This window comes from Notothenia rossii (genome assembly GCF_949606895.1).
Source record: "Notothenia rossii genome assembly, chromosome: 6".
Taxonomy (NCBI): Eukaryota; Metazoa; Chordata; class Actinopteri; order Perciformes; family Nototheniidae; genus Notothenia; species Notothenia rossii.
In genome coordinates this window covers 12688695-12757852 of record NC_136909.1, presented here as the reverse complement: position 1 = coordinate 12757852, position 69158 = coordinate 12688695, and the positions used below count along the sequence as shown (strand labels likewise).

At 40.7% G+C, this 69158-nt stretch overlaps 8 protein-coding genes across 17 annotated transcripts in view; 5 read left to right on the top strand and 3 right to left on the bottom strand.

Annotated features, from left to right (window-relative positions):
• Nucleotides 1-952, top strand: part of acacb (acetyl-CoA carboxylase beta) — a 26602-nt gene extending 25650 nt beyond the window's left edge. For all 8 annotated transcript variants that reach the window (XM_079685925.1, XM_079685927.1, XM_079685928.1 and 5 more), the window contains one exon: nt 1-952. This exon is cut by the window's left edge and continues 153 nt beyond it. The gene's annotated coding sequence lies outside the window, so the exon portion shown is untranslated.
• foxn4 (forkhead box N4) lies at nt 953-9649 on the bottom strand. The gene is made up of 10 exons (XM_079685933.1): nt 8915-9649; nt 8240-8340; nt 5602-5768; nt 4970-5085; nt 4774-4884; nt 4461-4588; nt 4233-4329; nt 3923-4130; nt 2335-2727; nt 953-1923 (listed from the first exon to the last, which is right to left on the bottom strand). The coding sequence occupies exons 2-10, from the start codon at nt 8317-8319 to the stop codon at nt 1673-1675; spliced, it is 1551 nt and encodes a 516-aa protein (XP_079542059.1). The 5' UTR covers nt 8320-8340; nt 8915-9649; the 3' UTR covers nt 953-1672.
• An 11623-nt stretch (nt 9650-21272) lies between these two features.
• On the top strand, nt 21273-30780 carry myo1ha (myosin IHa; the record flags this gene model as incomplete). Its single annotated transcript, XM_079687735.1, is given in 32 exon segments — nt 21273-21290; nt 21295-21432; nt 21936-22051; nt 22140-22338; nt 22436-22516; nt 22953-23132; nt 23208-23306; nt 23386-23502; nt 23588-23659; nt 23771-23890; nt 23965-24032; nt 24135-24240; nt 24314-24394; nt 24480-24571; nt 25071-25165; nt 25271-25317; nt 25729-25809; nt 26319-26424; nt 26511-26628; nt 26750-26863; nt 26949-27025; nt 27123-27191; nt 27273-27357; nt 27432-27594; nt 27682-27765; nt 27847-27940; nt 28008-28063; nt 28145-28280; nt 28352-28422; nt 28840-28937; nt 29718-29817; nt 29982-30780. Coding segments are annotated over 32 exon segments (3108 nt in total). The 3' UTR covers nt 30009-30780.
• On the bottom strand, nt 30439-34886 carry kctd10 (potassium channel tetramerization domain containing 10). The gene is made up of 7 exons (XM_079687736.1): nt 34770-34886; nt 33029-33242; nt 32761-32930; nt 32334-32420; nt 32177-32229; nt 31863-32058; nt 30439-31729 (listed from the first exon to the last, which is right to left on the bottom strand). The coding sequence occupies exons 1-7, from the start codon at nt 34770-34772 to the stop codon at nt 31511-31513; spliced, it is 942 nt and encodes a 313-aa protein (XP_079543862.1). The 5' UTR covers nt 34773-34886; the 3' UTR covers nt 30439-31510.
• A 381-nt stretch (nt 34887-35267) lies between these two features.
• ube3b (ubiquitin protein ligase E3B) lies at nt 35268-45259 on the top strand. The gene is made up of 27 exons (XM_079687369.1): nt 35268-35676; nt 35837-36005; nt 36854-36971; nt 37136-37204; nt 37298-37402; nt 37486-37582; nt 37687-37772; nt 37904-37986; nt 38433-38538; nt 38624-38744; nt 38842-39019; nt 39124-39290; nt 39417-39584; nt 39674-39845; nt 40317-40435; nt 40528-40642; nt 40838-40937; nt 41019-41138; nt 41221-41397; nt 41496-41606; nt 41687-41824; nt 41911-41976; nt 42058-42116; nt 42255-42437; nt 42683-42794; nt 42887-42979; nt 43073-45259. Exons 2-27 carry the CDS (start codon nt 35845-35847, stop codon nt 43262-43264), a joined length of 3216 nt encoding a protein of 1071 aa, XP_079543495.1. The 5' UTR covers nt 35268-35676; nt 35837-35844; the 3' UTR covers nt 43265-45259.
• A 301-nt stretch (nt 45260-45560) lies between these two features.
• Nucleotides 45561-50053, top strand: aldh3b4 (aldehyde dehydrogenase 3 family, member B4). 3 transcript variants are annotated; one of them, XM_079690398.1, is made up of 11 exons: nt 45561-45791; nt 46550-46652; nt 46729-46924; nt 47036-47146; nt 47403-47523; nt 47863-47948; nt 48246-48327; nt 48410-48799; nt 48878-49044; nt 49130-49229; nt 49316-50053. In XM_079690398.1, exons 2-11 carry the CDS (start codon nt 46591-46593, stop codon nt 49513-49515), a joined length of 1515 nt encoding a protein of 504 aa, XP_079546524.1. In that variant the 5' UTR covers nt 45561-45791; nt 46550-46590; the 3' UTR covers nt 49516-50053. The 3 variants fall into 3 exon arrangements, with proteins under 3 accessions (XP_079546524.1, XP_079546525.1, XP_079546526.1); XM_079690399.1 differs by lacking the exon at nt 46550-46652; XM_079690400.1 differs by lacking the exons at nt 47403-47523; nt 47863-47948.
• On the bottom strand, nt 49810-51715 carry mmab (metabolism of cobalamin associated B). The gene is made up of 9 exons (XM_079690401.1): nt 51556-51715; nt 51180-51238; nt 50979-51072; nt 50832-50889; nt 50664-50736; nt 50460-50557; nt 50304-50368; nt 50141-50200; nt 49810-50058 (listed from the first exon to the last, which is right to left on the bottom strand). Exons 1-9 carry the CDS (start codon nt 51657-51659, stop codon nt 49974-49976), a joined length of 696 nt encoding a protein of 231 aa, XP_079546527.1. The 5' UTR covers nt 51660-51715; the 3' UTR covers nt 49810-49973.
• A 159-nt stretch (nt 51716-51874) lies between these two features.
• On the top strand, nt 51875-59323 carry mvk (mevalonate kinase). The gene is made up of 10 exons (XM_079686386.1): nt 51875-52221; nt 52693-52840; nt 53108-53252; nt 54244-54399; nt 55037-55140; nt 55268-55313; nt 55481-55571; nt 55925-56044; nt 56258-56411; nt 57814-59323. The coding sequence occupies exons 1-10, from the start codon at nt 52144-52146 to the stop codon at nt 57963-57965; spliced, it is 1194 nt and encodes a 397-aa protein (XP_079542512.1). The 5' UTR covers nt 51875-52143; the 3' UTR covers nt 57966-59323.
• Nucleotides 59324-69158: the final 9835 nt, after the last annotated feature.

Below are 69158 nucleotides of genomic sequence, written 5' to 3'. Positions count from 1 at the left end.
ATTGATAAGAACCAAACAAGATATTGTAGTTGGTTGTATTGTAAAAGAAAAGAGGTGGGAAATGCACCTTTTTTAGGGTTCTAGTTGGGGCATTTATTTGCACACATGCACAAAGTGACTTGTTCCTCATTCAACCACTACAATGCTCTTACTGCTGTAAACAATGCGGTTGAATGGCTTCGTTGCAGGGCCATGGTCATCCGTGCCAGTCTTTGTCTTTTACATTTGACGTTAGCGGTCAGTCATTTCAGCTTCTCGCTCCGGGAACTTCGTGGATCACAAACTACGACTGTAATGAACATTTCACTGGGCTGTATTTGCACATGGCAGTTTGTCAGTGTTACATGTGCCTTGTTCAGTCTAATCAAGCCAGATGTGTTCAAACTTGATGAAGTGCCGTTGGTTCAATTCAACGTATTAAATAGAGAATTGGTATTAAACGCAAAGGTGGCTTGAACAACTGATTATATTTTGTAAGATTTCCAATTGAAAGTAAAAAGGAAAAAAAAAGAAGAAATTAATTGATTGATGATTTCTGAATTGACTGACAATGTTTTTATTGTAATGCAGAAATGCACATGTAGTAACTAAAACGTTTTTGCCAGTAATAAGTATTATTATGTCCATCTTTATATTGTCATTTTCAGTCTGTTTATTTGTATTTATGCTGTGCCAGTGTGTGCTAAGACTAAGATATGAATGTTAGGAGTTACTGCGACATTGCATGTTATAATTATGAACTTTTCTTTCATTTGTTGGTGTTTCTCTGATATAATGCAGTAATTCTCAAGACTCAGGTTGTACATTAATTTCAAAAATGGGCCCTCAAGTGATGGCTTAATTTAGCTCACCTCTGATCAAAATATCAGCCTTGACATTTCATCTGAATGTATATATACTCTCTTCTGTGTGATCTACTAAAGACTGTTTGTTAATAAATGTCATTCATATATTTTTGGCAAAACAAACTTATTTTATTCCCCATTTGATTTTTATTATGATCAAGTTAATGAACATAATATACATCTGACTTTGAGACATGTTATTCACATTGTGTAAAATAATAATGTGTAAAATCTGGATTACTCAAAATGTTGGCACACAATGGCATTTTGGAATGAAGTGGGTAAACTCAGTCAAAAGAAAGCTTTTCTGTGGCGATAGCAATTTGAAACATTCAAATATATACAGCAAAAGATTGCTAGAGTCATCACCTTCTCCAGCTGCCTTTTCATAAATATAAATAAAACATCACAGCAATAATGTCTAGCACAATACAACAGACAAGAGACGGGAATCTACAGTATGTTAGGGCTTTACAACGCAGTGAGAAAAACTTGAGGACGCTAAAGCGTACATCTCCACATAATCTTTGTACTCATGCAGGCTTTGAGTCTTCGCTCGGCAAAGCTAGGTATCTTAAATCTTACATATTTTCTTTCTTCTTAATCTTCTTCTCTTAATTTATCAGCAGTTTTAGTTCTTAGTGAGCACTTGTGGGCTTTATGTGAAGTGATTTGTGAAGTAGTTCCCGGCTGACTGTAGGAAAGCAGTTTGATTTGTACTTGTAGGAGCACAAAATAATTCAGATTTTGACCTCAGTTGGCTTCCACAGATATCCAAAGACGGTTGAATAAATCAGGTCGACTCTGTTTGACACAGTTCAGCTGCTTCATAACAGGGCGATGGGCTTGTTGTTGGCCTGTGCACCCATATACTGTGAGGCCAAGTGATCCTGGGTGGTGTAGGCGGCGTAGAGACCCGTCACTTGCACATCTGACAGCGGCAGGTTTGCTCCGTTGGACATGGGAGTCAGGTGGGCTGTTCCCAAGTCACAGTCTGATAGTCGGAGGGGCGAGTTACTGAAGGTGCCCAAAGCATCCAGGTTAAAGCTGTCGTCCTTCATTTCCTCCCACAGATTACCTGAGCAGATGGAAGGAGAGGTTAGTATACTGATGGAACAACACTTCTATTTTATTGTTTTTAATTCTTTTGTTTTATGTTTTTATAAGATCAAATAAGAAAATAAGTATTTTATTCATCCCAATTTGGGAAATGTTTGCATTGCAGCAGCATAAAAAGACAAGGCATTGTATATTAGAGAAAGGAAAAGACTAGAAATAGACAATCCAAAATGTAAACTAGCATTAAAAAAAGTAAAAAATATACATGTGGAAATACAACATTATACATGTTATGCTGCATTGTTGGAGGAGCCTGGGTCTTAAGTTTTTCATTGCCATATCTACACAGTAGCTACCGTGCATATGAAAATAAAGCCTTTGAATTATATAGCAAACTTAAAATAAAATGATATTTAAATAATGTGTTTACCTTGAAGGGCAAAGTCCATGATGCTGGGGTCCAGTGCGTCCACCTCTGTGTGCGTATCACCGTGCACGATGTAGAAGTCTTCATGCTGCTTGTTGGAGTGCTGGGTGAGTGGACTGTGGCAGAGGTCAGGGACGGTGTGGAGGGGGGGTGTCTGGGCCGGGGCTGGGGACATGGGGGCGAGGCGGGCCTGAGCGTGGAGCTGGGCCTGGAGCTGGTGGTGCTGGTGCATGGGTAAACAGGGCAGGGACAGCGTGACAATCGGCTGAGACTGCATCTGGGACGGGACGGACAGCGGGAGGCCGGAGGGACAGCTGGGGAGGCGGGTCATGCCGGCCTCTAAAGCCTTACGCCTGCAGTTCTCTGGGCGGTCTGTGATCAGTTTGTCCAACTCATCTGCAGGGGAAAAAAACGATTATCAGACGAGGTGAAATTATTTTGTCAAATTTTATTGACTTGGGTGGGAGAAGTTCTCAGATCTTGTACTTCAGTAAAAGGAGAAGTACCAGAGTGTAGGAATACTCTGTTACCGGTAAAAGTCCTGCAATCAAAATGTTACTTGAGTAAAAGTACAAAAGTATCAGCAGTAAAGTACTCATTATGCAGATTGGCTATATAGAATAATATATATGATATGTTTTGGTTATAATTATATTGTATTGATGTCGTTTTAATCACTTTGTATGCTGCAGGGTAGCTTGTGAATGTTACTCCAGGTGTAACTAAAGTCTTATTTAAAGTGGACCTATCATGCTATATTTGAATAATATAATGTAGGACCATACCTATATAAGGCATATTTATACTTTTTATTTTTCAAAATACCAAACAGATCATGCATTTTAGCCATTCCTCATATCGCTCAATTTAACACTGTCTTTGCATGGGCTGATTCTGTGAGAACAGCACCATCTACAGGCCTGGCATATGTACTACAGCGTCTCCAGCGCTTTCGAACGGCAATGTCCGTGGCTGTCTCCTCCTGATTGGTGGAGTTGGCCCAATAGCCGTAGTGCCACTTCTGTGACGTCACAGAAGTGTTCAAATCTGGATCAGTCTGTATCAGATCCGTTGCATCCCCTTTTTAAGAGATTTGGGTATGGAGGAAAATAGAGAGGGTTGTGTTTTCTGACTCTTGGTGAGTTCCCTGACACACCGGGGACACATATTCATGTATAAAAGACGTACAAAAGTGCATTTTGCATGATAGGTCACCTTTAAGTGTTGACTATATTTCACATCATTAATCCACATCTGCAAAGTAACTAAAGTTATTAAATAATTGTAGTGGAGTAGAGAAAAAGTAGTATAACATTGAAATACTCAGTGAAGTCCCTCAAAATGTTACTAATGTAGTATTTGAGTAAATCTACTTAGTTACTTTACACCACTGCTTAAAGCCTTTTTGAGCTTAACACTTTTCAAGACTGCATTCATTCTAAGAAAATGATGACATGAGGCATTTCTAAAATCCAACAAATGTTGTTTAAAGGAGGAAGGACGTCTTTCAACAAGGCACATAGTTTACAAATAACTGTCGGCTTAGAATCTGATTCTGATCAAATTGAATAAAACATGGATTCATCCTAACCAGGGTTAGCCATGCTGCGGCGGATGGCTGGAAGGTCCTTGCGTTTCCACTTCTGCATCTCTTCCTCCATCTTGTCAATTTTGGCAGGGTTCAGCGCCCACAGGCAGCCCTTACGGGAGGAGCTGCTCGTCTTGTTCTCCACTTTCTCGAAGCATTTGTTTAAGGACAGGTTGTGTCTGACTGAGTTCTTCCATCCATCAGGTGCAATCTGCAGGGAGAAAAGGGGACGTTTATAATTAGTCAAATGTTTTCTCAACTGTATGCATGTTGATCTTCAGTCCTTTCCTGCAATATAAATAGAGTAGCATACCTTGAAATAAGGGAAGTGATCCTTCATAAAGCTATAGATCTCACTGACTGGGAGGCTGCCAGTTTTGCTGTTCTTCAGAGCCATGGCAATCAAACAGCTGGGAAGAAATGACCAGAAAACAATCGTTATTTTAATGCAGATCAAAAAGAAAAGGCTGAAATACACTGAAGATTATGAGGTGGATGTGGTAGGTGTTTTTATATGTAAGGTATGTTAGTGAGGTCTGACCTGTAGGAATAGATTGGCTTGGGGAAAGACTTGGGCTGCAGCTCCTGGTCTTGTGGAGCCAGACGAGGTTGTGTGAAAAGACTTTGGTTGTTGAAAGAGACATTGCTATAAAGCCCACCAGTTGAACACTATAACAAAAATAGAGAACAATAATTAGGAACTTCATCATTTGCATTTATTCATTGTGACCAACCAAGTTTTTATCAGGTAGCATCAAGTGCACAGATCCATGTTATCCACACAAATAGCAAAAGACGAATTAGCAACAACAACAACAACAACAACATGAGATTATCAGTTGAGAGTTTGGTACCTGTTGTCCGGTTTGGGTAAGAGAGTACACCTGCTGGGGGGCAGACTGGTAGACTGAGGTAGGGCACTGGTATCCCGGAGAGGGCATCCCATTCATGGAGAATGGAGACATCTGTAAAGCAGATACAGTAATATTTGTTAATCATCCCTATAAAACGCTTGCTTGTTTTTTTTCTTGCAATTCTGTTGAAACTCACACTTCCGCTGTGGGTGTTGATGATGCTGATTCCCAGAGGGCTGTGCTGCATGTTGCTCTGGAGGTGCAGCATGGAGCCTTGACCCGCCGTCATCGCAGTCATGTTGCTCAGTTGAGCTGTGAGAAGGAGCAATAATTGTATTAGATTTAAAAAAAGTGTACTGAAATAATCCTGAAGTGCTTTCTTTTTTTATCCAGAGAGATATGATGTGATGGCTGTAACAACCAGAAGAATAGGTAGTATGTTTTTGATAATCATATAACCAAAACATACCACAATAAGAAGTCTTCATCTAAGCTTCTGTTGAAAGTGCTACACAATAAAATGTTCAGTATATCGCTGCAAATTGGTCCTGTGAGTCAATTTTATGTATTTTTGTATTTATTTTAATTAAAATTGTTTGCATTTTTGATCTGCTGAGCACAATACATACTCTATTTAAATGATGGTTTGAGGTTAACTGTCCCTGTGTTATTAGTAAAGCACAGTCCCAACAGCAGTGCTGTACTGTTAACGTCCAATATGATACTGTGTTTATATCTGCAGATGAGGGAATCCTGCTGTCCTGATTATCCAATGAGAGGGCTGATGCCGTTTTTGAATGTTGCACTGTCCCCTCCCTGTCCCCTCACCTGTCTGTTGCTCCAACAAGCTGCCCTGGGGGGGGCCGTTACTGAGGCCTCTGCTATCAGCCATCTGCTGGAGCCGGGGCACATCCACTGAGGTGAGCCATGACAGAGACTGCAGGTCCCCAGGGAGGTCCTCCTCCCTAAGCTGGGAGGGGTCCGTGGTCAGAAGCCTTCAAAAGAGGAGAAAGAGGGGGGGTTAACACGGCTGTCACACACAGACACACACAAGTGGAATTTAAATCTAAACACTAGATAGAACATTTTGTCCTTCAAAGTCAGACCACTGTAATGAGTGTGAATGTGGGCAAACAGAGATGAAAGCTGCTCAGTGAAGCCGGGCATCAGCCATCCAGGATTTACCATAAGTAGATTAACTACAAGTGTTATCTTGCAGTGACAGTTTTATTCACCGATGGAGTTAAACAAGCTTACCGTTGAGACTAATTCATCTGTTAGGATTAGGTTTTATTTATTTATTATAAAGGCACACTGACCTTTATTTTTCTAGTTATTAACAATATTCAGTTTTTCTTTTCAATGATTTGAAAATAAATGCAAAACATTTTTTAATGTTGTTTTGTATTTTATATTTCAAAGGAATATTTTTTCAACCTATAATGTATTAAAATGTTCTTTAAAGGGAATTCAAATGTAGGATTTCTGTTTAACCAGTGCCCTGTTGGTACCAATAAGCTTCAGCCATTACGTTTTTTATGAGGCGAGCCTCGAAGAGAAAGCAAAGAAAGGAGAGGAATCCTCTTGAATCCTCTCCAGTCTTCTCCGCACACACACACTTACTGTGCAAAGGTCTAGTAATTGGGGTCGCTATGACAACACACACTATTCGGTTAGGGTCTGTAGACAGTGAATAAGTACCCACCCCTCCCCTTCACACACACACAAAATCTCCTAATAAAAAAAATCAACCCTGTGTCAGGTGACCACGGCCTCGCCTTCCACCATTGGCTGAATCATAAGTAAACAACGCATTGGATCGTTTGAAACATGGGACAGCAGCACATGTTGCCTGTAACAGTTGGCCTTGTCTATTGAAAAATGATCACCTATTGTGTCCCAAACGACAAATCTGCCCAGTGGCACGTGGCTCTATTGTCTTCCCCAGACCTTCCTTGATTGTCTCTGTCGTTTCTTTTCTTTACACAGCCCCCTTGCATTAATCTGTTGGAATGACAGCCCTCACATAAGAGGGACAAATAGGATGCCATCTGCTTCCCTGTCCCTTTCCAGCCTCTAACCTCACCCAACCCCCTTCCCCCATCGCCTTGCCCCGTCCTCCATTAATGGGGGGAATCAACGGAGCCTCGGGCCAGTGGGGGGTGCAAGTGTAGTTTGAGGTCAGGGCTGTGTGTCTGCCGTCTAAAGCAGTGACATCATGCAGCCGGGAATCAGCAGCACACTTCCTCCAACACCTTGCATGCGCCACTAAAGGATTCAGAGTGATCATCCTTTTTGCAGCAGGTGGCATTGTGAAGTTTAACACCCTGCGTAAGGTCACAAAATCTTGAGCTTTAAAGTAGAGTTTTTGTTAGTTATTGGGCGACTGACTTACTCTTTTTTTTCTGTTTTGCTGCTAATAGTTTTATTTTACTTTTGGAAAAATACAGAAATGATATCTATGCATTCAAGTCTGAGAGTCTATGACATTTTGAAACTTTTTTAACTTTGGTATTCTATTTTTGAAAGCATAAACATAGGTGTGCATACACTCAAATCAAAACTATATTTGATATGGCTTTACTTTTCAGAATCTGAATGTGACTTCCTTTGTTCTCCAAACAAAGGGGAAATGTATATTGTTACGTCAAAGTATAGATAGAGACAAAAAAAAATAGAACACTATTATATAAAAGATAGTATTCAAAATTATTACAATTTACAGAAGTACACATTCAGGTAGATGCCAGGTTTACACTTTTGATTCACAAATCAACTCAATGTGTCAATTGCCTATTATTAAAGCCTGTCACAAACTGATAGAAATGTAAAGATGATACATGGGGGGTCTTATTCCCACTCCCCTCCTCTCTCTCAATCAGCAGCATAGAAATTGTTCACTGATGCAAAACATGTTGAGCTGGTGTCTCCGTGTATCATCCCGGCCTTCCCAGAAGTTCAACGACACAAAATATTGCACCTCCTCCTCCCTCTCTGCCTCCCTCCCTCCCTCCCCCCCTCCCTCCTTTTCTAATTGGGAGCCACTTGTGCATACTGGTGACCCAGAGTGCCCGTCTCCCCCTGAGCAGGCAGGCCAAGAGGCTCAGGCTCTCCGTGTGCCGACAGCGGGAGTGTAAACAGAGCTGATGGTTTCTGACAGATCCTTTCAGAGCGAAAATCATTTATTCTTCAGGATTTTTTTCTCCTTTTTCATGAAACCCCCCATGCACAAAAAGAACTGTCCATCTACCTTCAGATTAAACATAGTGGGTTTGGACAGTTTGTTCCATGACCATTTGGGGAACACCTTTGAAGGTTTGACAAATAAAAATATGCCTTTTATCTATTGAGGCGTCACAGATTTGATCCTTAGTGTTTTTGACAATATGCAACACATTTTAATATGTCGTTTAGTGGTAGAGGATTCTGATACAACTCCATTTTTATTTTAAATCTCAAGTCTTACCTGTAGTCCTGTGGAGACGGATGATGCCCCGCATTCTCAATGATTCCTGACATCATGGATGTTATTCCACCTTCTATCATTTCCTGGGATATGTGGTACCACTGCAATGAAATACATACAATAAACATACTTTAGGTTATCCTCCCAGTGAATATTCAAACTGGGATCAAAAACCTATGTAGAAGAAATTATCTAAATATAAATTGTGTCTTCAGTAAACAGCAAGTGCTATTCTGAAAATATAAGATTGTTCAACAAAAAGAATACATTTAAACTGAAGTATAAGATTTAATAAACATCGAGCACAACAAAAAGCAAATAAAAAATAAATGTAATGGTAGCTCATAAAATGTCTGTTTGGCATCAGTGTGCCTTTGTTGTATTCAAATCCCATTTTGGATAATTTTAGTTCACTTTACTTCACTAATTTAGCTCTAATTCAATTTCCTAGAAATGCAGAGAACTAATAACTTGTAGCTTAATCAAGTGTTCAGCTTAAATGTTTACATAACAGTTTGGACACATTAGCTCAGGTTTAAATGTCATTCAGCCTTCCAACAGAGAAACAGTGGTTAAAGTCTAAAGAAAACACATTAAAATACCCACATTCTCTTGAAGAAACAACAATCCAACAAAGAATATGATGAGATAAAAAAAGAAATGATTCAATTGTACCTGTTTTGGATGATATTGAAGAAAGTGTGAGCTGGTCGGAGCCCCTGTACTGTATTTCACTGTGTTGCACTTGATTCTCCAAAAACCGTTTTTAAATTTCCCTCTCTGGAGCTGTCCAGCGCTCGCACATGCGCAGTGGAGACTTCAGCAGAGCACCCAGGCGCCCGGGGGGCAGGAGGATACCATGAGTTTGACAGCTGCTATTAATGCAGTGCCTGTTAACAGTCCCTACAACGTCCACACTTCACACGGCAAGAGTAGAGATGTCGAGGTTTTATTTTTCTCTCAGTTTTTGGGGGACTTTGTGCCACAGTGAGGTAGTGGTGCGCTCCTCAACTGCACCCAAACAAGTCCTTGTATTAAAAGTCAGGTCCTACTTCCCCCAAATGTAGTCCGCCTATTAGATCGTTATTAGAAATATAAGATTATTGGATTTTTAGAGAAAATATGCCCACTGTCTTTCTTTCCTCTGTGCGTGTCCCTCCAGTGGTCGTGGCACACAGGTGCGTCTTATCAAAACACCAAATAGCCTACAAGAGTTAAGGCCTAAATCCTGTTGAGGCTATTTAGAGTATTTGGCACAAAAAAAATCAGATTAAGCGTAATAGGGTTAGAAAAGTTAAACAAAAAATGCATAAAAATTAAATATCCATTTTGCTCCGCTATCTCTTCCTGTCAGGTTATTCCCAGTAAGCTCTCTCCATCAGGTCTAAGACGATTTGAGTCGCTACTTGTGTTGGCATCTGTGTAGGCTGTGTGAGTGTGAACTTTTTTTTTAAGGGAGTGCTTGCAGATCATTTGCTTCCCGCCGCTGTGGCCGCGTCCTGCTCCTCTCAGCAGTGGGAAAAGCAGCCGGGGAGGCGCGGAGGGGGCCGGGGGCTGCTCAAGAGGCGGCAAACACTCACTCCGCAGGTCCACTCAGAGAAAAAAGTCGCATGAAACTGTCTCCGATTGCTAACACATTTCACTATAATCAAGGGAATAAGAAATGCACCACTTCCTCATTTATAAGTTAACTTAACTGTATTTTCGGTTTTGTGAACTGAGCTGTGGGATTTATTCTGCATTTGTCTATTTATTTATCTTGATCACTTTGGTCTGGCGGGTTTAAAGTGCTTTACAAATAAAGGTGTATTGTATAAGCTAAGTGTGAAAAACTAACAAAACACTGGCAACTTCACATTTTCAATAGGCATTTATGTGAATGAAAAATAACCTTTTCATTTTAGAAGAAAAACACAAGTAAGCCTTTTGGGTTAACGTTTAGGTGTGATTTTAGGAAAAGTATTTGGCTTTTTCCCCATGTGTAAAACATCTAGAAAAATTAATCCGTATGAAAATGATTAGAGTTGACAAATAGCTTTTGTTTTTGTTTGTTTGTTTACTTCTACCACACTTTCTGAGAAAAATGAATTCGTATCTGGTGCATTCACAGAGCCAGGGGTCCTTGGGGAGACTCCAGGGGGTCCCCACCAAAGGAGAAGTTACATTTTCCATTGTTTGATTAGAACTTTAATGGGCTGCCTGTCAAATTAAATATATCCCTTTAAACAGTTTTATGATTCATAAAAGACATAAAGAATGACAGAAATCTTCTAAAAATAAATATCTGATGCAGTTAATGAGATAACAGACACAGGGATTGTCTTAGCAGACTTAAATGTAAAACCTGTTGGAGATTAAAATGTTCTGCCGGAAATTAAAGGGGAATTCCTTAAAGTCTGTGGGGAGGCTGCAGTGACAGCAGTATCAGCCCCTTGGGACCCTACAGATGGTAAATCGGCCTGTCACAATAGGCACAATCAATGATTACATGCATGAACGTAACGGACAAAAACAAGACCGTCACCGTCCTCAGAGATCCTGAAGGTCCTAAAGCCTGCAGGGTTTGATCTGGAGGGGCAAAGTAAAGAAGGGGGGTGCTCTGTGTGAGATTCTGCAGGTCAAGAGTAGTTGGTGTCATCAGGGTGACCTCTGCATTTACTTACAGCATTCTCTACAACATTTAGCTTACAGTAAAAAATGTTTACATGCATATGGTTTACTTCATCTGTAACTCCTCGTTCTTCCACTATTTTATTGTTTTTTGGATTTTGTTTTATTGTTTTATGTCCCAATATATTCATGCTGCATTGTTGGAGGAGCCTGGGACTTAATATTTGCATTCTACATGACATGCTGCTGTGACAATAAAGCCTTTGAATCCTTGAATAGAAACTCCACATGTGCAAAACAGGCAAAGCCTCTTTGTACAATTAATCAATTATTGAGTTTATTTGCCAGCTGCAGGGGTTGGACACTAATCACACACAACTTAATAACATAATTAGTCTGTTGAAAATAATGATGGGCTAATCTGAATAATAACTCCAGTTATTGTTTAAGTAAAGAGTCAACATATTCCCCATGGTCAAATCATGTTGAGAGGATTGGATGGTGTTTTATGTAACGGTACATTCCTATAATGTTGGCCTAAAAAAACAACTCAATTTGATTAAATCAACTCAGGCTTTGGAAACTTGTAATGGATTTTTAAAAAACATTTCATAGACCAAATGCAGAGGACAGGAAGCGATGGAAGCAAATGTTCTGCTGACGATGTGACCCCTAACAGGCACAGATGTAACCCTGCTTTGTTATTGCTTGGTGATCTGATCTACACTTCGTATTTCAAATTGGTCAAACTTCAGTCATTTCATTCTGTCAGAATTACAAGATTCAGCAAAGGGTATGTCAGTGGTCACTTTGGCAGCTGCAATTTCAGATATGTCTGTTGTGTTTTCTCCTTACTGCATTACATTATTTGTTATTAGCAAAGAAATATTATGAGCTTCTGAAAACTCTGAATTATTTAATTATTTAAGTTTGCATGCCTTTAGTAAATATCAGCATATGGTGATATTAAAAAGCAAAGAGTGAAGAAGTATTCTACCTATGGTTAAAGTAACAATACTACAGTGTAAAAATATTCTGTCAAAAGTTAAACTCATACATTAAAAGCGTTGCTAAAGTAAAAGTACAAAAGTTTTAGAATTTATCTGGTATTTCAGGATCATGTTCATTTTCAGTTGGATTAAAATGACTGATTACATTACAACACCAAAAGGTGGAGTTCATTTTAATTAGTTCATATACAGCTGGGTAGCTTAATATATTTATACATTTATATATATTTTGTATTTCTATATTTGCCTAAAAAATTGAATTTAGCAGATGTATAAAATTGCAGAGAATAGAAAGTACCTTAAAATTGTACGACACTTTGGTAAATGCACTTAATTATATTCCATCATTGCTAAAAAAGTAGGCGGCAAAAAAAGCAAAATAATCTAAAGCGATCTCACAGATAGCTGCCGGCCTGAGCATCAGGAGTCATTTCAGGCTTAGTGTCTCTAACATGTGGACGGGAGGAGCTGGCCATTAAACCCCCAACCCTGTGATTAGAGGACAGCCTGTTCCCCTCATGAGCTACACCTTTACCATATGTGTGGTTAAATACTGTATTTACTCATTGTGACATGTATTTTTGATTCATTTAACCGGGACAGTGTACATGAATAAAAATGTCTGTAAATGTGCCAGAGTTAGCCGGAAGGTTATCGTTCATCTGTAGTCCCTGGACAGGTCTTGTTAATCACCCTAAAAACGAATTTCATTTAAAATAACAAGTAAATACAATCAGTAAAAGCATGCAAAATATAGGCTTACAATACTGGAAATGCTAATAAAAAACAATAAAACAAAGCATACATAATACATAGCAAAAGGACAGCAACAGGTTAAGGCACAGACAGACAGAGGGCTGTAAAGTGCAACAGATTATGTCAGTGTTGACAGAGCTGATTCCTCACCATGTTTTTAAATGAGATTCAATTTTATAAACTGAATGTGTTTTGTTCTCTTATTGTTGCTGGGATTGAGTTCCATTATTGTGCAGCTTTAACAGAAAATGTAGATTGACTAAAAGAACATTTCCTGGTTTGAATAATGCATCTCCCATTTGCATTTGTCCTTATGTTGATACACAGTCTGAGAGGAGGTGAGGAGGGGCCGTGGAGGATCTTGTACAGAAGGCAAGTATTTTCATGTTTGATTAAGTTTTCCCAGCTCGTCAAGTTGTATCTTATATATTACCTATCTATTTATTATAAGAATTGTGCACTGATGAGAATGAACAGATTTCTTATCAAGTATTTTAAGTGTTTGTATGACAATCAGGTTAATGGCAATGAGCTTTTCATGGCCGTGTGATGTATTCAGGAAAGTGCAGGAACACACAGTGACGGCCCTGCTCGCTCATGGCTGATCCGGAGTAATATGGAAACAATGGGATCACCGCCTGAGGGCTGGCCTCTGTTTTTAGCCTGTATTTTTGTCTTGCACCAAGTGTTTACTGAAAACACCTCAGCCCCTCTGAGAACGAGGTCAGCTCGCCCTCTCTAATCAGACACAGTGTCCCCCCAGAACAACGTGTCACCCAGAGTGACCCTCCGGCCACACAGAGGAAGCTGCTGTCAGCCGTGCTTAGCCAAGGAGCAGCAACAGTGTCCTGCCAAATACTTTTTTTTCTCAGTGAAGCTTCAACCTGGATGGAGCAGATTGCCAGGCTCAGGTTGCCTTGTTGAATGTCAGCCAATCAGAGGTAAAGCAGAACAGGTTTCAGTATACTTACAGCTTCACAGAGGGAGGCCAAAAATAAAACAGTGATGTCTGTATTACAGTGTTTTTTAATGTATCATTGATGTGTAGCCTTGAAACTGCTGAAGCCTTGAAGTGCAGCTCAGCACTGTTCTGATTTAAGAAACCTGTGTAAAAGGGACAGTTTATCCAAATCACATACAGAAAATGAAGCACCATATAAGTCGTTTCAATATATAGAAATTTAAACAGTTTACATTTTTGTTTGGCAAAACTTTAAGGTCCACTAAATACATTTAAAGCAGTTTACACCTGCTTTGGGGATCAACATTGGTAAATTACATTTGACAAAGTCAGCAGCAATAACAAAAAGGCACATGCTTAATTCAAAGAATTCCCTGTTAGCAGCCTTAACAAAAGCTATTAGCAATATTTTATATTAAAATAAGCCCTTTACACAGCCGACATTTCAACTTGTCATAGTAGGAAAAGCCCTGATTTGGTTGGCTCTGATCTGTTAAAGTGTCCCACTAAGCCATGACAGTTGGCCAGCATTAGCAATAGCAGGTCTGTGAACTATAGGAAATCAATGGGAAATCAGACATTGTAATTTTTCTTTAATTAAGTAAACTGAATCTTTAACCTCAACCTGCTGCTTCATTTACTCAATTGCTATAATTCATACCTCTACTTGAATTAGGTGTAATCTAATCAATTATATTTCATAATGTTGTACTGCAACTCCAAAGAAAATGTATTTTTTATTCCGCCGCACTAACATGATTACTGTAGTTAGTTACTATACACAGGGGTGCACATAACTGGTACGCAGGTACGCATGCGCGGCAACAATCTGAAATGCGTACCGTCAGTTGTGTAACAAAGCGCATTTGCGTACTGATGTATATGTGAAGCTTTTCCAGATGGCGGTTAGATCATCGGACGACGGAGTCAGTCTCCGTGTGCACAGACAGGGCTGCTGTTAACGTCGGCCTGTACAGCAGCACTGCGCTAAAACAGCTGATCACAACGTTCACACGCTCTGTGGTCACGAAGCTCTGCACTCTACTACTACCCCCCTCCCCCGTTGACATTCGCGATACAGAGGGCTTCATCATACTCCACTAGCACCCCCACCCGCTGACATTCGCGATACAGAGGGCTTCATGGGAACTTTGAGGGGAGCCGGAAGTTGGAGTACCAAACACTGACTCCAGGTACTCATCTGAGTACCTCACTGAGAAAGTTGTGTGCACCCCTGACTATACATAATAATTTTAGTGCATCATTTTCTTACTTATGAAAATGTAATTTCACTGTGTCTATTTCATGTTTTATTTAAATAAGAGATCTAAACATTTCTATATTCATTACTTAAATTCCACGTTTTCTTTAGTTTTTTAGCATATGTTTTCATATTGGTCAAGCAAAATGCCCCTACATGTTTCTGCTTCTGACAGCAGAGAGACTTCTCTGGACAGACTGCTCAACATCACCATCCCATTGTCCTGCAGGATCACAGAAAAACGTATTTTAAAGGTTTAGAAAGGTCAATTGGGTTGACCTCTGAGTGACCTGTGTCAACACCAAAGCCTCTGGTCTGAAGCGAGGTCAGTCCTGCTCAGTGCCCCAAAGGGTAAAGATGGAGCAAAAGTCCTCTTCTTTTTTCACATCCGATTGAGTGCAAAAAGCCTAATTTCCAAAAGAGCTCCATAACTTGTATATGTGTCACAGCAGGCACATGATGTCCCCTAAGGGTGTCACTCAGACACCCCTCAGTCAAGTTGTCTGAATAAATGTGCATTTAGTTTTTGCAGTGACCTTGCAGAAGTCATCCAAGCTGGCATTTCATTCCTAGTGTGTGGGAGCGGTTATTTGGAGAAGAAAATTGTCAAATCAAGCTGGATACAATGCAATATTTAAAATAAAGTGCATAAACATAGGACAGAGTAAGAAATCACAATCACAAGAGGTACTCAATGATGTTGTACATCCTTTTGGTCTCTTGAGCAGGACATAAATTATCAAAGTTTTAAATAAAAGTCCAACGTGAAGTATGAAGTAACCTTTTTGACACCGGCATTTTGGGACTAAAATGATGACGGGGCCCAGGCTTCGTTACGCTGCTCTGAAAAATTAGAATAATGGACTATGAAAGACGGAGAGGTCCAAAGAAAGGGACAGGGGAAGAAAGAAAGTCTTTGGGAAAAAGGGAATTAGATATGAAGAGAGGGAGAAATAAAGAGAGGGAAACAGTGAAATGGAGACAAAATGAGAAGGAGAGAAAAGAGAGGGGGCAGTAGTGGTTTGACGTGAGTGTTATCATCAGCTCTCATTCTCAGCATGGATTCTATAATGGGAAAATCAACCTCTCTGACTCCTGTGTAATTGGATTTGCCGGGTCTCGTGCTGAATCAGAGCCCAGTGGGTAGCACAAAGCTTGTTAAGATTGGACAAGCATTGCTGGGTCGCTGGGCCAGGAGAAGAGGTGGGGCATCGACAGAGGTAACCCTGACAACTTTTCTGAAGTGGAGGAGGGTGAATAATTCAAATGTGTTGAATGCTCATCCTTTATAGACACTTGAGTCTAAGCTTTCCAATCAATCCATTAATTGTTTCATAAATTGATTCTTTTGTTACAATTAGGTCACCAGGGCCGAGACAATGGACACCTGTGTTACCTTTGGGGGAGTTTGTTATTATTGAGGTAACCAGGTAACTAAAGTAAACACAGTTTTACTCTTTGTAAAGCTACATTAAGGCATTGTCATTTCTTCCACACAATTAACCTCACAATAAACTACAATTCCTGTATCAAAACCTTTAATTTAATAGTGGTAAAGTATCCCTTGGTATCTTATAGATAGATACATCATAAATGCAGGAAAACAAAGTATAGGCTCAACTCTTTCAGCTAGCAACATTAGCTTACTAGCATTGTCATGAAGTTAGCAATGCTGACATTAGCATTACGTTCAAAGTGCAGTTCAGCTGCTAGCATAGTTGTGCGCTCTTTTGTTGTTAATCCTGTCAATTGGCCTTTCTAACACCGTTTTTTGTGCATATTTGTCTGTCATCATTTGTAAACTTCTGAGAGTAATTCAAGCAGAGGTACTTTGGAGAAACCTACAACCACTTTTGAAAAAGACACCACATGCTGTAGGATGACTCCACATGAAAGTGTTGTGAAGAGGAAAGGAGTGTCGTTGTCATCACAAACCGTATCCAAAGAGCCTACATCATCTCTTATTACCAAGTAAGAAAATTAACGTTAACAAATATGGTATTTATTTATTTACCTGACATGTAGGCTATAGGCCTATAGTTTAATTTCATCTTCATCTGCTTTACTTGCACATTGGTCTGCAAAATAATCTGCCTTATTTTATTCTACTTTTTTTATGTTTTATATGACTATGTTGCATTGTTGGCGGAGCTCTGGACTTAACGGTGGGGTAGGTAATTCACTTCAGAAACACTTTTTGTTATATTCCATGGAATGCTCTTAACATCCCGATAGCAATGAATACATTAAATGCTTTGACAATAAATCCATAAAAAAATGTCATCTGTGGAAGCCGTAGTACTGCAAAAAGCACGACCAATCATCTGAGCCGGCCCGGCTAAAATAACTGGATGGCCTACCTGCCTTTCAGCCTTCCATCTGTGCACAAACTGCGCGTTCGTGTGTTGGAGGAGGGGCTCTTTAAGGAAGTCTGAAGGAAGGGGCAGTTTTTTTTCGCCTGCTTACTTTCAAATTCTAGCGCACTCGAGCTGGTTTCTCCTACCTTTAACATTTTCATTGCATTTTCTGCACTGTAGCTAGTGTGCATTTGGAATCTTTGAATCTTTAGTTCTAACAGATTTAAAGCTAGCATGTTATTTTCTGGGCAATGCTGCCTGCCTAGCCTTGAGGATTACAAGGCTTTGTGTTTTACATCATTACTATTGTATGTTTTAAATATTTGATTACATGTTTTTGTTGAAGTTTACATTTACTGTAAGGGCATGCTGGGTTTAAGGTGTTGACCGAATATTGCCATGTCACTGGTTCACATCTGGCCAAGGACCTTTCAAATCTCCATTTCCTTTAATTTCCTTCACTTACATGTCATTAAGGGGGTTTAGTTCAAGAAAAAGTATTAGGAAAAGAATAATGGACTTAAAGACCTTTAAATTCTATTAGATTGACTGGAATTAAAGTGTGGTTTTCTGGTAATAGCTTCCATCCAAGCAAAAAACGAGGTAATTGCATTTGGGCATCAACCCAGTAGCATTGTGCAGAAGCACTAAGCATTGGCAGCTCCGACGGCCACTCAAAATAATAGTTCTCCCCTCACCAGCATTGTTATACTATGTAATAAAGCAGTTGGTGATTAGTCTGTAATGTATCCATCTAATCAAAGATCAGTAACCAGACCTTGACTGTGCCAGCAGGAGAGAAGAAGGAGACCAGGGGCTTTTAAGCTGTTGGTAGTGATGTAATGGAGCTTAGACACGGAGAAGAAGGAGAGAGGGAAAGGGGGATGGTTGGATTGGTATGGTTTGGATCTTGTTTCTGTATCGTTATGTTACACTCAGTAGAGCAGTAGATACCCAGGTAAGCACTGAGTAAGATCTCCCTGTCCCTCCACCTCCCACGACATGAATGATTAAGCACCTGGCCCACAGTGCCTTGGGCCTTTGCATATGTGCACCCAGGTCTCCACACATCATCACTACAACTACTACTGCACACTGGATGAATGAGCTGCCAGACAAACCAGAGTAGAGGACAGTTATTGTGTTTTTTATTAATATTATACGAGCTGGACTCTTGCAAACTAACTGTCAACCATCCAGTGTTTACAGGTTCACTGATTGTCTTCATGCAAGCAGACACAGGAGGACACGCTACTCTCGTCTAACTTCTCTGGAGAGTTTTTTTTTTCACAGTTTGAATCCTCATCGAAAGTCTGCATCTGACAGCAGAACAGTAACAGAGCTTCAGAAATGCAGGTTTGGGTTTTCCTTTTGTGTCGTAAACTTTTGTAATGTGTTCATTTTGTCACCAGGTTTGTTCGTGTTATAGTGTTTGCTGAAGTTTAGTTATCATACCATAGATGATGTCCAAGAGTTTTAAAAACTTTATTGATCCATGGACCAAAGGCATTTCAAGAATAATAGATCCTAGTCCTGTTGCAAGTCACTTTTTATGACAGAGAGTCTAATGAGAAGATTCATCTTACCGTCACGCTCAAGTGTGTCTTTCTCCTTCTCTTCTAAATAGTAACTAACTAAGCAGATTTCCCAAAATGTTAAACTAATGCTATACATTGATATTGAGTTACATGACCTTGGTTGGTACCACCTGAGCTGAACAAAACAGTGTTAATCTCTTTCTCTTAGGCGGAGATTTGACCAATACATGAGACAATCAGACAAAATCCTCTTTAAGAGGGGGATAAACTTTACCACTTACTTTGTGCTAATTTGCTGCAGAAGCCCCCCCTCCCCTCCTTTGTCTAGAGATACCTCGGCTTCTCACACGGATGAGGTCACTCCGTCTCAGGCAACACTGACACTCTAGACCAAGATGAAGGACCATCTCTTCATTAAAATACAATTGGTTGTGCTCTGAGGTAGCAAGGCAATTCACCTGATCTGACAATGGCTTAGTGGATTCCTTACATAACCATTCTTTCCGCCTTTCATGTGATTGGGCTGTCGATTGTTTAATTATATCTAGAATTACAACCAAGTTCACTTGGTTTGTATTATTTAAAGCCACAAAAACACATGCACAAGGACAACTTTTTTCTATATAGCCGGGGGCTTTCTTCGACTCTTTCTTTCTTGTCCTGCTGGACTGAGAACGCCCATTCAATGTTCAGCCTTTCTAGCACAGTGTCATTAGAAACACTTGTGCACGCTGCAGACAGCTTTCTTAAAAAGAAATACCTGCAGGACACCAAAGGAAACTTGAATGGGAACAACAAACCTTTAGATTTGGTCAGTGCGAGGAATGACCTAAAACATTAGCATTATCATCTCCCCCGAACTCTTTAATCCTCCTCTTGACAGGAGCTTATCTGTTCATGTTATTACTTGTAATACTGTATGGCAGATCCCTAAGTCACGCTGTCCCAGCATATTGTCTGCTTGTGCTGCCCTGAGAGAAGTTTGTTCCCATGAAGAAAGGGGGTGTCACAGATACCCCGCACCAGCACCACTACCATCACATTGCCAGATTGATTCTGACGTCCAAAAAAGGGTTCCTTCAATGATATTGTTCACCTGTCTCATTGGCTTAAAGTGGGTGGCTGGGAGGGGGAGGCTATGGGAAGGGGATCGGGTGAGAGTTATTGGTGGGGACACAGGGTGCAGGGGTATTGTTGAGGAGAGGGGTGAGAGCATTGGGGGTGAGGGGCTGACAGGTGGAGAAAAACCCTCTCATCTGACTAGCCTCCTCTATCCTTCCATGGGGCCCCGTGTGAGCAGAGTAATGAAGTCCAAATTACAGAACAGGATTGCTACGAACAAGCCTCTATTGTTCGCCCCGGGGCAAACTAAATGAGTGTCACAGCAAGCAGCGGGGCACAGACCGTTACTGCACTATTTAGTCTGTCCCGTTGTCTCAAGACGGCCCCGATTCAGAGGTTCTCAGATCAGACAAATACAGCTCCCCTCCTCTCCCCCTCCTTCGCCCTCACCCTTCCTCTGTACAGCCAACCCCTCCCCAACTCCTCACCCCAAAATAGGCCAAATCTCCTCCATTGTGTTTCGACTGCCTAGTGTGAAATTCACTGTGACGTTAAATGTTTTCTAATGAATAATTACTGAATGGATATGCAGGGGGAATATGTGTAATGGATTGTAGACTGCATTTTAAAGACGTCTTTTTTGTCTCTGCTCCGTGGTATTTACAGGACAAAAACACTTGGCCTTTCTCAGAAGAAATGAGGGCCATAGGCGGAGGATAGAGGCAGGGGGAGTAGGCGGAGGGGGGGGCGGAGGGCTTTGTGTCAATTAGATCCAATGGATTATCTTTTTTAATGTTTTTACAGAGAGAGTTGAGAATCAAAGGACTTCTGCTTCCAAAGGAGAGAGAGAGAAAAATACAAAACCAACAAAAGCTGTGAAAACCTTTGGTCTAAGTGTTGGTGCTGAGAATGCAAAACAGATTGGTGGAATTTTTCCCACTATGCCTCTTAAATGTGCCGCTGTTTTGGGCTCCCCAAGTCCATTTGCACAGTGTGTTGTGTTTGGTTGGTGTGTCAGCTCTAGTGAACTACGGGCTGCCAGCCAAGGTCCCTGTGTGCTGTGTAGCGATCATTAGCTTCTGTCTGTTTGTCTGCACAATCACAGAGCTTTGCATCAAAGACACATAGGACCTCTAGACCTCTTATTTCAATAGAACTAACAGGGACCATGTTTGTGCTTTTTCTGGGGCTTTCTTTTTTAGCTCCGACATCCCCCATGGAGCCGTTTATGCAAACATTCTTTCATCCAACCCCATTGTCGGAAAAACATGGAAGAGAATTTGGAATTTCATTGTTATGCATTTCAAATGGGTTTCACTTGTTGTTGTTCCAAATTCATAAAGTTTTTAATTAAGTACTTTGAGGTATTGAATGTGTAATGTGTTTTTAGAAACAGAAATCATTAGATTATGATGCTAAACACCAGGAATTTGAAAAAGATATTTCCACTGCTCTGAAATTGTGCACTTGGCTGCCTAATGGTTGATACAACTTGTTGCACAGGGTCAGCTGGACATGGAGGGCGCCTTGACCGCCAGGGACCGGGTTGGGATCCAGGATTTTGTCCTCCTGGATGAAACCACAGAGACCGCCTTCCTCAGTAACCTCAAGAAACGCTTCAGCAGAGATCTCATCTATGTGAGTCGTTTGACTTTTCAACCCTCCTGTCATGTTCGGGTCAAATCTTACCGATTTAGAACTTTCATCAATTATTTATATCGTGTTTTACATTTGATTGCCTCAAGGCCTTATGATATCCTCCACAGTAGGCATTTAAAAATATAAAACTGCTGATCACCACTTTCTCTGAATTTTTAGTGGTTTAGTCAACTTTGTTACATCTATGGTGTGACGGGTCAACAATGACCACCATAGGAGATTAATGACTAACCTTAGATTATGTTAATCCATCAGATAGTGCACACCAACAAATGGACAACATTTACATTTTACAATATATTTTCCGATAATGTTGCTTAATGTTTTTTTTGTGTTAATGTAAGAGCAGTTAAAACAGAACTGATGCATTTGACGGGTAACATCTAAGTAATGGGGGAGAAACTAACATGACAGGAGGGTTAAAAGCTTGCTGTCAACAAATGCTTGTATATCTTTACAATTATCAACACAACCTATTTCAGACCTACATTGGCACATTGCTAGTATCTGTGAATCCCTACAAAGAGCTGGACATCTACAATAAGAAACAGATGGAAATCTACATGGGTGTGAACTTTTTTGAGCTTCCACCACACATGTGAGTATGTAGAAATACTGTATGTGTTCATGTTCAATTGTTAATAGGTTTCTCTGTGAAAGATTTTGATCGCCTTGCATCCCCACAGCTACGCCTTGGCAGACAGCGCCTACCAAACCATGCTGACAGAGTTTAACAATCACTTCATCCTCATCTCTGGAGAGAGTGGAGCCGGGAAGACGGAGGCCTCTAAAAAGATCCTGCAGTATTACGCTGTCAGCTGTCCGAGCACCACTCTGCTCAACACTGTCAGGGACAAAATGCTCATGTCCAACCCTGTCCTCGAGGTGTGATGGTTACTTACGTTACATCATTGTAATGACATACCAAACAGCAGGTCATGCTAACATTAATTATTCCCTTTGCTATGGTGTTTCCTTACAGGCTTTCGGCAATGCCAAAACACTGAAAAATGATAACTCAAGTCGGTTTGGGAAGTATATGGACATTCAGTTTGACAGCCAGGTAAGATTCAAGGGACAGATTGACAGAAGGGCGTTCGAGAATACATTAATACATTATAATCAAGAAAAAAAGGTAGTTCATGAGAAGGATTTTAATGTGATCCAACCATTTTGGTATTTATTTGGAATTTAAAGTATGTGTGGTAACTTGGAGTGGTGGAAAAAAATAAATTATGTGGTAATTTTTAAACATATAAATGTTTCGTTTGAAAGCTCAGTCTAATTATATAAAATGAGTGTAAAAACACATTTACAGACTTAAAAGGAATGAAGGGCAAACTTAAGAACTATGATTGTTCATTTAAAAATAAGGAGAACGTTAATATTCTCTCTCAATTTACCCTAAGAGGATTCTTTAAAATCTGTCCACTGGACCATAGGCTATGTTTTTTCTGCAAGTTGTAGAGCTGCTGTCTTTAGGATCCTGATGCCCATAGGGGGATGCTGTCGGAGGACATATCCTGAACTACCTGCTGGAGAAGTCGAGGGTGGTGCATCAGAATCACGGGGAGAGAAACTTCCACATCTTCTACCAGCTGGTGGGGGGAGGGGAGGACGACCTGCTGCACCAGATGGGCTTGGAGAGAGACTGCCAGCATTACAACTATCTAACCCAAGTATGTATGACTCAGAGTTTTAATAAAGAAAAGATTCAAACAACCCGAGTAAACTTTGACAATGTGTTCTCACAGGGAGAGTGTGCCATTGTGTCATCCATTAATGACAGAAATGACTGGAAAACAGTGAAGAATGCACTACAAATCATCAACATTGATGAGATTAACACTAATGTAGGTTATATGCGGATCTAAATCACTCATTATTCCCTTCTTGTTTTACATTGCCTTACAAAATGTTCCTTCTTTGCAGCACTTGTTTGGGACCGTTGCTAGCGTTCTCCACTTGGGGAATGTGCAGTTTGACTCAGACAGTAAAGGCCATGCCCTGCTGAACAACAACAACGCAGAGCTGCGCTGGGTTTCAAATGTAAGAGAATGATAATGGAAAGAATTTGGATATCCAGGGATGATTAAAAAAAGTCAAAGAATAAACTGACTTAATGTCTCTGTAGCTGCTAGGAGTCGATGCTCACAGTCTCCAAGAGGGACTCACATACAGGAAAATTGAAGCCAAAAATGAGCAGGTGCACGCATGTTAAAATGTCCTTAACTTACATTTTATGATAATGTTTGTTTCTACTTTAATCTTCTCTGTAGTGGTTGAAATGTAGCTATGACTTTGTCTCACTGCGAAGGTCCTCAGCCCATTCACAACCGATCATGCCATCTATGCTAGAGATGCCCTGGCCAAAGCCATCTACGGACAGACCTTCACCTGGCTGGTGAACAAGATCAACGAGTCCATGGAGAACAAGGTGAGGAGAGAGTGGTGTGTGACACATCCGATACACCGAGGATGAGTATATACTGACTTCCGTTTGATTCCCAGGACAACTCGAGGAAGACTGTAATAGGGCTTTTGGACATATATGGTTTTGAGGTTTTCTATGTAAACAGGTAGGCAGAAATTTCCCTTTGTGGCACTGATTTGGTTATGTTGGATATCCTGATGTAGGTTTTAAAAAATGATCCATAATCCTCTTTTGTCACGGCCCTCAGTTTTGAGCAGTTCTGTATAAACTACTGCAACGAGAAGCTGCAGCAGCTTTTCATTCAACTGACGCTGAAAGCTGAGCAGGAAGAATATGAGGCAGAAGATATTGAGGTAAACCTGAATCAAAAGTAGTGTTGAATAATGAATGATTGAGTATGTTAACACTGACTGATTTTTCCTCTAGTGGGAACCAGTTCAATTCTTCAACAATAAGATCATCTGCGACCTGGTTGAGGATAAACACAGAGGGATAATAACAATACTGGTGTGTATTTACTGCGATAGAACAGTTCATTGAAAGGGAAGCACTGAAGCTGACTTATTTCCATGTTTTGATGATAATCCTCCAGGATGAGGAGTGTCTCAGGCCAGGAGACGCCTCAGATCTCACCTTCCTGGAAAGACTGGAAGAAAAGATGGGAAATCACCCTCACTTTGTCACGTAATTAAAAAGGCTCATCTTAAAATATCACATAATCCTCAAATGATAGGATAAGATAAATCTGTAGAAGGACATTATTTTGCCAGAGTTACAAAATATATAATAAATCATAATAATAGTAACAATAATAAAACTGTACACTAACAGGCAGTAAAAAAAAAGAAGCAGATTAAACAACAAACAGAGAGGGACAAATAATTCATGTAAAAAACTGACATTACAAAACACGTAGTGGCAGATACATAGTAGAAATACATTTGCCACATATGGAGGTTCACATGATCAGTGCTTTTGAGATGCACTTTTAATTAAGTATGAACTCCATCTAGATGTGTAATTCAAAGCTTGTCCTCACCACTGAAGTGTTACCCATTCGTCAAATGTGTGCTGACTGGTCCCTCGGTGAGCCGACAGTGAGCCGATAGAGACGGAGGATTAGGACGGTGTGTGTAGCCTCTGCTCTTCACCCCTCTGTCTCTCCCCACCTCTTTGACTGCAGGCACAAACTGGCTGACAAAATGACACGTAAGACTCTGGAGAGGGGAGATTTCCGTCTCTTGCATTATGCCGGGGAGGTCACCTACTGCGTTGTGGGTAAAAGAAACCACAGTGTCAGGCCCTGTTACTCAAACGTCTAAAACTTTTATTTATTTTTAACGGACTAACAGCCTTTTATTCCTCTTCTTCGTGACATTATAGGATTCTTGGACAAAAACAATGACCTATTGTATAGGAACATAAAGGATGTGAGTCTACAAATGTAAATGTTTTATGATGTGAAGCAAAGAGTGGCTCAATGGAAACTCTTTTAATTAGTCTACTGATTGTTATCAGTTATTTAGACCTACGGTTTCACTACTTGGTCTACAGTGTCTTTTTTCTTGATAGTACGCTTATTTATTTATTGTTTAATATTCATAGACCAAGGGCATAGGTTACTTTTATGATGTCTCCACATACGTAAAACAATACATGTGTTAAAGAACATTAAAAAGCTGCTTATTGTTTACTTACAGCTTTTTATATTTCCATACTTTATGCCACTTATATGACTCCAAACTTTAACACTATTAATGCAATGCAGCAATTCATATTGACATTAATTACACATGTGTTTGACAGATGTGAAAAGTGTGTGTTCTCCTATCTTCTTACAGCTGATTGGTCAGTCTAAAAATGCCATAGTCAAAGAGTGCTTCTCCTCAACGGATCCAGACAGCAGACGAAGACCAGAAACAGTAAGTGCTCTCCACATCCTTCATCCGTAATAATGATGAAGATGATGTTATATATTATTATCAGTGCTATGCTGTGGCTCAGAGTTTCAAGCCATATAGAAACGTTCCTTTTCATGGCATTATCTAAAGTGGAAAAGGAGAATCTTTAAAAAAAATGTGCATGCACCAAACCTATTTGTTGACCTACAAAATGCATTTAGAAAAAAATTACTTGTAAAAAAACAACAAGGAGATCAAATAACTATCCAAGTTCCATATCATTTACAAATAATGTGAGAGGAATGTTGACCAATAACAGTATATAGGATAATACACATTTCAATTTTATTTAAAGACAAAAAACATGCAATGTAGATTAGAGTTAAGGAGAAACCCATCAGTAAGTGGTCTGGAGAGTGACCACTGACACAAAGGCAGGTCGTTCTTTCAGCCTGACTGTGTCCTCATTAAGCCATATGCACGTGACAGATGAAGTGTTGGGGATAACGACCCCCTTGCTGTGTCTGAAGGTGGCGACCCAGTTTAAGAGCAGCCTGCTGAAGCTGACAGAGATCCTCATGGCTAAAGAGGCCTGGTACATACGCTGTCTGAAATCCAACGAGTCCAAGCAGCCAGGTACTTGGAGTTAATAGAAAGCACATGAAGCCATTTTGTGAACAGGATGGAGATGTTTAAATCTGAGCCTCTCCTCTCTCATGCAGGTCAATTTGACGAAGCGCTGATCAGGCACCAGGTGAAGTACCTGGGCCTGATGGAGCACCTCAGGGTCAGGAGAGCTGGTTTTGCGTACAGACGCAAATATGAAGTCTTCTTAAAGCGGTATGAAGGACCACAGAGCTTTGACCTTGTACTTGATGTTTAAATGAAAACCCTCAAGTTGAGTAGTTTCTTTCCAGTGCAGTTAAAACTTACTGAGAGGGTTGTTTGGTGCATCTTGCAGATATAAACCCCTGTGCCCAGCCACCTGGCCTCACTGGAGAGGAGTGCCTGCTGATGGAGTGGAAGTGCTTGTTCAACATCTCGGCTACATGCCAAATGAGTACAAGATGGGACGGTGAGGACAGCACTTCCTAATTACAACAGAACAAAAACATACATAAGAAGTAATGAAAACATTCACATGTGTTCCTTTGTTATAGTACCAAGATATTCATCCGCCATCCGAGGACACTTTATGCCACAGAGGATGCTTACGAGAGATGTAAACATGAACTGGGTAGGTGCAAGTTTAATGTATTTAATTTCCGGTCACTTCTAGTCGAAAACAAATGTCAAAAAGTGACTCATTTAATGATTGTTCTTTGAATTTGCAGCAACGAGGCTCCAGGCCAAATACAAAGGATACAAAGCAAAGGGAGAATTTAAAAAACAGAAAGAAGCAGGTAAACGCCACAGTGCATGCTATCATTATATAAATAAAGGAAAATTACACACTATACAAATACAAATGTTTATATCCTTAGCCACCAAGATTGAAACCTGCTGGAGAGGCGTGCAGGCTAGGAAGGAGCGAGATAAGAGAGCCTGGGCTGTGAAAGTCATCAAGAAGTAAGACATGTCGTTACACGACTCCTCAGGCTTACTGTCACATTCATTATAACAGCATTTTCAATCATTTTTAGATTCATCAAAGGTTACATGAACAGGGGGCAATTAAAAAACACGGATAACTCGGAGTACCTGGCCTTTGTGAGACAAAATTACTTTAACAGGCTCAAAGGCAACCTGCCAAAGACGGTCCTGGATAAAACCACCTGGCAAACTCCACCAGCAGTCCTGGCAGAGGTAACATGATGAACTTACTTCACTGTAAACCAGATTAGAGCTCAGCTTCTATTTTGACTTTGTGCTCATTTGCTTTGTTTTTGTCAGACATCTGAGATACTGCGTATGCTTCACTACCGTCTAATGGTGCGGAAGTATGTGCGAGGAATCACACCCCAGAAGAAAGCTCAGGTATAACACACATGTAAATACATTATAAAAGACTTCATATTATCTTGAAGTTAAAACCTTATATGTTTTTGTTTCTTTTAGTTACAACTGAAGCTTCTCGCCAGCTCCATCTTCAAGGGGAAAAAGGAGAGCTATCCACAGAGTATCGCTCAGCCTTTTGTGGACACCAGAATCAGTAAGTAGTGACACATTCACACATTTCACTTTGTATTCATCAACTTAACTAAATGTATGACCTCCAGGTGAACAAGAGATAAACGTGAGGGTTCTGCAGACGATTCGCCAGGAGCACATTAAGGTGATACAAATCCTTATAAACCCAGAAGAAACAGTCTCACATGAAACGTAACTAACTGTGTGATGTTCTGTGTTTCTGTAGTACGGTGTCCCGGTGATTAAATATGACAGGAATGGTTTCAAACCAAGGCCGCGACAGCTCGTCCTCACACAGACGGCTGCCTACGTGATAGAGGAGGCCAAGATCAAACAGAGAGTGCTGTACACCTCTCTCAAAGGTGAGGACAATGAAATAATATATGTTTCGAATTCTTTCAAATATACGTGTCTTTATTTGAATATTTTTCAGGTATTTCGGTCAGTAACTTGACAGACGGCATCATTGTGCTGCACATAACATGTGAGGACCCTAAACAGAAGGTATGCATGCAGGAGATATTCATCAGAATGTTCCTGTTTTTCACTTGAACTGGGAAAGCTTTATTATGGCATGAATGGAAATGATCACATAAGGTGGAGTCTGACAACACTGCCATCACTGAAGCATTAGCAATATTAATTTACAGAACACTGGTTAGGCAAGGCAAGGCAAGGCAAGGCAAGGCAAGGCAAGGCAAGGCAAGGCAAGGCAATTTTATTTATATCGCACTTTTCAGCACGTGGCGATTCAAAGCGCTTTACAGATTAAAAGCAAAAGACATTTAAGAACAAATACAGCATAAATACATGATTAAAAAGGCATTTAAAAACAGGCATAATAAGCAAAGGTAATTAAATAAATTAAAGTATTTGTTTGTTCAATGTATCTAAAAGAGTACACCTTTGTAATTGTTTCAGGGGGACCTTCTGATGCAGTGCGACCATTTGTTTGAGTTTTTGACCAAACTCTGTTTCATCGCTAACAAACAGAATTCAGTCAAAGTGGTTCAGGGCAGGTGAGTCTTTGCGGAGACACTGCTGAGAATGGGGTTCAAGTTTTAACAAATAAAAAACACAATAAATCTTATAAAATCAATTGCTTACTAACAGATCATATTCTTTGTAAAAAGGTATGTATTGAATATATGCTTATTTGCATTCTTTTATTGAACAGAAATCCAAACACTGCATTTAGCCGGGTTTAAGTATTGTTTAATTTAATAACTCATTAGAGACAAACGTTTCTACAGGGTGGATTTTGGATATCTCTTTGTTATTTCACAAATAATAATAATGCTGTCAACAGCCATTTAAAAAGACACATTTTTACCATGTTTTAGGAAGAATTTTGTATAAAATGTTCATAGATGTTTTATAAATCTGACTATGAATGACATACAACCTTTTTCGGTAAATGCTTTGTAATAGAGAAATAAATTACATGGAAAAGGTTGTTGTATGTCATGTCTACTTTAGTGTAGCTTATTGGCTCAGAATGAGATTTAAAAAAATGCATTTGGAGAGAACGGCCTTTAAAGATAATATTAATTTTAAAATGTCATCCATTTTGAGACAGGTGAATAGGGTGACTTTTAACAAATATACTCACTTTGAAACTTCCTGACTTGATCACCTACACTAAGACAAATGTTTTCTGTAGTACACGTTGTCTGAATGTATGTTTAAATGTGCAAAAAAAATGGTTATGCCCTTAGTGTTTTGCATTAAGAAGTATTCAAAGAGGTTGGATTTGAGATGTGCTTCAATCTAAAAATAATTTGTGTATCGATTTTCAGCATCAAGATTGAAATCCAGGCAGGGAAAGAGAGTGCGGTGGACTTCAGCCTTGGACAGGAACCCATGGTGTTCAAGGCTAAGAACGGACACCTCATGGTGGTGAGAGCAGTGCTGATGATGAGAGTGCACCGTGTGTTATATGATGATGAAGAGTGCACCGTGTGTTATATGATGATGAAGACTGTGTTATATGATGCTCTGCTCTCAGATTAAGCTACACACTAAAGTATGAAATGTAATATAAAGTGTTTTTTTCACTGCAGGTTGCCACTCGGGCTAGGACACGGTAACATGTGTGGGGTTGAGGCGACACACAAGAAGCCCCTGCATATTTCATCAGGAGACCCCTGAGGGGAGATCAACATGTCTACAGAAAACACACCTGGCCAGAAGCACTAAAGAAACCAAGGAAGAACTTGCTTTGTTGTCCAGCTTTGTTTCTCATCTAGTCACATAAGTAAAGGACACATGTATTTTTCCACTACTGACAATCTCATTCTTACAAGGTTAAAGTTTTAAAATCATTCTCTGTAAAGAGGGCTTGTCTGCTATTTTGATCATTGAAGTTCAAAGCAAATCAAACATTTCAATCTACAAAACTATTTCAATGCAAAACAAACGATTCATATACTGCTTTGAGCAATTTTGATCCTCAAAATGAAGCCATTTGTATGATAATTTTGTATGTTCGCTGATATGATGCAAAGTAGAAACAACAAATAAATGTTTGTAGAAATTTATTTGTGATAAAGTATGTATAAATATAAAACATACATATATGTTCACTTCTGTACAACAGACCTACGAGTACTGCGATTGCTAGACATATTTCAACTGAAACTGATTGTGTGGAAACAGTACATTCTCTGATGAATGCGGCGATGAAGGACAGGTCTAATTTCGCTCCCTGTTAAAAGCGTGTAGACAGGATTCCCTTCCTGCCAGGGAGGTCTCTGATTACAGTCATTCACTTCAACCTCAGCATCCATCATTCAACCCAGTACATTTAACACCTAAGGTCACAGCTCAGGTTCCTCCACTGAACATAATCATCATTTAGTGGAGTGAAGGGAAAATGCATACATGTTAATACTAAATGAGACAGAAGCAATACAGTGAAATGTTGCATCCACCTGTGATATCTTACATTTATCAAAACATTACAATTTTAAAATTGAATCGCCATTATCTGCAGGCTACATACTAGCCTTGGTAACATTTTTAGAAGTTTTCAAGAGTAAAATATTGCCACCATGTGGCTACAATGTGAACACCACCTGGTAAATCCACTGGTGATCTTACAGTGGACCCGTCAGAACTATGGTAAGAGGGGAAAAAGTACATTTATCTTTAGTTGCTTACATGATATCATTCTTGTTGTTTTGGATCTAATGTAGTGAGGACCTCCAATAACAGATGCATACCAACAATATAATATCTCTTGTTTCCACTATCATTTAAAACTGGATACCTGATGCAAAGAGCCATGTGTAATGGGTTCTGCAAACTAAAATAAAACCGTGAGAAAAGTTATCATGACTAACAAACAGAGAACAAAACACTTCATACAGCCGGTCAGACAATGAAGATGACACACAAACAAATACAAAATCACTTCATCAGCACACATGGTTGTATAACACGCATCTCAAAGGAGTCTCCTGGAGTAAAAGCTGCTAAAATAAGAGAAGAGTGGAAGTGATACAGAAAGGGCGCTGGGTGATGTAAGGCACAAGCGTGGTGCAAAGGCTGTCCAGGTCAGAGACACAGCTGACGGGTGGAAGGAGGAAGGTCACTGGTGGTGGTGTGTGCGGTCGTCCGGTCGTTTGATATGAATCCTACGAACTCGCTCGATTCGATCTCGCTCATCGTCCTCATCCAGATGATGAGATCGCCCTGCAGCGCCCCCTGTGGCCTCCAGCAGGGCATTGTCTGGACCCCTCCCATCATGGGACTCATACAGGAGGATGTTGAGGGTCTCCTCATAGATTCGTGCTTCAGGGAACTCCACCTGAAGGAGAGTGGTACACCAGAGATTAGTGAGATAACAAACTGTAGTTGAAGGCATGCAAAAGCACAGCAAACTCTAAGGAGGGAACACAACATGGATACACAGTCCATAGTATCTATATATTTATTTGTACCTTTGTCTGCTTTTTTTCTGTGGCATAAACAATGGAGGTACAGCACACTTCAGCAATCTTACGCCCCTGACCATAAAAGGACCAACAACAGATCTCATCCCCAATCACATCTTTGATGAAGAGCACCCGGCCGTTGAACCGCAGAGAAAGCTTGTCAAACAGCTCAATATTTTTCAGCATGTTGTCATCAGAATTGCTGGAGGAAAAGAAAGGAAATACAATAGGGTTAATTATTTAGACAACTTTTAGGAATTCGGTAAATGACGTTCTTTCTTTAACCTGTTAGCTCCAGACATCAGTGAAGGAGGACTCACCTGGTATATGAATATTTGTTGTTGCTTCGGTTATACAGCAGTTTGACAGTAGGCTGCGGAAACAAAGGTTTTTTTGTTTGTTTTTTTAAATAAGCGGAAACAATTCCCTCTGTTTTCAGTTGGAAATCAGGCACATTATTTAGAAAACAGAACGTACCTTATTCGAGGTTGCAATAAGCTTCTGCTCCTCCTTAGATGATGTCATTAGAGGCACTTTACAAAGGGGTTCATAACTTTCTTTGTTCTGTAGGAAAAAAAGAATAACATTTTATTTTTCCATTAAAAAAGATCCACCTCAAAGCTGGCACACAGTATATTCTAAATTGAAGGATGCCATCTGGTGGAAGAGTAGCAAAGAGGAAGGAGGACGTGAAAACCCCCCCAGGCAATAAATAAGAAGAAATAATGTTAACCTTTTAAGCAGATACGTTTCTAATTGTTTCATAAAAACTTTCAGTTAGTGAGCTAAGGAATTTCAGAAATATACAAACAAATGTATGACTTGTTAATGGTTCTGTGGAGCTCATTTCATAACAGTTCTGAAGATATCACAATGGACACAATATGCGTTTATCATTAGGTACCTGCAAGGCCGCTGTGCATTCATCAGCCAGGCCCTGTACGAGGTAATACTTGGCCTCAGCGAGCAGCTCCTCGGTCTCCCGCCGGCTGTCTGGGAGAGGCACGGCCCCGTCTCTAAGGTAGTTAAGGATTGTTCCAAAATGTTTCCCGCAGCGATCAATCAAGATCCAACCTGTGGATATGAAACAATTAAACATAAGCTAGTAATAGATCAAGGCCAGAAGAGGGATAACATAAGCCATGCTAATATGATTTTCACCAAAAGCTCACCTTCGCTGTCTGTGAGGACCTCCATCCTGCCGCTGAACATGGCTTTGAGCATGGTGTCCTGTTTGGTTAGTGTCTGCATTGTAGTGTAGTACAGTGCACCACCCACATTTAGCTTCACATATTTCGAGCTCGGGCTGGAGCCTTTGAAGGATGTAGTCCGGTTTGAAGCTGCCGGCACTGCCGTGCTCACCGCACTCTCTCCTGACATCTCTTCCTGGGACAGAACAATGTCAAACACAGAGTGACACCTGGATCTAGTGTGTCGCTGGATTAGCTTGTTAACTGAACAGAGTGGAAACAAATGATTAGTACAAAGGTCTATGTTAATGTTAGGTAGCTATTTTTTAAGGGAAGGGCTGACATGTTTTGTTTTTACCGAATACACCGATGCACTAATATTTGGCGACTTTTAAAACATTAAAGGAAAAGCCATTTGTCGTTACTAAAGGTGTGATTTTACTAAATCCTAAACACAAGTATAGGGATACATTTTAAAATAGGCACAAGCGTTTATGGCCGCAGGACAGTGTTATTATATTGACTCAAAATAAATGTGTCAATCTTGATTGTTATGAAGGAACAATTTGCACCTCATTTATACATCTTTAAATGTTTCAAGTTTTTTTGAGGCCCTGGGGAATAAGCCATATCACGTTTTTGTCACGGAGTCAGATCAATTCATTGATGGTATTGTTATGAGATTTGTTGACAACCTGAAAAAGTATATATTATACATCACCATTTCAGTGTTTGAATCTGCAAAATGACTAGAATAAATGTGGTGACCCAAGTATTTTATTTGAGACTCTGTACTTCGGACAAAGCTTTGACAGTTAAGAACTTTAACACTTTTACAATACACAATAAATAAATATATAAAATAATTTTGAGGTACTTGTACTTTACTAGAGTATTTCAATTTGTTGCTACTTTGTACTTCTACCCCACTACAATTTAGAGGTTAATTGTGTACTTTTACTCCACTATATTTATTTAATGACTTTGCAGATATGGAGGATGACTAATGTGAAATATAATCAACATTTAAAAAGACTAAAGTAAATCCACAAGCTACCCTGCAGCATAACAAGTCATTAAAACTAGCTGGACCTTTACCAGCTTTGAAAAACACATTAATGCATCAATAATTGTAAAACATATCAAATATATTATTCTGAATTTGGGCGAATATGCATAATGAGTACTTTTACTTTTAGTACTTCATGTTTATTTTAATACTTATACTTTAGTACTTTTACTTGAGTAACCCTTTGCATGCAGGACTTTGTGTATTCCTACATTCAGGTACTTCTTCCACCTCTGACTTCCGAAGATAATTCCCTTTTCTTTAGTATTCAACGTTTTGTTCGGACTGTCATGATAAACTGGAATAGGGCAATGTAAATTAAAAGACATCGGAACAGACTTTTACTATGCGCCTGCCTGCTATCCTTTTACACAACGCAAGAAAAAGCGTTATTACATGTGTACGACTATTTACGACATAGTCTCTCGTTGTAGGATCAAACACTGAACCTTTAATCATCCTGTAATCCATTAAGTAGTAATTTGATTTGAGCCAGCACCGCTTTTGAGCTAGCTAGCTAGTTAGCATCAACTAAAGTTATTGATATGGCATACCATATCCATATGGCTACGGAGACAATTGTAAACAACTATATCTACACAACGGTATGGGTCTGTTTGTAATGTTCTTTAGATAAAACAGAAGTATATTTACCATAGAAGCCGCAACAGACTTTATAACTGTAGCTTGCTAACGTCAGTCAGCTAACACCCACTTCCTTCCGGTCTGCCGCTGCGCAGTTATAAATGTGACGTCATCTGCTCTGTTTAAAGGGACCGTATTTGTCAAACGGCTCAGTGTTACCGGAGTAACACTGAGCCGGGATAAAATGTGCCATTAGTACACATTCAGCTTGTCTCTAGACACTACTTTCCTCCCTTATACTTTGTATTCACACACCGAAGAGTATAACTTTAATAACATTAGGCTTAGCCTCCACATTTCCGCTAACGAGAGTGTAACAGTGATAACAGTCCCCCCGCCACCCACCCAACGCTCTGGACAAACGCTTCATTGCTGATTTTGTGGTTGTTTATTTTTATTTTGACTTTATTGTTGTAATAAAATTGACAACACATAATGTTTACCATCCCTGAAATATTTTATTGAAAAATACTTTTTATATAACGATTCATACACATAGACAAACACTACCCGGACTAACTTTAGTGCGACACAGGGGATTAATGGCTGCAGTCAACGTACAGATCTCCTCTCATTGTTTACATTTCAAAACGGTATGTCCCCTGTGTTTTTCAGGCTGTCATTGATACAGGATCAACTCTAACCCCGCAACGATGACAAATAATACTGAATGATCGTGAAAAGGTTATCCGTGAGACAGTAACACGTCGGCTATAAGCGAACTAGCCCTGTGTGCTAACTATCCCAGCTCCATCTTTCCCGTGTTTCACTTTGCTCCAGCGATGGGAAGTTAGTCTTCATCTTTATTTTTGGCTTACCTGCGCTCGGATCCCAGGTACAACCAAATGACTGAGGAGGTATAGCGACAGGGGAGCCTAAAGGTCGGAGAACATCTTCAACTGAAGAACATCGCAGGGTTAGTTCAATCAAAACACTATGAGGATCTGCTGGTGTTGTGGGGCTGCTGTATTATCACGATGTTCATGAAGCGCATACATGTGCTCTGATACCACTGTCAACATATAAGCAATGCAAGCCTACGGATGATCAGTGAATTGTTAATTCTTCTTCTCCAGAGTGCACAATGTTTAGTTTAACTCAAAGCTCCAAGTCTGAGTTCCTGGACAAAGCCAGGCAGGCCAGGGAGGAAAGAAGGGGACACAAGGACAAGGAGAAATCAGCAATCCTCATGCAAGCCCTGGTCCGGAGATTCCTCTGTCGCTGCAGACTCCAGAAGCAAATACGGTACACTCCGACCTTATTGATTCAAGATGACATAACTATTTATCAATTCAATTCAATTAAATTCAAAACCTTTATTTATCCAGGTAAAATCCCATTGAGATCAATGATCTCTTTTTCAAGGGAGACCTGCAGCAGTAGGTTCCACATGAAAACATAAAAACATAAACAACAGAACAACAAAAGGACATCATACAGCAAAATGTACAGGGATTACAATTTACATATCTATCCACATGTACAGGTACCAACAGCATCTGATTTTGAAGCATCCAACCGAGCTTTAAAAACATGTAGTGGTACTAGCTTGGTAATTTTCCATTCTTTTTGCAGACTGTTCCATGTTAGTGGAGCTGCACATCTAAAAGCTTTATCTGTGATTTAAAGGTCTTTGAATTGTGTATGCATGTAGGAACATATGGATGGTTGATATGGGCAAAATCTAGTATTTCCATATAGTTTATTTTATATCTTAACAAGAATGTGTACCACAGTACGTTTTCTAGTAATTATATGAAATTACCACATCGCAAAGCCTAATGTTTTTGTATTATATACTTTTCCACATTAAATCAAGCATTAGTGCAAAAACTACATAAGTTTAAAATATTTCACATAATATTTTTTGAGAAGTTGGAGTTATTAAATGCTTGTTACTATCAATTAAGACCATATCACATACCATATAATGGAACCATGTGTATCATGTATGAATGTCATCACTGTTTGATGCAATTGGAACATGAAAATTCATCATATTGAATTACTGCCTAGCACTGCTTGACTAAATTGTAAAATATGTATTTCTCTTGTAATCGCCATCTCAATATTTCCTCTCTGTTTCTCTTCAGGCAAGAGGTCGATGACTATTTTCAAGCTTCTGAAACTGGGACATCAAAAAGAAATGCACTTTCAATTTTCAAAATCGCTCGGAAATTACTATTTGTATATCGCCCAGAGGATAAGATGGTGAGTTTATAACAATCTTTAATACACAGGAGAAACATTTGCATAATATTGCTTATTTTAAGAAATGGTTAGGCTTACCTTGGTGAACACTTTTAAGGACAAAACACAGTATTAGTGTATACGCTTGTCTTGGCTGTGTGACTCAAATGACCCTAATTCTCTAGATTCTACAGATGTTTGAGAAGCTCTGCCGTGCAATCCTTGCCAGCATGGAGGTTGAAAATGAACCCAAAGTGAGTGAAACATGTTTTATGCCATCCATACATTCACAATCCTTTAAATGTGATTCTAGTCTCAGTGGCTGTTCTCTCACCTTGGCCCCTCAGGTCTGGTATGTTTCCTTGGCTCTCTCCAAAGACCTCACCATTCCCTGGCTCAAACAGATAAAAGATGTGCTGTGGATCTGCTGTCAACTACTGAAAAAATTAAAGGTAAGTCTCGACTGTACACAGTTAAATGCATTTTCATCTTATGGCTTTGTTTGACATATCTCTTTCTATTCTTTCACATGCAGCCTGACATACTTCAGGACAACAAAATGATAACGCTGTACCTCAGCATGCTGGTGACTTTCACAGACACTTCAACCTGGCGGATAGTCAGAGGGAAGGGTAAGTCTCAAATCATCTGATGTGGTCCTAAACATATCTGTTGTTATTGCAGGACATGTTTCCTGCAAAGATAAAACACAATTCGTTCCCACTTATTGTTTTAGGAGAAGCTCTCAGACCCGCTTTGACGAGGATTTGTGAAAATATCATGGGCCATCTCAATCAAAAGGGATTCTACTCCATACTGCAGGTTCAGCTTTACAGCTCATACTTTTTTCAAAGATTCAATGAAGCAGTTTGGACATCGATGTTATTATTTAGTCCCAGCAGTCATTTTGATAAAAATGCTCTTTGTCTGTCATCCTAACATTTCTTGTTTAGATCTTGTTGACAAATGGCTTGGCTCGAAGTAAACCATCCCTCTCCAAAGGCACCCTCACAGCTATCTTCTCTTTGTCATTAAGGTAAGCTGCGCGTTGGTACATTGATAGTTCTAACTGCTTTTCGAAAAGAAGATTAAGAACAAATAGGATCATTTATTATCATTCTGCCACACTGCAATTGCACAGAAATGCAGTTTTAGTCCAAAGATATTTTTAGCAAAATAAAAACTGTGGGCTTGGTACATTCCCGTAGTACCTTTTATTTTATTTTGCACCACAAGGAATGTAAACAGCACCAAAAATTCTCCAGGCAGATAATATTTCTGGTATAATATTTGACATTCATCATCAGGGAAACACTGTCCATCAACCTTCACTATGTTTGAGCACCATTGACATAAAGACAATAAATTCTATACATGAAACAGAGCAGACTTGTTATATCCAATTCTGCTATTTTCAGTTTTCTTGTGGTTTTTGTTTTTATATTTCAGGCTGTCCTTTTAACTAAACCTATTATTTTCCAGGCCGGTCATTGCAGCTCACTTCTCCGATAACCTGCTAAGATCATTCCTCCTTCACATCATGTCAGTTCCTGCAGTCGTATCTCACCTCAGCGTGCTTACTCCAGAGGTAAACGTTTTGTCACATATTACATGTTCTTATACTACTTTGAACTGTTAAAGAGCAGGTTATAATATGGGCTCTGTCTCAACAGTGTATGGCGTCCATGCACACGCATGACCTGCTGCGGAAGTTCATTATTTTTCTGAGCCGGGAGGAACAGTGTTTGGACATCTGTGTGTGTCTGGAGGGGAGCCACACACTCTGCCTACTTGGTAAAGTATTTTTGATGAATAGTTGCACCTAAATTATAGGACGTCCTGTGAACTGTTACTTGTATCATTGCTGACTGCATCTTCTACTATTTGATAGGCAACCTGATTCACTTGGGCTTCTTTAGTGAGAAAGTCCTGGAAGAGGAGGCCAACCATTTTGTGAAGGACCTGACGGACATGCTGTCCTACTGTCAGAGATATGTATCCCAAAAGAAGTCCAACCTCACCCACTGGCACCCTGTCCTGGGCTGGTTCTCCCAAACCGTAGACTACGGGTGAGTGAAATACTATATATTTGCTTTATTGTGTACTTTCTGCAAACAACAGATTGCATACTTGACTTTGTCTCCCTCGCCTCCTTGTTCCCCGCCCCCTGTAGTCTGAATGAGTCAATGCCGCTGGTGACTAAACAGCTTCAGTACCTGTGGGGTGTTTCTATTATTCGGACCCTCTTCAGCGATGTCCTCTCTAAAAAGCTGGAGAGTCAGGAGCCCACTCCTCCACCCCCGCAGCCTAGCACATCGCAAAACAATCTACCAGTGAAAAGTGAGTCATAAAGTCAAACATATTCCTACATACTATGGTTAATCACAATCTGTTGAGTTTAGAAAAGGTTTGAAGAGCTTCTCAAATGTTCTTACATGCCTTTGTGTTGTTTGTTTGTGCTCACAGACCTCTTCAAGCGAGCATTTCAGAAGTCTGCTTCTGTTCGAAACATCCTGAAACCAGTGGGAGGAAAGCGAGTGGACTCAGCTGAAGTTCAGAAGGTGTGCAGCATCTGTGTGCTCTACCAGACCGCTCTGTCCACTCTAACACAAATACGACTCCAGATACTCACCGGTCAGTACCAACATTTTAACACCATACAAGTGTTTTGGAAATATCCTGTTGAGTTCATCATGGAGTATTTAACTGTGCATTCTCTGCAGGTCTGACACACCTTGATGAACTTTTGCCCAAGCTTTGGGCCTTCATTTGTGAGCTCGGTCCTCAGGGAGGCCTCAAACTCTTCATGGAGTGTCTGAACAACGACACCGAGGAGTCCAAGCAGCTCCTGGCTATGCTCATGCTCTTCTGTGACTGCTCCCGGCACCTGATCACGTAATTTGACTGATTATTAACTATATAATATTTTTACTATTTATAACATGCTTAAAGGTGGTGTATGTAATTTTGGAGAAACCGGCTCGAGTGCGCTAGAATTTGAAAATACACAGCCGGAACAAATCTGCCACTTCCTTACAGAGCCCCTCCTCCAACACACACGAACGCGCACATGACCAATGAGGGCACGAGATAAGTTTGTGCACAGATGGAAGGCTGACAGGCAGCTAGGCCATCCAGTTATTTTAGCCGGGCCGGCTCAGATGATTGGTCGTGCTTTTTACAGCACCACGGCTTCCACAGATGACATTTTTTTTAATGAATTTTAAGATATTCATTGCTATCGGGATGTTAAGAGCATTCCATGGAATATAACAAAAAGTGTATCTCGAGCCGGTTTCTCAAACTTACCTACCCCACCTTTAATGTAGCGAAATCATTTAATGACACCCTGTTAATGTGTCACAGAATTCTGGATGACATTGAAGTTTATGAAGAACAAACATCTTTCAAGATCGAGGAACTCCTCACCATCTCTTCATTTCTGAACACATTTGTGTACAAGATGGTATGGGATGGCATCTTAGGTGAGTGTGCGACCTTACAGATTTTTAAAAATATATTATAGTGCTTGATTGAAAAGATAATCTCTAAAAAAAAAACGTTTTGTTTTGAACAGAAAATGCTAAGGGAGAGAAACTGGAGCTGTTCCACAGTGTTCATGGCTGGTTGATGGTTCTCTATGAGCGGGACTGCAGGCGACGATTCACCCCTGATGATCACTGGCTACGCAAGTAAGCACACATTCAATCGATGTTAATGTCCGGCCTCCTATTTGTTGCATTGTTGGAGAAGCCTGTGACCTAAGATTTTCAACGACATAATTACTCTGTAGCTATGTTAGTTTGACAATAAAGAACCTTGAACCTTGTGCTTTGTGGTTAAATCTAGAAACTCACCTTTAAATCTTTCTGCTGTGTTGCATTCAGGGACCTGAAGCCTAGCCTCTTGTTTCAAGAGCTCGAGAAAGGCAAGAGAAGAGCCCAGCTTTTACTGCAGTACATCCCACATGTCATTCCACATAAAAACGTGAGTAAAAGAGGGATCCTTTCTTTGAAGAGTGTCACTATCATGTTCAGTTGTTTAATAACTTCCCCTCTTGATTTTTAGAGAGTGCTGCTGTTCAGGAACATCGTCACCAAGGAAAAGGAGAGTTTAGGATTGGTAGAAACAAACTCTGCTTCACCACATGTCACCCATATTACCATTCGTCGCTCAAGGATGTTAGAGGTATGGAGTCAAGAGATTTATTTTTTGATAGAGAGCAAGAAAGTGGGCTCCAGAATAACACTCAGTATTTCCCTGTCCTAAGGATGGATATGACCAGCTCCGCAGATTGCCACCAAATTCCATAAAAGGCGTCATTCGTGTGAAGTTTGTCAACGACCTGGGAGTAGACGAGGCTGGTATCGATCAGGACGGTGTGTTCAAAGAGTTTCTGGAGGAGATCATTAAAAAAGTGTTCAATCCTGCCCTCAACCTGTTTAAAGTAAGTCAGGCAAATAGAAAGCCCTTTTGATCATCACTCTCCTGCTGCTGACATTGATTTTCATTGTTTTTGTATGACATCAATATTCTTTTCCATAGACTACGAGTGGAAACGAAAGGCTGTATCCTTCACCCACATCCTACATCCATGAGAACCATTTGCAGCTGTTTGAGTTTGTGGGGAAGATGCTCGGAAAAGCCGTATATGAGGTATATTTGTGCGTTTTGAAAAACATCCTCATTTGGTCATCCCTCCATCTTGGGTGAATGTGTAACTTCTGTATCCTCAGGGTCTCGTCGTGGACGTCCCCTTTGCCTCCTTCTTCCTCAGTCAGGTCATGGGTCACCACCACACCACTTTCTACAGCTCCATCGACGAGTTGCCCTCCCTGGACTCTGAGTTTTACAAAAACCTCACTTCCATCAAGGTCGGCTAGAATTACACTTGGACATTTCGTTTTTTACTAATGTATCCCCTTTTCATCTCACAACCTTTATTTTATTTGTTTTTCAGCGCTACGATGGAGATATATGCGATCTTGGACTGACGTTATCTTATGATGAGGATGTAATGGGCCAGGTAAGAACATAATATGTGGATTTATGTGGATTTTAATAAAGAAATGAATCAGTTAAAAGCTTATTTTATATTCTCTTACAGCTTGTCTGTCATGAATTGATACCCGGGGGGAAAACCATGACAGTGTCCAATGAAAACAAGTATGTCAATACATAACCCAAAAACACAATTGAAAAAATTAGTGGGGTACCAACCAGTTTTGAATCTTTCTGATTGTTGAGAAGTCATTACAAATCAGTGTCTACTACCTCTGATCTAAGCTCTACCACTTCCTGCAGGATCAGCTACATTCACCTCATGGCTCACTTCAGGATGCACACGCAGATTAAGGAGCAAACGGCAGCTTTCATTCGGGGTTTCCGCAGCATCATAAACCCAGAGTGGCTGCACATGTTTTCCACGCCTGAGGTTCAGCGTCTTGTCGCTGGAGACAATGCTGAGATTGATCTTGATGACCTCAAGTAAGGGGCATTTCAGACTTTTAAATGATTCTTCGTTCATTACTTCTCCAACCGTATACTCAATGTAATTGACATTTTATTTATTTTTTCTCAGTAAATGTGTCGCAAATCTAGAAGTAATCTCCCCTTAATTCAGAAGTCTCCTAAAGCAAACACTTTGTTTGCTGTACAGTAAAGTGTTTCCTTCATCTATGCTTCTGTAGACATAGATGGTAATCCTTATTGTCTTCACCTCTCTTTCTCAGGAAACACACTGTCTACTATGGAGGTTTTCACAGCAGCCACCGGGTCATCATCTGGCTGTGGGACATCCTGTCCAGTGACTTCACCTCTGAAGAGAGGGCTATGTTCCTTAAAGTAAATTCTTTGTAACTGTCACAATCAAAAGCTGTGTTATTTTTACCAGTGGTTTAAGATTGTATCATTGATTTTGGTGTATGTTTTTACAGTTTGTTACCAGCTGCTCCAGGCCACCACTTCTAGGTTTTGCCTACCTCAAACCACCTTTCTCCATCCGCTGTGTGGAAGTTTCAGACGATCAGGTAGGCGTCAAAAAGAAGAAAATAGATGGAGCTTGAAACGTGTTACGCATTCATGTGGGACATTTGTACTAACAGATCATTTCATGTGTCTAGGACACCGGAGACACACTTGGAAGTGTTCTTAGGGGCTTTTTTACAATCCGCAAGAAGGAGCCTGGTGGTCGACTTCCCACTTCATCAACATGCTTCAACCTGCTCAAGTTGCCCAACTACAGCAAGAAGAGCATCTTGCGCGACAAACTGCGCTACGCTATCAGTATGAACACAGGCTTTGAGCTCTCCTAACTCATTTGCATCAAGACAATCTTCACAGGAGAGCTGTGTTCAGCAGCCTGGGCCGAGTACGAGGCTCAGCAAACCTGGACTGGATTCTGAGCAGTCAGAGGGGATCAACTACACAAAAGGGGAATCATGGAGAATCTATACCTCTCCTTTGTTCTCTATTGATAACTGGAGAAGCTCTGCTCTACTTCAGCCCACTCCCTCACATCGAAGGAGATGCTGTTTCTGCAACACAATCTAATTGTTAGCGTCCCTCTTTTCTACTCCCAAAAATCAATATCTTGTGTATTTAACTTGATGAAATACAGACATACAGTGGCTGGATCTCTGTTTCTCAGGCTTAACAGAATCACATTTGGATCTAACACTCCCTTTTAGGCGAACTGGAAAGCAATACAGACTCAATGCAAGCCATTATACACGTGGTGGACTCACTCGAGTGAAACCAAGCAATGCATTGTTAATATACTTACAAGCTTGGACTCCATTATCAAAGCAACTTTTAGCTGATATTGGATGAGTCTTAAACATGCTGAACATAATGCATCTTTTATAAATGGAAGGCGAATCAGTGTCTTGTGTTCGACCTCAACAAAGGAGGAGTGGCTCACAGCTGTAATCCTGTGTTGATTACATTATGTCCCATTTACGAGGAAAATCATTTTGACCTCACTCCATTTCTCCCCACTTAAAGACGCCACAGCCATCTGAGATAGACATTGGCCCTCTGGTTTTTATGATCTCATCTGGTTATCTAACATCAGTCTCTGTTCTGGTGAAGCAGCAGAATTTACGCAAAAAAAAAAAATCGGATTCCTGTTGTCTGATTTCGAAAAGATGTCCTTGCTGTAGCTTTTTACTTTTGAGTAAAAAAAGAAACTGGAAATGTTTGGGCACTATTTATATCTGCCTGGTAAAGCAGACACCACTGTTCATTGTCACTGATCTGTATGACCTCTACTCCTGAAGAATGAGGAGTAGAGTTAGTCATGTAAGTCTTAATAATAGTAAAACTGAAATCTCACTACACCTTTTAGTAACGCTGAGTGCCTCATATAACGTCATCCCCATTGCTCTCTTATTTTAACCAATTACCACATATATCGGAAACAAGCCATACAAAAATGGGGGCTATATACCTGGACTTATTCTCTGCTACTACTAACAAAAAAGTGGAAAAAAACAAACTACTCTACAACCACTGCTACAAGAACAACAACAACAACATCAACCAAGGAGGGTTTCACTGCGATGTCCTCTGATCTTCTTGAGCCATGTGGAAAAAGAGTCGGGGGTGTAAAAACCTCTCAACATGATGTCATGGACCGGTTTGATAACCAAAATGTGACTGCTCGATTTTGGTGTTCTCTCGGATTGTTGCACACCTGGGACCTTATCAGCCTAAATATTACTTAACACAGGGTTCAAATAGATCATTAGTAATTTACCAGAAAATTCAAAGAAAGTGTGAAAAAAAGAAGAAAATAAATCTAATCTTAACCAAGTTCTTTATTATGCAAAAGGTGTTATGTGTCCTGAAGGAGTATTGATACTTGTTAATAAGTAACACAAGCTTTAGAGTATAAAGGTCATGTTTCTAACTATCATGGCCAACCTTGTGTGAAAATTAAAAAAGAAGTGATACAAATAATTATATATAACACTGGTTGTACTGAACTTACTTGCAGTCCAATGAGATTTACTATTGTAGATCTGGCAAATCAGTCAGGAGGATCTTGTTCCAGCTTTTCTCCTTTTAATCTGTTCTGGCGATAAGTGGAAACACTGCAAATGGGTTCACACAACATGCTAAACTTGAGCGTGTGCAGGAGAGATGAAAGATACCTCAAAAGCTTGTCTGTCTCGTGATGAGGTCGCTCATCTGTTTTAAAATGATGTCAAGAGTAGGTTATACTTTAAATGTACCAGTGGACTGCTGATGCTGACCTTTGACTAACTGCTCTTTTACTAAAATAATAAAATTATCCTTGAAAAGTCCCCGCCCTCCCTGTGAAAGTGTTCATCTCTTCTTAAATTGTTTTTAAGACTGGCTCCAGTACAGTATTGAGTGTGTTTAAAAACGGAGATTCCCATGTAAAATGTCCATTTGTTATATACATTATTTCCCTGTAATGTTACATATTGTATACTGCTATTATATAAATCATTCTCTTTAAAATCCTTACAATACAATGAGTGTCTTTTCCCCATCGAAGCATTGGCCGACAAAGTTTACATGTCATTAATTGGTTCATTGGAAATACCTGCTGAGGGCGGGACAATCTGCGCACGGGACAAAAGCCGTTGTTGACATGCTGGTGATTGACAGGAGGCTGTAGTGTTGAGCGTTTCCCAAAGATAAAATGTTCTTGTTTTCTATAATAGGATACATGGCGAGTTATGCGCATGTCTGACTCATACTGCTGCTGCTGTTAGAAGTATTTCCTCTAAGCTCCACCTGAACCTGCAGGGAAGTCACGAGCAGTCCGCAGATCCCCTCTCCCCACCGATGGTTCAAAGAGCTGCGAAGGTAACGTATAGAGCCAGTGGATGGGCTTTGTGCATCACCTGATTGAGGGTGAAGTTAGTTTCAGGTTGGAAATGAGCAAACACTCACTCGGATGCTTAACTTACTTTCTATCATCTCTCTTAACCACAGGACTTAAGGGACCATCAATAAACTACTATTTGAATGACAGAAAAAACATTGTTATTGTTAGTGCTAAATTCCCCATATAATGCCAAAACAAATTATTATTAAATTATAATATTAATAACATAATATATATATTCAATCATTATATTCAATTATTCTTCGTGACAAATCAAACAGACGTGTCATACTGCTTAGTCACTGGGTAACATGACATGGAATCTAGTACAAAAAATCAAGACCTTTCAAACAGCAACAAATATAAATAAAATAGAAGACACAAAATACAATTACTAAAAGTGAAATGATAAAATATATATGTCAAATCAATACACACAAAAAAACGTCAGCAATAAAAAGAAGGTGTGCCTCATAAGAGAGATTCATTAAAATGCTTTAAGCAGCATTTTCACCAGTATATTTTCAAGTTGGCAAACACATTGGTTTTGTGGCATAATAATTTTAATTGTTCATGATCCCCAAGTAAATCCCTGTAGTTAAGAGAGAGGGCTGGGGTGTTATATACTCTACTGTGGTACCAGATTGAACTTGTTAGGATTTCCACTATTTCTCCCTACCACTGGGGCTTTTACATAACATGTGCATTGGCTTAAATGCACACTCACTCTATTCAGAACAAAGGTCCAGCAGTGGAGAACTCTTGATTGGAATAAACATGAGTGGAAAAACAAGGGTGTGCTATTCGTGTCAAAGGAATGGCCGGTTAACATGCAGAAGGTATGGTAATAATGGATTGAAGATGTATTTGATTGCCCTGTGGTGATAAAAATGAGTTGCTTGGCTGCTGTTTCAGGACCAGGCTGGGGGAGCCCTGTTTGAAGACATACCCTCTGGAATGTGAGGGTCTCCTGAGAAGGGCGAGAGTCACCTTTCAAGCTGGACACACCCTGAAAGAGAGCTTCAGAGTGGCACAGCTGGAGGCCGTGGTGCGGATGCTGGAGGAACACGAGAGAGACTTTGTGGATGCTCTTGGAAAAGACCTTCATAAGGTGAGGGGTGAATAAGTCAACTCAAGTGAATATGCTTTCTTAAAACATCAGACTATGACGATGCAAATTGACATAACGGTCCAATTAGTGATGACTTGATTTTTCAACCAGCCAAGGTTTGAGGCAGTTGTGTCAGAACTTATTCTCGTCAAGAATGAGGCCCTGTATGCCATCAACAACCTTAAGAAGTGGATGCAGCCGCAGCATGTGGAAAGAAACCTGGTGAGACTATTGCCCTCTTTTTTTCCAAAATGTCTTCCAAATATTGGGATTATGAATGATTTACACAATCATTTTGGAGAGAACTTTTTGTCTCACTTCTACAAAGAAATGATTGTTCTGTTCTTCTGTGGCCACCAAGGCAGATTAAAACTTAAGCTGCCTTCACATTTTCACAAGAGTTAAGTGGGCTAATGTCTTTTTCACAAGAGTTCGGTTTCACCTGTGACCTAATTTTGAGCTCCTCTGACTGGTGTAGTCCACGACGTTAGACGAGTGTCTGATGGTCAGTGAGCCGCTGGGGGTTGTGTTTATCGTGGGGACCTGGTGCAGCCCTGTGGAAACGTGTCTGGTGCCTCTGGTAGGGGCCATCGCAGCAGGTACAGAGACTCAAGACACTCAGTTAATCAGTTTAAATGGCGTATCACTTTACACATTACATCACATTTCATTTAGCTGACGCTTTTATCCAAAGCTACTTACAATAAGTGCATTCGACCAAGAAGATACAAACTTGAAGAAAACAGAATCATATAAGTACATCAGGTTTCATAGAGCCAAAACATTTCAAGTGCTACTCAACTGGCTTTAGATAAGCCAGTCCTTTATTATTATATAAGTGCTTTGTTAGTAATTTTATTGCTCGAAGTGGAGTCGAAAGAGATGAGTTTTCAGTCTTACACACAGACCTTGTGATTTCATAATTCAAATTTGTGTAGGAAACTGTGCCATCATCAGCCCCTCTGAGTGCACCGCTCACACTGCAGAGCTCCTGCATCGCCTTATCCCCTTCTACTTGGACAATGTGAGTAATGGCCAGAAGGACAGCAGACCTTTTTTCTTTTGTTTCTCAAATATTCTAGTAAATGCTTATTGGTACTTTGATAAAATAGGTTTTGTATTTTCTTTAATTTGTTTGAGCATATTGACTTATTTGTATGAGTGCACCAAGAAGTAGGACAACTTTTGGTCTGATTCCAAAGATAATTAAATAACTCATTCATTCATTTCCACTGAATCTGCAGTTTTACCATTTATTGATTCAAATTAAGGAACCTACAATATAACATTTAATCTGATTTAAAAATCTTTTTTTCTCAAGGAATGCTTCCATGTGATTCTTGCAGGCACACGTGACTTTCCTGAAGTTGTGGAACTGAAATTTGACCATGTCTTCTTTACAGGTAAAACTTCAATATAAAACACTTTTGAGAGTATTTATTTGATGATTTTTGACATTAAATGTGTATGCTGGTCAATCCCTAGGAAACAGGTCGGAAGGAACCAGAATTGCTCAGGCTGCAGCTCGCACACTCACGCCTGTCACCCTCATCTTGGGTGGAAAGAACCCGTGTTATGTAGACCAAGACTGTGACATTGCCACCACGGCACAGCGCATCGCCTGGGCACGTTTTCACAATGCTGGGCAGAGCTTGGTGGCTCCTTTCTACATCTTGTGCCACACGACAGTCACAGCACGACTGGTGCAGGCCCTGAAGTGTTGCCTCACGCAGTTCTACGGGTCTGATCCCAGAGAGTCAAGCAGTTACGGCCGCATGGTCAATCTGGATATATTCAACCGTACGAAGAACATGCTGTGGAGATCTGGCAAGGTGGCGGTCGGTGGGCAAGTGATAGAAGCAGAAAAATATATTGGTAAGAATGATCTGTTTGGAATTCTTCAAAACAAAGCATTTCTTTAATGATCTTAACTTCTCTTAATTCTTTCTGAAGCCCCGACAATTTTGACAGAAGTAACGGAATCAGATCCCATCATGCAACAGGACATTTTTGGCCCAGTTCTTCCTGTTCTGACTGTGAACAATGTCGATGAAGCAATTGCCTTCATAAATAAGCAAGAGAAACCCCTCTGCGTGTATGCATATTCGAGGAACAGCAAGGTATGATTCAAGTTAAGACACTCTATTGACTGTAATATTGTGGTGTGAGTATTCTGATCATGTGTTGGACTTTCTGATAATGCAGGTCATCAGAAGATTAATGAGTGAGACTTCTAGTGGTAGCTTTTGCTCAAACGACAGCATCCTTCAGAGTCTGATGGTGGCTCTGCCTTTCGGTGGAGTTGGTAAGTCAATGACAGCATAGTATAAATAATGGCAAACATGGAATCATATTTCCTGTTAAATCAACTCTCAATCTTTTCTTTGACAGGTGCCAGTGGAATGGGTTCTTACCATGGCCGCTACAGCTTTGATACCTTCTCTCACAGGAAATCCTGCCTGCTAAGAAGCACACGGTTTGAGTGTGTAACCTATCTGCGTTATCCGCCCTATGAGGATCGCAATCTGTCTCTCATGACATGGGCCAGCACCCTGTCCCAGAAGAGCCAGGGATGGTGCCACATCCTGTGACTGTGTGGGAGGAGGATAATAACAGAGCCATGTTGGAAGAAGGCCACTCACTCCCCAAGTGCTGAACTGTTCTGACATGCAAATGTATTGTTAAAGTATTAAACATGGCTGAGAATGTGCTGGGGTAAAGCTACATCAGACAGAAAAAAGAGCAATCTACATAGTAGTTTTTCAATATCTGGCTAAACATAGTTTTAAAACCAACACAAGATACTGGCCAGTATTTAAAGGTGGTCTGCTTGAGTAACTGTACACCAACAAAATGTTTGGAAAATAAAAAAAATTGTCTGAAAGTTGAAGCCACTGAAGTTTATTACTGCTTATGTTCCCACATTATAATAATAAGAAAGTTGCATCAGGATAACAAACAATTAATCAATAAACTGTGAAATCTCTGCAACACCAACCATCCACAATAACAAAATAGATCTACGTCTGTTCCTCATGTGAGAACCTGGTTATTCAGGTCTTGTGTAGATAGTCTCCACACTGCCTTCTTTCATGGCTGCATATCTGGCCGCTGTGAACAGGTAGTCGCTCAATCTGAGGGAAAAATAAGCGATTTCTATTAGATGTGAAATACAGACATCATTTTCTCATATTCATTTTAAAGCACTGGACTGACCTGTTCAAAAACTTGGCCACATCTGGATCTGCCTCGCCTGATCGCACAATTGGAGCAACACTATAACAAGAAACAAAGATCTGTGAGAACCTTCTGTGCCAGAAAAGCAAGATATAGGGGGACATTTTGCGACAAACAGGGCAAGGAATATGCTGCAACCAACCTGCGTTCGGCTCTCCGACACACTGTCCGAGCCAAGTGCAATGCTGCGCTGCCCTTCCCTCCGGACTGTGACACAAAAAGCTCAGGTATCAGTGCAACAGGAAAACATTTACTCTCATGAGAACTCATTGTCTTACAGAGGCTCAGATGGGCTTACAGGTAAAATGAAGTTGGTCAGTGGTGGCAGTTCTTCAGTAAACGTATCAATCCAGGTCTCCAGGTCTGAAATTGGCTGAGCTGCAAATTTTGTTCTACCTTACAAAAACAGAACAGAAATAAATCAATTAAATCTTCAATCACATTAGACACATTTTAAAGTATTAGAAAAGCGAGTGCATATGTAACAGTTGTAAATACATACTTATGTGGCTTTCTCTTGCAGATGATTGAGGAGTGGCGATATTGGAGCCCACGTCTTGTAAAATGCACTGTATCTGCAATTAATGGAATAATACTCTCAGAAAATCTTATACACAGTTGCATGTCTGCAATGAAAAAAAGGTGATTGAATGCAATATGCTAATCAAACCTTGTCCAGCTGATATGTGAAGGTGTGACCTTTGTCAAGGCAAAATTCTCTAGCCAAGCTGTAATGTAAAATTAACATAACATGTTGACTCAGTGAGGCAGATTATAGAAAAAGTTAAATTTGACTGGTGAATAGTAGAAACTTTACCCTATAGCTGATGACAGCTCATCTGTATTTCCCAAGGCTTCAAAAATATGATCTTCCTTTGGCCTCCTTTCTCCTGTAAATGTGCTAGAGAAACCTTTTAGGGGGCAAAGAAAGAGTAAAAGAAGGAATGGATTCGTTTGAAAAAAAAAAACGTATTATCAAAGTTGTGTAACATGTTTTGATTCCTAGTTAAAAAACAACCTTTGTCTCCAGTTTTGGTGTATATTTTGGGTCCCCTGTTGCCTTCTTCAGTGGCATAACTGTAGGGAGAAAAGAAAATATGTATAAATACATTTGAAAAACACTTTATAGTGAAACATGTAACACGACAAAATGCATGTAGGCTACCCCTTTTGTTTCATAACAACGTATTTTGTTGTGTCCCCAGGTTTTTCAAGTCTCAATTTCAAACAAGAGTCCATGTAGATACACTTTGATAAATTGCCTTTCTTTGATAAGTATCTCTGTGTAGTAGCTGCCTAATGTTACTCAACACTCATAATTACAGTTACATAATACAACATGAGTAGATGAATACTTTGCACAACTACTTTGACAAAGAATAGGAATGTACTACCTTCTGCTTGAACACAATATGTTTCTTGTCTGAGGCTCGCGTAAGAACCTACATGTCCTTACAACACAACGGAGGTGAGCAGGTTTTATGATAAACGATGCCATGTTAATGCAAGAAGCTAACTGCTAAAGGTGAACGGTAGTGGGAAACTTGTTTTGTCCCTCTGTGGTGTCCGTAGTTTATGGGCGTTTCGTTTTCATCGTATGATTGGTCAACTCACCGTGTGGTTTGAACGCTGATTGGACAACATAATATATGTGCGGCAAGCTGCGGCGCTGATTGGATACTGGGAGCCGAACCCATGTTATTCCCTCCTTCTCTGAATCGGCTGTGCTTTTAACATGTTTTATCCATGCTGCTATGAAGCAAAGCACAGCAAAGCACGTTGCTGCATTTAGACTAAAGACAGCTTACTTAAACCCTCTGTATTCGTTGAGACTTCAGAGTTGTCATCTGCGTGCTGTTGCTTCAGAGGATCAACATCAGCTAGGTGACTGAGCTAGCTAATAATAACACTGTCAGTGACAAGTTGGGCTTAAAGCTGCCCAGTTCTGGACGCATTTCTTCACTCTGCAAGCTGTTACAGAAATGACAGTCAAAGACGTATTCGTGTCTGCTCCAGGGAAGGCGATCCTCCACGGAGAGCATGCAGTGGTGCACGGAAAGGTAAAGTACTGCTGAAAGAGATCAAATTCAATGTATGAGATACATCTGGGTTAGTCAGAGCAATGATGCCCTTCACAGGACCAACACTTTCTGTATATGGGCAGTCTAATGCAATAACAGTTGAAGGATCTCAGTTTAAATGCAATGTTGCTATCTTCCAGAAGCTTTCACTTATTTTATTTGTTTGTTCATTTTAAGTCTATTTTTTTATTTTTCCAATGATGTGCAATGCCTTGTTTTAACATGTTGCTGTGACCAACAATCTTCTTATCTTATGTTTATCTTATGTTATTAAACTGAATCTCTGCAATATGTAGACTATACTGTACAACAAATATCAACCCATCTTTGCACGAAAGATAACTACAATCATCCAATTAGCACCAATTTCCTGGAACATTACTTAAAATAATGTGCACTTAATTGTATAAATGTCATTAATTAACCCTGTATATCTCTGCTCTATTATAGGTGGCTCTTGCTGTGAGTTTGAACCTGAGGACATATTTACGGTTGAAAGGCACCACGACTGGCAACGTTTGCATCAACCTCCCAAATATCGACACTTTCCTCTGCTATGACCTTTCTGAACTGAAGCAGCTTATTCCTGCTTCCTGCGGTGAGGGACGGTGCAGCACTGGGGACCATTAACACCTACAAACATTGTTGTGCAGGCACAGTTTGGTGTGATTTCAGACTTTTCACAATGTCTAAAACTAGTCAAGTTTTTACTAATAAACAATGAACTCCAACACATATCATTATAAGAGTAGATGCCACAGCTTAAAATCAATATCAACTTACTATTGACCAGATGTGTATCATCCTTTCACATTACATTCTAGTGATTTTGATGATTGCTCTTTTTTGTACCTCATGTTAACAGGTAAGCGTGAGGAGGGGAAACCTCTGGATGCTGAACTTATGAGAAGACTGCGTGAATTTATCGGTGTCGCCAATGGAAACTTGGACACTTGCAACATGGCCACCCTATCCTTCCTCTACATTTACATCTCACTGTTCGGATCAAGGTGAGATAGTTCTTCTCAGCATTTGTTCCTTTTGTTTTTGCATCTGGTTGGCTAAGATGGCCACAAAGATCCAATTACCCATTTCACATATTCTGCACATTATAGAAAACCAATAGACTTTACATAAAAAATAGATTTAGTCACTCTGGAATACCAGGGTTCTGAAGCTTCGAGTTTGTCAGTCTAGCCGTTACCATCTTAGTTTTTTGTGACCATAAGTGACAATATTTTAACTAGAGGGTGGAGCTGAGTAAAACTGACCGCTAACCAACTTTTTACTGCTAACTTTTATGAACTGTAAATGCAAATACAGAGATGAGAAATAACACAGACAACACCCAAACCAGATAATAGCAACATGTCAGTCACAAGGTAGCCTCACCCTAAAGCATACCTAGATATACTAGAATTAATTTTCAGTGCCTCTTAAAAACATCCTTCCACTTTTTCAGACAGACAGACAGACAGACAGACAGACAGACAGACAGACAGACAGACAGACAGACAGACAGTTTTAGCGTCTCAAGCAGCTGCTAGGACAGAAAATGCTTAGGAACATTAGAGCTGCAGGTTGTGGAGAGGTTTAATCTATGATGACACCGTGCTTCAGTGTCTCAGAGAGGGGATGCTTTCTGACAGGACGGTCACTAATGAGAGTCTGGCACTGGGCCAAACTGCAGCCTTTAACAAGCCGGGATCTTTTTTTCCTCGAGAGAAGAGCCGGACAATTAGTTGAGATTCTCCTATCTGCCCAAAAGCAGCTACCCTGAAAGTCATTGACAGCATTGTCAAGCAATACTCTGGTGAATACAGTATAGTAGAGTATGGATTCCATACAATTAAACACTACTTCTAGTTATGTTTACTGTGATATATGTTACATTACTTTACTTAATCATAGTTACAGTATCTTAGTGTTTTACTTTGAGTTAGGCAGTATAGCCCTCACCATCTTAAAAACGGAGGCTCATTATTCATGTTATTTCCTCAGTGAGCTGCCCAGCCTGACGGTGTCCGTGTGGTCGGAGCTGCCCACCGGAGCGGGCCTGGGGTCCAGTGCTGCCTACTCTGTGTGTTTGGCTTCAGCTCTGCTCTGTGCAAGTGGAGCCATCCCTGCTCCCCTCAAAGAGTCGGATCAAAGTGCAAGGTAACAACGCTATATTAAAGGAATGTCTCTATGATAAGCTGTGTATGCAGTTTTTGTAGGCACATCTTTTTAGGCCTGATGAATAGGATCTAACAACCTAAGTAATGTGGTTTGAAGCTTACAGAGAATGAAAGACCTTGAATGAAAACGTTATATTTCTTTAAAAGCTAAACTACTTCATGGTTTGGAGTAAACACAACAGCATGAATGCCTGTATAGTGTATTGCAATCCCAAACAGTGTCACCATTAGTAACTTGAATTACGTTTTTAGGACCTGGTTTCTTTTTCTCAGAGCTGCCCGCATGAAAGCCCTTTTAACTAAGATCTGTATGAACTGTTAAAACAAATGAGAGATATAGTATGTCAACTTTACTCCGATTGTGTCTCCATTGTTGTTGTTTTTAGTTTTTGTATTGTACTATGTTGTAAGGTGTTAATACCATTTAATACCGACTAAAAATATAACATTTGAAATAGATTAATCACAAACAGCATCTGTTTAACTCATCCATTACACATCCATACCTAGAGTATTTACCCATGTATGGCTCTGAGATAAAGAGGTAGTTAAAGATTTGGTTTTTGAGGGTCTGTTAGTATGCAAAGCTTTTTCTTTTAATTTACAACTAATTACAGGTGGTGTCAGGAGGACCTGGAGCAGATCAACAGCTGGGCTTTCCAGGGCGAGATGATCATCCATGGTAATCCTTCAGGAGTAGACAACGCTGTAGGAACCTGGGGTGAGGCATTCAATTATCTGGCATAGTACATATGGTGCTATACTTCCCTTTGTCTTTAATGGAACCACCACTGCTTATTATCATTTGATGATTATCTTTTTAATGAATTTGATTTCCCTGAATGTAGGTGGCATGCTGAGATTCTTGGCCGGGAAGATAATACCACTGAGCAGGTAATGAACCTGATTAACACTTTTTAATTTGATTTCATTTAAAAAAGAGAGTACACAGTGAGTTAATAACAAGCATAGTGTGAAAACACAAATATTGTCCGGGTAGAATTAGTTCACCAGAATAATACGTGTGTTTGACCTTTCTGATCTGTCTGCTTTACTTCCAGGGTGCCGTTGTTAAGAATCCTGCTCACTAACACCAAAGTACCACGTAGCACCAAGGTACTTGTTGCCGGGGTGAAGGACAAGATTAACAAGGTACTAAATGGTTTCTTCCTCCCCCGCGTGTTACTTGCCGACACTGTAATTAATATAATAGGTGGTGCTTTTGCATAGCAGATACTCCGGAGCCTGGCGTTGAGTGCCTTCATCAAATATTGAAATTAAACTCTTAGCCAGCGCCCCTGTGTGCTGTTGCCTTGGTGACACCAGCATATCTGCCTCCGACATAGATCGGCCTGGTTGGTCTTGTGGCAGTGTTGTGATCATGCCGGAGAAAAACCACAATCAACGCTGCCATTTCACATTCTTTTGTTTAGAACCAACTAGAATCATGTGAACCAAGACACTTGTGATGTTGATCTGCCGTATTTCTGTTTTCCTCCTCCTAGTTTCCCTCCATCATGACCCCGGTGCTTGACTCAGTTGATGCCATTTCCTGCACTTGTGAGAAAGTCCTCTCAGAGATGACCTGCGAGCCCATCACTGGAGAGCACTATAATATTCTAGAGGTAAAAAAATATGAATACATTGTGGAAAGCATCTTGCATCATAAACAAGTCATTCAGGCCTAACATAGGATTTAAAAATGAATCAAATAGAATATCATTTTCTGTTTTGAATGGTAATCATCCTAATCCAGAGAGCCTATATTCACACCCACATGACTAATCCTCTGCTGACAGCAACAGGTTCTAACAACAGCTGTGTCCTATCATCTATAGGAGCTCATTGACATTAACCAGCACCATCTGAATGTGATGGGCGTGGGACACCCCTCCCTGGACACACTGTGCCAGGTCACATTGACCAAAGGGCTCCACAGCAAGCTCACCGGCGCGGGGGGAGGGGGCTGCGGCATCACCCTTCTGAGACCAGGTACTGTACACATACCGCTTCACTGTGTATGTCACAACTGTGTGCACTTTAAGAGATCGCAAAGATTAGAAAAACTTGATAAAAATGCAGTCCAATCACTAAAGAAGTTATATAAACAAACACATTTTTGGGTCTTCTAAAGCAGAAAAAGGTCATTTAAAAGATGTTATACGTTTTTTAAAAGAAGTGGAGAAAGGTCTCAGTTACTCTTACACTGACTGACATAACTTACTCAGTTTAAAGTGGACCTATCATGCTATATTTGAAAAGTATAATGTAGGGCCATACCTATATAAAACATGTCTGTGAAGTTTTTTTTTCAAAATACCAAACAGTTCACCCATTGTAGCCATCCCTCATACTGCTCAAACCCCTCTTTTGCAGCCCTGTTAGAGAAACGCAGATTTTGGGTGCTTAGCTTGAAAGAAATAAACAAGAGGAGGCGGAGCTAATGTCTGATCAGAATTCTACCGGAGATAAAGTTCAATTCGGTTGTGATAAAACGCCATCCTGTTTAAACCACGTCAAGGATTATTTCTGAAATAGTATGGAGCTCAAATGCTTTTTCTCTTGCGGGTTTATCACAAGGTGAGTTCACCTATTTTCTACATCCTCGATTTAATTTGTCCTTTAATTAAATGAATCTAATAAAGGTAGTTTGATAAGCCAGACTGTCGGACTGCTGATGACGACAAATATTCCTTGAACGCTGCCTCGTTCCTCCTCTCTGAAACAACAAACTGGGTGGAAGGAAATGAGAAGGCTTCATTTGAGGCTTCTTTGTTCTGTGGGAACTACTGTGGAATAAGCTATAAGGACACTTTGTATCATCCTCTCTTTGACAAAACAAACAGAACCTGTGAGTTCAGTCTTTGTTTATGCCTGCAGCCTGTAGCAGAATAAATGTTCCAACTCCTCTAAATAGTTTTCCAAATGCTCATTATTTGTTTTCTTAGCAATCAGTGTGAATTGCAGCTATTTTCAAATAGATTGCCTGGTTTCTGTCTTCTCTAATGTTCTCTGAGAGTGTTTATATTAAAGCTTTCAGGAAACGGGCACTAATTCAAGTCATTTTATCATCATGTTTTAGCTGCTCCTGCATCTAAGGCTCTAAGTTAAGCCCGTGGTTAGCATAAGTATTACCGTGAAGTACACTTTGGACCATTTCCATCCAACACTCAGCAGGAGAGTGCTTATTATCCTTCATCCTTGAGATCCTTGACTTTAGCTTTCAGTGGCAAAGACTTTGCACGTGTGTCCCTGAAAGCACCACTGTATCCATTTTATTCATGTACATTGAAACAACAACACATCTATCTCTAGCTTGTAAACTCTTTTTATTTTAATGTTTTCACCATAGCCCATACTTTTCTGACTTTATTATGACTTGTTTGTTTTGTAGAGACGGACTCCTCTGTTGTCCAGACTACAGTGCAGGACTTGAAAGACTGCGGCTTTGACTGCTGGGAGACGAGTATTGGCGGGCCGGGGGTCCAGCAGCACTCTCCGCTCTCTGTTAAGGAGGAAGTTCTGGAGATTTTAAACCGTTACTGAGACGGGTGCTTAACAAGAGGACAGTTTGTCTTTTACGGTGTTTACCTAAAGAACTGAGGTATGCTCAACTCATGAACTGAGCCCAATGGACCAAGGAACATTTCACACTGAAGGAGACGGAAAGGGCCTCCTACATTTTCTTGTTGGAAGACTAACTGTTTTGAAACTAACAGCAAAAGCTGCTGTGTCTCTAACGAATTACTGATATTAATTTTAAACTGTGTGAAAATGACTAAATGGTACAATGTATTGTGTGTGTAGCGCTTTGTCCACAAGATGGCATCGGAGTTGCACCGATGCTTTTTCTATGCAACCGGAGTTATGGTAAGGGCATCTGATACGTTGATTAATGTCTAAGTGAAGCGCTGGCAGGATTCATTTATATTTTAATCAAAATGTTCAACAAAGTACGACCAACATACCTTAATGGATAAGATGATTGTCATTAATTGCTCGATGTTTGCATTTTACCATGCACTGTTGTTGGATAACAGCTGGAAGGAAAGTAGTCACTTTACAGAAATTATGATGAAGTTTGATAAATAGATTTCTGATTATTCAACAAAACTTAATGATTATTATTCAGGTTTCTCAACAGGCTTTGATATTTCTCTGGATTATAAACAATGATGGTGAGACCAGGAAATACTCACATCCTAGCTATACTCTAAGGCAGGGGTGTCAAACTCAAGGCCCGGGGGCCAAATCCAGCCCGCGACTTCATTTTATGTGGCCCCACAAGAGCTTGCAAAGAATATAATATGTTACATGGTGATTTACAGAAGCACGTTGCCCATACATGGAGCGCAATGCATAAAAGATTTGCCTTTTTTTTGAAAATGTCACTTTTTTTCCCAATTGTCACCTTTTTTATTTTGCTTTTCTTTTAAAATCATTTTGTGACATTCTCACTGAAGAAACTTGCAATTATTTTCCCCAGAGTTCTGCTTTCAGACCTAGTTAATTATGAAGTTATTACCCTATCCGATAATAATCCAATGCAGAGGCAATCATGTAATATAATACATTATTTTATATATATTAAATATTTATCTATGTATTTTTATATAGTCTTAAAGTTACAACCGGCCCTTTGAGTGCAGCCATAATGCGAATGTGGCCGTGATGAAATTGAGTTTGACACCCCTGCTCTAAGGAGTACTTATAATATAATATGTAAAGCTTTCGCAGTCATACATTATTATTAAGACAGATGCATGCTGCTATAAATCACGTTTTTATCATTTTTATTTTTAACATAAATTATTTGAATAGTTATACTTAACTTGCCTTTGTGATTTATTCATATTAAATCTGAAGAAAGATAAATATTTGTTAGAGATTGGTGTTTTTTTCAATCTCAAAATAAGGTATGCCATATGCTGTTTGTGTCTGCAGTTAGAAACCAGCTAGCTGTTTCATACGGCTAATAGAGGATGGGGAGAGGGGAACAGCAGGAGTGTGTGGCCTCTCTGGAGCCTCTGGATTAGCACCACTATAATGTGAATCAACAACAACCAGCGTCCTTCTGTGAGTCACACATTAGTACACACACACACACACACACACACACACACACACACACACACACACACACACACACACACACACACACACACACACACACACACACACACACACACACACACACACACACACACACACACACACACCAGCTTTTCCAAATGTCCTCCTCACTTAATTGCTCTGCCTCCTAAGCATTAAGAAGTGTTCTGCAGATGCTGCAGACACAGACGAAGGATCTGTTCAGAATATCCCCTGATTTGAAGGAAAGGTCATGGAGGGATTTAGTTGAGTTTGAATATCCATTTCATTTACTATTTTTTAAATGTCAGGAAGATTGAGTAGTACGTTTCTGGCAGTGTACGTGAATCCACAACATTTGTCACCCTCCCTCCTTTTCCGCCTGGCGCCCCCTCTGTCCTCTTGAATTGTGTCATCTTTATGTCAGGGCAGCCCCCCGCCAGTGCGCCACACAGTTGCCCCTAACCCCTGCTGGAATTTAATTACCACTGCGCTTTTCAATTGAAATGGCATTGACGAGGGGGGACAAGAGGGAGACAACAGAGCCTGTTTCATTTGAAGCCCCTCTCCTTTCTTTTCCGTCTCATTCTCTCTTACTCCTTTTACCCCTGCGAGGCACAGATGGTATTTTTTTTTATCAATGTCAGCGCCTGCTTCTTTCTGCTCTGATGAATAGAATCTAAAGAGGCCCTGAGATTATTTCAGATAACAGAGGGACTGAGGAAAGGGGGTCAAGGATAGAGGGAGAATGTCAGAATGATAGAGATGCCGTCCCAGCAGCGAGGAAGTAGACGTACAAATCATTTAACATTTAACGTTTAGGGAGTTTTGTTAAATGTGAATTTGCTGCGTGGTCATGCTCACTGTGGCATATTCCCTCTGGTCTCTCAGTGGACTGGTGAGATGCTTGTCAGGAGACATTAAGTTTGAGCGCAGAATTAGACCTGACTGACAAGATATCATGTTGCTGTTGGCCACTGGTTTGACTAAAAGGGACCCTGTGTTTGACTTCCTATAGTGAGGATTAACATAGAGAGGCCTCTGGATCACAGTGTGTTGCCGGTTATTATGTTGGAAATTAATTGTTCGTGTGTATATTGTAATTTATGTCATGATATTTTGTGTCAAAAGGGGATGTTGAATTGGCCTCAGCAGGGAAGATTTGTGGGATCATCGTCTCCGAGCATTCATATCGGCAGCATCAACCCCATGAGCTCAGTCATGATGGGCTGTATGATCCTCTTGGGGGAGTTTGCCCTTTGGGTAAGTGGAGGGTGGCGGGCAGTGTTAGTAGCAGGGGTCCTTTTAAGACAGCAGGGTACAACTGTGCTGTCAAAGGTTTATTTTTTAAGGAGGAACATTGAATCCTACCAAAGTAATGCCGATCCCTCCTCTGAGGATCATGAATGAACAGAATGGTACAGGTATCCACCAAAGGAAGGTCTTGAAACAATTAACCGGATTTAATGTGACAGAATTATTCTTTTTATTTTTATTCTTTTACTTTTAGTCATCTTGTGACCTTTCAGTTTTATTTTTGCATCTCTTTGTGGGGCCCTGACCCCCAGATATGTGAGGTTTCCACCTGGAGTCAGTGTTTTGTCTAGAGCTGGTCTTCACTCATGTTTACTTAATGGGCCCACACAGTGTATAGAGCTGCTTGAGCTGTGTTATTATAAACATCTGAAACACATGACTCCCAGCCCACGTCCCGTTTTCCATTATGGAATTGTATCATGTCATTGTATCGATCCTGAAATTGATTCTGTGAAGTCGAGGGCACCTGCAACACATTCTGTCATCCCTCAGTGCCAAGAGAGCTCTTGTTTAATTGCAGGCTAAGGCGCTGTTTTTTCTTGTTGCCTTTGAAAAGCCTCATTGATTTTTATACCTCCCTTCATCCTTGCTGTGCTCCGTTTTTAAGAGCAAATCCCGAAGTTGCCCAGAATGTAAAAGTATGAAACCTGTCAGCGCTTTTTACAAGCTTTCCAGGTGCAATCTATATATGTTAACACCGAAGTAAAAAAAAGTCAGGGTTCTGTGCTTCTACATTTCTTTTTGAACAGGATAAGGAAAAAGAGAGATGGTGTTACATTGTGCCTGTCTCTATGGGATGGGAAGGAAACGTCTGTCTCTGCCTGTTTTAATTGTTAAAATAATGAGAAAAAGTTACGTCTTCTTTTCTTTAAGTATAAATCAGATGCAAAGCAGCATTTTTATAATTAAAAGATAAATGTTAAATCCATTTAATTAATTTGTCTTTGATGTGAATGAATGTATGGCTCCTGTAAAGGAAATACATGATCATTTGAGAATACATTGCAGTTATTAATCTGATGCCCGTAATCCAAACAGGATTGTAATTTTCTTTGCCAGGCTTTAACTGCAGTTTAGAAACTGGCACATACAGTATATTCAGTGCATTAGGGGTCTATATAGAACAAAAACATCCTAAATGAAATTTGTTTTGAATTAATTTGAGAAGCAGCTTATTTTACATTCGTACTCTGAACTTGCTTTGAATTAGAAATAGGTTTTCATCATTTCTCTGGGATTGCAGCCAATATATTAGATTCATTTTTTTTCTCTCAGGGAGGAGGATGATCTCAAAATGTTATCGCATGACACCCGGTGATTGATGGACCATTACAATGTCAGCCAGATGTACTTAAAACCACAGCTTTTAGGTTGATAAATGACTGCGCAAATGGATACATAAAGCTGTTAGAAACAAATATTCCCATCTACAGCGATCTGCAGTCGGATAGTAATGGATGTTCTGCTTGTCTGTCTGTCTCCCCGCTTGTTTCTTTCTGCACATTTTCTGCTCTTAGTGTATATCTCGACCACTGCAGTCATGTAATTACAATAGGACAGGTAGGAGTGTTCATATTTCATCTGCTTGCATTCACGATAACATCTAATAATCCGAAAGCGTTGCAAAATTGGTGTCTCGTTGCTCATGCATTATGAATGAGTCACTGATTGCTTTTTTGCATAGATTAGCAATCATTTCACAGAAATCTTTCATATAAAGATGTGCGAGGAGGGTTCTATCTCTTTTTCTGAAGAGTTGAGGTGGCACATCCCGCCGCTTGTTAAGATAAGACCGATCAGGTGATGCCACTTCTCCCCCTTGCCCCTCTGCTTCTTCTCTTGCTCTCTGATTTATTTCTCTATGCATATCATCATGGGGGTGGGGGATAAGTGTAATTTTCAGCCCACTTTGCCACTGATTGCTCACTTAGTGAATATATTCAGAATCTGCAGTGTTATTGTGTTTGGAGCAAAGTGGCTAAGTACCCCTGATATTCTTTTGCATCAAAGTAAACATTTTTACCATAGTCATGACCGAAAGAACGAGATCGCGGGTACAAGCGGCCGAGATGGGTTTTCTCCGCAGGGTGGCTGGTGTCTCTCTTAGGGATAAGGTGAGAAGTTCGGTCATCCGGGAGGAACTCGGAGTTGAACCGCTCCTCCTTCGCGTCGAAAGGAGCCAGTTGAGGTGGTTCGGGCACCTAGTTAGGATGCCACCTGGGCTCCTCCCTAGGGAGGTGTTCCAGGCACGTCCAGCTGGGAAGAGACCAAGGGGTAGACCTAGGACCAGGTGGAGGGATTATATCTCTTCGCTGGCCTGGGAGGGCCTTGGGATCCCCCAGTCAGAGCTGGTTGATGTGGCCAGGGAAAAGAAAGTTTGGGGCTCTCTGCTGGAACTGCTACCTCCGCGACCCGACCACGGATAAGCGGGAGAAGATGGATGGATGGATGGATGGATGGATGGATTTTAGGCTCCAGAAGTGCAACGAGAGAAGCAAATCTTCTTCAAAGCTCTAAAATCGTGCCCCCTGCTTTTGGTTTTCAGTGACGTCTGGTCGTGCTCACTTGTAGTTTTAGATCGTCATAGCATGTAAGGAGCTCATATGGTCTAGTGGTTAGGAAAATCGTCTGGTGACCAGGTACAGGGTGAAGTCCCCGGTGAGGTTTACATACCACTTTTGCTTCCTGCCAGGCAAATAACCTGTTTCAAATGGTACACAACGTCCAGTCAAATTCAAGTCAATTATGTTTATGTGCAAGTAATGAGAGTTGTAAACAGTTTAAGCATTTCAAAGTTCCTGAGAGCAGCGTGTAGACTTGACATGAAACAGAGTTAAACTTCAAATGAAGGCTTTATTATAACTTTTAATTAAGCTTTTTGTTTGATGCTTTAATGTGTGCGGACTTGGATTTTAGCTCTGCCTTGTTGTTGATTGAATAACGCAGGAAAAGTGTCAAGCAGTACGAGTGTGCTTGAGGTGTGCGGACGTGTGGATGCCTGCGTTGTGTCTCCCATCGTAACCCCTGGCCTTTGCCCTTCTCCCCCGCATGGGCAGACTCCCAGCCAAGGCCCTGTGGAGGTTGGTGCCCTCTGCCTGACAGCCTGTCACTGCTAGGGTGGGGATTTTTTTCTGGAGGAGATGGTGTCTGATTGGGAGCAGTGTGTGAATAGCCCTGTCACACTCGATAAGCCAGCAAGACGACCTGTGACGGGGACATATGGCATGTTTGACAGGGAGAGAGGGTGCGAATCGCACTGAATGATAAAATGGTGTTTTTCCCCCTTCGGCAATGTCATGCTTTCAGGCAAGCGTGTGGACCATCGCTCACTCAAGCGGCTGACTCCGGCCTCCTTGTGACATCTCCTTCAAGGTCCTGGGTTTCTCTGCCTCGCGCCTGGCCAATTCTGACACTGCGAGACTGTGCTGCTCACAGCTGCTACGTTAGCTTGTCGATGTTGGGAACATAATTGGATATCAGTTTAGTTTAGCGATGCAGACTGGGAAATTCCTCTAAGAGCCTGTTTGTCAGAACTGCTCTTAAAGCGCTCTGGCACTGTAGCCCTTCCTCCTGTCTCTTTTCCGACTGTCACACGCCTCACACTGTTGATTAATACACACACAGTCCCATCAGACAACTCTAATTAATTAGTTCAATCTCCTAAGGAACCTGATTTGTTTAAAGGGCCATGAAAAACTGAAGAAATGAGAGGAAAGAAAAAGAAGGAAGGAGACAAACCGGCTTGGATTTAAGTGTGTCGGGGAAATTATTGAGTTGAACTGCGCGCCTCTCATGCGTACTGTCAGCCGCGTCTTGACTTCTGGTGTTGCGGCCTCAACTCCTATCCTGTCAAGTGTCACATTGTCTGTGTTTGTGGCCGTGACAGACAGCCCAGGTGTCACACTCAGGCTTCAGTGCACCATCAGGCACCTCTGCTCTGGTCCCCAGTGGCTCACAGTCAGAGAGACGGCACAGTCCAATAACCCCTCTCAAACCCGGCATGTCTCGCTCCCCGGGGAATCCCCTGTAGAGTTCACTCTCTGTCCATTGGGCCAGAACTTAGAAACTCCAACGCCAACGGTCACATGATCTTGCTTTCACTCTGAATGCTGATCATAGCACTTATACGGCTACAGTGCAACTGCCTTGATTAGCACTACTTCTGATGCTTTTTTCTTTAAGCTGAATGTCTCATCTAGTGTAGAGTTCTATGGGAGTGCAGTATTTCAGCATATAATGGTTACATTTTAGAAATATCTGTAGTTTAAATGACTGATTCAGTGTAAAGTTTGATAAAGTGTCTGGTCACATGTAATCATGGTGGTAGGTAGTTATGTATATTTTGCTTTAATCAATTACTTCACTTTCCATTTTCTGCTACACTAAAGGCCTACTTATAGGACAAACACTTTACTTTTAAGTGAGAAGTTAAAATTGGTAACTTGAGGTTTTTTTCTTCTGAAATTGAATATTTCTCACAATATCTTGTTGCTAAATTTGACATGATACATTTACTACAGCATAAATTAAAAATATTTATAATGACGTTGTGATTTTATTTCTCAGCTCTTTGGTGATCTAGGGAGAGCAAATCCTTGTTGGAAACGTGTGTTTCTGACTTAATAACATTGTAATGATTGGTTATTTTTGGTTGATTGATTACTTTGTCCTTTGTATTGATAATACCTCTGGCTACCTGTGTGTTTACATATGTTTAGAAACAGTGTATAATTCAGTCCCCATTCGTCCTTCAGTCCTTGCATATCTATAAATTGTGTTGACATTTTCCCATTTCTCAGCGCTGCTGTCCATGTCTGTGTGAGCACTTTGTGACAGCTGCTGTTACGCTGGACGCAGTTTCAAGCTGAGCAGAGATAGGCCAGGACCTTCACTCATTGACCCCACATCAGATTTTTTTGTTGTTCTGGATTCCATCAATAAGGCTTGAGTGGCAGGCTATCTTCTCATACAGCCGCCCTGTCGAATGCTCAAGTAGACTCGGCCTTGCAGCGAGAGATGACCTCAGTGCTGCCATCGTCCTGCTGTAGTGCCATCAGGAGATAAGAAGGGGTTTCCATCATAATAATAATAATAATAATAATAATAGATTTAATTTGTTAGCGTTTTTACAGGTGCTCAAAGACGCTTTACAGATAATAGTGAAGAAAGAAAGAAAAGAGAAGAAAGGAACAACAAATAAATATATAGTTAAAGTTAAAGTCAAATAATACAAAAAACAATCACACATGAAAAGCCAGATTGAAGAGGTGAGTTTTTTGAAGGTGGTGAGGTCGGTGCAGTCTCTGATGAGTTGTGGGAGTGAGTTCCAGAGGGAGGGGGCAGCGACGGAGAAGGCTCTGTCCCCCCAGGTCCGGTGATTGGTGCGGGTGGGGATGGATAGGAGGTTGGCTTCTGATGAGAGGAGGCAGCGGGAAGGGGTGTGGTGGTGCAGCAGGTCTGTGAGGTAGGGGGGGGGGGCCTGGTTGTTGAGGGCTTTGTGAGTAATGAGGAGGACTTTGAAGTGGATTCTTTGACGGACGGGGAGCCAGTGGAGGTTCTGGAGGATGGGAGTGATGTGGTCTCGGGAGCGGGTGTGGGTGAGGAGGCGGGCAGCAGAGTTCTGGATATGTTGGAGTTTATTGAGGAGGTTGGATGGTAGGCCATAGAGGATGCTATTGCAGTAGTCGAGTCGTGAAGTGATGAATGCATGATCATCATCCGCTGAACATTAGGTGTGTGATTATTGTTTTTGAATCAGCTTGAAGGGTCCTTGCTCGTTGTAGAATTGTGGTCAACTAGCCATTTTAAGGATTTTGAAATGTTTTCCTTTATGCATTTCCACAGGGATTATAGGGATAACCGTCAATGCAACAATGTTCATAAATATGCATTGGGCATTGTAAAACACTAGAAACACAAAAGTGGCCATTTTGCGTGATTGCATTCACTAACAGGAGCAACTACAAATGTGACTATATTCATTTTGTATCCTTCACTTCCATATAAGGAAGTGCTAATGAGCAGAAATAAACCAAAACCCATCCAACACAAGAACAGATGTAATAATAACCTTTCTTTAGCAATCATGTATTACATCCATTCCAGGAATCTAGTGATTACTCTTCTCTGCCTGCACTGCTTTTCATGTACTTGTGATCTTTTCCATTAGACCACTGACCATAACCACCGAGGATAAATGCTGAAGTATTTAGTCCTCATCTGTAGTCATGAGGGCATCAGCACTGATGAGCATGGTCAGGGTCAGAGCACTTAACTCTCCAAAGGAGGACCAATACTTGTAATCACATAATATGTATGATCTCTCATTCAAGTGGAGCTGACATCCTGCAAATGCAAATGCTTTCATGGAGCTGTGAGAGTTTGGCTCTCTGCATACTCGGTATAATGTACTGTATATACCCATTATGTAAAGCATGCCAAATGTAGGCTGTAATGCTCAAGTTGCAAGGATCATTGACAAAAAATATTGACCTTTATTTTTCTGTGTACGGCCAATGATGTGCATTTCGTCTATGTTCTGCAGTTAAGAGATTGATCCTGAGGGCATGAAGCAGGAGCTGCAGCCCTGTCTCTCCCCCTCTGTCATTACGAACAACATCTTGTGTTAGATTATAGGGGGACCCATCGTGCCATTGAACTAGTCTGCCTGATTAATAAAAGGCAGCTAATTTCAGTGCAGGAAGGCAACACTCCAAAATGGCTCCTAATTACACATTAGGAGTGTGAAAGGCTCCTGCTGCTTTGGCCTCGATCCTCCTCCCAACCCGCAAACCCCCCCCCCCATGTGCTGGCCCACGAGCACATTAACGCCGCTCCCAGGAGTGGCTAATTCCAGCCAACCCGACGGCACAATCAGTGGCAGATGTCAGGAATCGAAGATGATGAATTATGAATATCCCGGAGATGTGGATAGGATACCAGCATTAGGGGGGAAAAAGATTCCTTTTTTTCCATGCCATTTTGGGCAGCCAAATAAGCAGACAGATTCTGGAGGAGTGTGCAGTGGTTGGAGTGATTGATTTCTATTCGTCATTTTAAATGGGGTCCGACGGAAATTGGATGTTTTAGTGAAGTCGTCAAGGACTTTATGAGTTGGAGGGGCTGTCTGGCAGTACAGGGACTGTGCCTGACTGTGATAGCAGTAATGACTTCCTCTCCTTCCTCCCCTGGGTGGTCAACTCAAGGGCTCAGGCAGCTGGAAATGATGTCCCAGAGAGGGCAACATGAACCTCTCAGTGCACAGCGTTTGCATGGCGACATGATTACAGCTGAAAATGGAGGAGATGTGGTGAGGGTCTCGCTGGGGGTGGAAGGTGGCGACAGTACCAGCTGCAGAGAAGAGGAGAGGAAATGGAGAGCAGTTGTTTTTGTTGCCATTGAGCCACATCCACAGAGGCATGATGGGAGTGTTTTGATTAAAATGAACTGATACCTCCGCACCAGCGTATAATAAAACTGTACTTGATTTAATTACATTTCCATAAGATTTTATGGAAAGGCCTTTTTCTCCTTATTAAAACTCAGTTTTAATAAAGATTGAGTTCATCTAAGCCTAATTCTCATAGATGGTTATCCAGCACAAGATTAACTGTAAGGCTTTGGACCGGAGGCAGCAGCCGGTGCTTAAAAGTATGCCTGACCTTTAAACATACCCTTTCATATGAATGGAGAAGTGGACACTATCTGCTGTATCCCGGGACCTTGAGACACGCTGATGGAATCGGACTTCTTGTCAAAACAGATGTCAAACTGATGCTCTGGTCTATTACTGACTGACCAGCCGACTGATGAGCCGGCTGCCGATATGTGAACGTACACCTGGACATCTGTGGGGGGTCACAACCGTGGTGAGAGGCGAGCCTGGGGCAGGCTGCCAGGCCAGACTTCACCTTGCCACTTCCAATGAGCCCACAGTACATTTCCTCAGCCTTCCTGCCATTCCTCACCACACCATGACAGGCAAATTCATCTGAGCAGGAAAGAGAAGCTAATCCTCTATATCTGAGACAGTGATAGACTTGCTGCTCCACAGGACCAATGAAATTAGGCTAAAACTGCTGTGGGGGTTCACAGGAAATTGGCCTTGTCAATCACACGCAGCAACCCAGTGTTGTACCACAAGCCTGAAATGTAATGTCAATCTAGCCTGCATCTGTTCATTTACACTGGCCTATTTTCATAATGCAAATGTATCCATCTCTGACTTTGATTGCCCTCTCACTGAGAAGTTGCTGCTTTAACGTGACGTGGAGATTAATGGAGAGAGAAATGTTTTGAATCCACAATTCGGGACATCAGAAGTAAACACCA

Coding starts and splice junctions, on each gene's coding strand:
- foxn4 (XM_079685933.1), bottom strand. CDS start 8,319: ATGATAGAAGGTGGAATAACATCCATGATGTCAGGAATCATTGAGAAT. Junction 4,885..4,969: donor TCAACACCCACAGCGGAAGT/GTGAGTTTCAAC, acceptor TCTGCTTTACAG/ATGTCTCCATTCTCCATGAA. Junction 4,131..4,232: donor ATCACTTCCCTTATTTCAAG/GTATGCTACTCT, acceptor TTCTCCCTGCAG/ATTGCACCTGATGGATGGAA.
- kctd10 (XM_079687736.1), bottom strand. Junction 32,059..32,176: donor AACAAATATTCATATACCAG/GTGAGTCCTCCT, acceptor CTTTTCCTCCAG/CAATTCTGATGACAACATGC. Junction 31,730..31,862: donor CAGAAAAAAAGCAGACAAAG/GTACAAATAAAT, acceptor ACTCTCCTTCAG/GTGGAGTTCCCTGAAGCACG.
- ube3b (XM_079687369.1), top strand. CDS start 35,845: ATGTTTAGTTTAACTCAAAGCTCCAAGTCTGAGTTCCTGGACAAAGCC. Junction 38,745..38,841: donor CCACACACTCTGCCTACTTG/GTAAAGTATTTT, acceptor ACTATTTGATAG/GCAACCTGATTCACTTGGGC. Junction 39,291..39,416: donor AAACAATCTACCAGTGAAAA/GTGAGTCATAAA, acceptor TTGTGCTCACAG/ACCTCTTCAAGCGAGCATTT.
- aldh3b4 (XM_079690398.1), top strand. CDS start 46,591: ATGAGTGGAAAAACAAGGGTGTGCTATTCGTGTCAAAGGAATGGCCGG. Junction 47,524..47,862: donor GGTAGGGGCCATCGCAGCAG/GTACAGAGACTC, acceptor AAATTTGTGTAG/GAAACTGTGCCATCATCAGC. Junction 49,230..49,315: donor TCTGCCTTTCGGTGGAGTTG/GTAAGTCAATGA, acceptor TTTCTTTGACAG/GTGCCAGTGGAATGGGTTCT.
- mmab (XM_079690401.1), bottom strand. CDS start 51,659: ATGGCATCGTTTATCATAAAACCTGCTCACCTCCGTTGTGTTGTAAGG. Junction 50,369..50,459: donor TGACCAACTTCATTTTACCT/GTAAGCCCATCT, acceptor TTTGTGTCACAG/TCCGGAGGGAAGGGCAGCGC. Junction 50,201..50,303: donor TGTCGGAGAGCCGAACGCAG/GTTGGTTGCAGC, acceptor TTCTTGTTATAG/TGTTGCTCCAATTGTGCGAT.
- mvk (XM_079686386.1), top strand. CDS start 52,144: ATGACAGTCAAAGACGTATTCGTGTCTGCTCCAGGGAAGGCGATCCTC. Junction 56,045..56,257: donor AGCACTATAATATTCTAGAG/GTAAAAAAATAT, acceptor TATCATCTATAG/GAGCTCATTGACATTAACCA. Junction 56,412..57,813: donor CATCACCCTTCTGAGACCAG/GTACTGTACACA, acceptor TTTGTTTTGTAG/AGACGGACTCCTCTGTTGTC.